We start from the raw sequence: 70,554 nt of genomic DNA, 5'->3' as shown, positions 1-70,554 counted from the left end.
GCTTGACCAATACAAAACAAAAAAATCTTATTAAAGTTTTAACATTATAACATGTATAATAATTAGATGAAACAAAACATAGTAAAATATAATAATAAATAACCGTGAAACAACTGAAAAAATGATCGTGGAACAACCGTAAAAATTTAATACAATACAATATTTTTGAAAAAAAATTTCACCCCACAATAAAAAAGTAAAATAAAAAATTTCAGTATATGGTATAAAAACTCTAATTTTAAATCTTGATGAGACAATTCAATTCATAGCCACCACAATTGTCATACATATAATTTTTAAAATTTTATTTATATAAAATTAATATATTTTAATGTTATATTTTTATTATTTTGTTATGTGTATATTATTTTTTATGTTAATTTCTGTTACTTTTATATATATTTTATAAAATATCATAAAAAAAAAATATATATATAAAAAAAACTTTTAAACGTAAAATTTTTAAAAAAATCATAAAATTCTTGCACCTATTAACATTTTTTTACCTTTAGTATGATCCCATTCCTAATCCCCATTTAGTAAAAACACAGAAAAATAACCTCATCACTTAGATACACCAACTCAATTATTTTGGCCTTGTAAATAATCAAACATTCACCAACATTGCATACTTTGCTATTACAATACAAATCATCAATTTAGACATTTGTTGTTAGAAATAGTTTTAACACTAATTACAAAATTTAAATACAAGTACATGACCAAAAAAAATATGTGCTGCTATTTTACTTAGAGGAGATTTCACTATAACAAAATCCTCACCGAAACAATAAATTTTACCTTTTCGATTACAGCTTGCCAAATGAATTCGTTAACCAAACAATCGATACCTAAGCAAAGTGATCGGTACCTAAAGGCTAATAGCTCTACCACGAGCTCTCGAGTCTAAACGTAATCCTGGCAATTAATATTTCTACTAGAATGGCTTAAAATGGACGAAAGTATATAGTATCATCGGGAGAAAAGGAGTAAACATTATCTAGAAACGGAAGAAAACTAAGGAGGCAAGTTCTAAATCAATCGAGGAAGGTAAAAGTTAATTTTAGATGGTAAGAGTCTCTAGCCACTGTAACTTCCTAAGGATCAGATCCCAGTCCCGCCTTTGCCCGATTAAGACGACGAGAAAGAAGAATAGACTACAATCTAAATGATTTAATTAGCTGTAACTAAATTATAACCAACTGCCTAATTAATCTAGAGTGTAAAGAACCTAGCCAAGGTCAAAATTATAAGTTTCAACATATAGGCAACCAAGTACTGGATTATATAAAGTAAATTTCGTATCGAAAGAAAATGAGTAGGCGGCTCTGGAAGAAGCATGGTGAGTTTGGTGACTTTATTGTGATAAATTCTTTCTACCACTCAATTGATACCAATGAAATTATATAACTCCAAGGAATGCACTAATAATGCAAAACATGTTAGCTCATAGTTTGGTTGCGTAAGCACCGAACAGATATCGAGATATGATTTTGCTGCTGAATGAACACTACTCAGTTATCACTAACGAGTAAAGCGATTCTGAACTCAGAATAATGTTCTTTCTTATTCAACTAAAGTAAGAATGAGATGATAATCGAGTAGCGAGAAGATAAATTTTGGGGGCCATCCCTGTTTACATTTTCACAAACAGAATATGCAAAGCAGTTAAGCTCATAAAACGAATAGATGTCGCAATATGATTTTGCCGCTGAATGAACACTCATTTATCACTAACGAGTAAAGCCACTATAGTGTTCTTTACTAGTCAACTAAACTAAGATGAAGATCGGAGTAGCGAGAAGATAAATTTTTGGGGCCACCCCCAATATACATTTTCATAAACAGATATGCAAAATTCAGGTAGAGAAGTGATCTGAAGTTTACAGCAATACATGTCGCAAAAGGGATCCAAAAAGATCAGATAAATAATTTTTAGGATGATTCCATGATTTAATTCAGTGATGAAATTTTTCACACAAGAATGAAGATAGAGGACACAGAATAAAGAAGCAAGCACAGACAGAAACCAGATGTTCCATGATAGGAAATCTCGTTGTATAGAATAAGTTTCCGTCATTCGGAGCTGCACTGAAATTGTAATATCAAGAAGAATCTCAAAAGAAGAGATTGTAATCAATCACATAACACTTGCACCATTAACAGAGAAGATGCTTCTAGCAAGAAGCTGAAAGCTAAAGGTTGGAAATGGCAAGAGAAAATAGCACACATATAATAAGATTGATAAATTATGATCACTAGTGAATAAGTTTTCCGGCGAGAACATCAAATTCAGAGTATGCTAGCATTGGAAATCAGATGGGGCCTACACTAGACAACAAAAGGTCTTAAAACCATATACTGACGGAAAGAAAGAACCTATCAGGTTCCTAAAAAGTTTGGCGATGTTGCAGACAGCGATAAAAGAAAGAAAGAAACCCTATACACCCCTTAAAAGCATCGATCCTCCTTCACAATCTTGATGGTTACTGGTAAATACACCTAAAGATTAGCTCACCTGAAACCGAAACCTATAGGAGATAGATACAGGAAACGAAAATGAGAACCAACCAATATATAACCATTCACCTTCAAACACCAAGAGGTATCCTTAGAAGTTAAGTGGACATCATAAATGCCTGAATCAAGCTCTCCGCTGTGTGCTTTTGATCAGCTGTTCCAGAAATAAGAGCAATTCGATCTCCCCGAGAGGATTTGGACTCAGAAATTTCAACTGCTGCTCCAGAAATCTGAAGATGAATGAAATAAGTATAGATTAGTTATATGTACTCGTTCAAGCAATTTTAATAAATTCTTCTCAACTCTTAAGTGTAAGACTTCTTGACCTGTAACTTAATTTTGTTCATGTGTATGAAATATTGGTACTAAAATCTGTCTAATTACCAAGTTAGAAATGGAGTCCAGATTTCTCATTCATGCATCAAGTTTAGACAAAAACACAAGTGTGATTTATGACCTAAAACTACACTCTTTTGAACATTTGTGACTACTCATTGAAGTAGGAATATAACTATATTAATCAAACCCAAGACAATGAATGTCAATTGTAAAAATACAAGGAGAAAGAAGAGAGAATATTAAGGGATGAACACACCTTCTTAATGTTGGCTAAATTTGCTCCTCCTCTTCCCATGACCTTACCCACTGCACTAGCAGGTATCAACATCTCAAGTGTTGAAGGGGGTGTCAACCTGCATACGTGCATGGTGTGAGAAAGTCAAAGGATATAAACTTCAACCAAATCTCATAAATTAAAATACTCACCCTCCATACATCTTGGATGAATAGGACGACATTGATCCACCGTAGCCATTTTCTCCCATCTATTATTGAAAAATTGATAAATGAAAAAGGCCAGACAAAATTAGATGGGAGCAAACAGATGTTTCCTTAGAATAATCCAACAGTAAATAAGGCATGCCGCCAATCAAACAATATTGGCCAAAATATGAACCTTAAGTACCAGAGAATTAAGATTTATCACCTCACCTTAAATCAACAAAATTTGAAGGCAATCATCATTATTAATTAATTAAAAGAATTTCCCAAAAAAACACTCATTTCTTAATTGACAGAACAAGAGGTTACTAATTAAAGTTAAATGTAATTGTGTAAGTACCCGGAAAGAGGAAAAATTCAAGCCTGACTCACTCTAAGGTCTAAAAGAGATTCTAAAAAACTAGAAGGACATAACCAATAGAATCACTAGCTAAGTTAACCAAACTACTAACACGATCAATCTGCTGATGCAAAATAATCAAAATCTTAGATTAATGTCAAGATAACCTACAATCAACGGCATTAATGATTATGCGTCAAAACTACAGCTAAAAACTGTTATTATAGTACTAGTGATAGTAGTGGAGACATTTTGAACAGAAATAACTGTACAAATAGATACATACCGGTAAAGATCCATATCCATAGAGGCCGCTTGATGAGATCAAGCCCAAGCCACTTCCACTCTCAGTCCTCTGATCATAACTACTCAAAGGAGCAACTGGGGGAACAGAAGGCAACATTGATGACATTGACAGGCTAGTGCCACTTGAGTATAATGCTTCATTACCAGAAGAAGGATTACGAGAAGTATTTCTGTCTTTTAATACATCATCTCGGAGCCGTAAAACAATCTGAACAAGTGCATCTTTTACATTACCAACTTCTCCCGACATCTGTATGAAGAACAAAATTAAAATTAAAATGATTACTATAATAATGCTGATTTAAAAAAAAAAGTAAACGTCAAATAATCAAAGGATTTTATCATTATCCATGTTCTTTAAAAAGTTTTCGAAATAAACCTCAACAAGCTCATCGTTGATATCAGCACACCTTGGCTTCTCACTTTTTGAGATACGAACTTCAGCTTTTGTCCTCTTACGAATTTCATTAATGATGGAACCACTTTTTCCAATGATACAACCAATAACTTTAGATGGAACAAGCAGTCGCATGTTCGCTGTGTCATCATCTTCATCATTTACCTTTCCTTGAAGCAATAAAACAGCTTCAACTGCCATAGACTTCATGTCATCTTCTGACTACCATGTGACAAACAACAAATATTATCAACACATAGTAGAGATGTATACAATATAACCATTTGCACTTAAAGAAAACTATATATATACATTTATATAAATGTATAACCAGAATTGGAATGATCCACAAAATATAATAGAACAGAGTGTAACCAGAATTGGAGAAAACATGCAATCATTGATTTGCAAAACAATAGATCGATCAAATAGGCTAGTGGCACCGCATTAACATCCATGACTTCCAAGCATTGTTATTAGCTAATTTTTATGTTAAAGAGTTGTACACCTTATTAATATCTTAACAACTGATATTTTAAAGGAAAGAAGAGAAGTTTTCAAATAGGCATATGTCTCCATATTCCCTATTTATATTTGCATTATTCACACAATAAAAAGGTTCAAAATGTTACTAAGCAACATGTTCTGTGACATATTTCAAACATATAGACTACAGAGAAGAAATAAGTAACTGCATAAAATGGTAACTACCCGGTTCAGCTTCTTATATGTACGTGTATAATATGTGTGTGTGTGTAAAACAATTGAGTGAGGAAACTGCAACGGGATTTTTAAGACAGTAAAAGAATCCCCGTCTCTGCCCACCTTTTGCACATATGGTATACCTATGTACAAGAGGTTTCTATAAGACAGCATAACTAGATAAGGAGAGAGGGAGGGGATTGCAAAAAAGCCGCAGAATCCCTGGCCCTGCCAACCTATTGCACATACCATGTACAAGAGATATCTACATATTACTAAAAAAGTGCACTTAAATGCCAAACAGATTAACATAACATGACAGGAGGCAATACCTCAGTTGATGTGATAGTGATGATACACTCATGACGATCATCCTTGGTGTCATCAACCTCAACACGAGCACCACTAGCCTGCCTTATACTTTTAATAGTACCACCACCCTTGCCAATCACACGCCCAATCTTGTCAGAAGGACACAACACCCTAATAGTTAACTCCTCAGAACGAGTGGCGGCACTATAACTAGGCACTACAGGAAGAGCAGATGAATAAAGAGACCATGTATTTCCAGTGTCAGCATAACCCTGAATATCCTGTAAATGTGTAGCACCTAAGATTGAAGGAATCTGTCTAGAAGGCAAAATAGAGTCTGCACTTGGGTATAGCCCACTTGGTGGATAAATTGGGACATCTGATGGAATAATTATGCTCGGTGGAGCTTCCGGTACATTTGTCTCAAGTGGTATATCTTCCTTAGGAGGAAATTTATACATAATTGCAGAAATTGCAAACAATGCTTTTCTCACTGCATCTGATTCACCAGTTATCTGTTCATAAAGAAACAAAGTTTACATACAGAACGGATACTAGAAAGAAATTCACTGACAAATCTGGATAATAATATATTGTACTTAATGTTTCAAGCATTCTTGACTTTAATTTTTGAGCCTAAACAATTGGTCAACTAGAACTCCATGTCCTCAAACTTGGCTTAGTACTCTTCCAAATCATTTTCATTTTCTTCAAATTTAACATACACAATAAAGCTACATTTCAAATACAAATACCCAGTAAAGCAAAAGGACAAACAAAAACAAACCTGAACAAAATTGTCAAATTCCATAGCACATGAATGTGCTGGGTCAGTACCATCCTTGGGGTTAACCTTAATGCTCGTCCTAGTCTTGCTTCTAAGCTTCTTAATTGTTGCCCCAGCCTTACCAATTATATTAGCAGATTGGCTAGCAGGGACAAGAACTTGGCATTCTTCTTTATCCTTATCCTTATCCTTATCCTTATCTCTATCTCTCCTTTTCTTCTCAGAATCTCCAACTGAAGACACTGCATTCGCAATGGCGGCTTGAACTCTAAGAAGGGCATCCTGAGCAGCACAGAGAGGCCGCCTTTCATTAAACTCGTCTTCAAGCTCGACATCTTCCTTCTCCTTAACATAGGAATAAATGGTCAAAACCCGATAATGGGAACCCGGGAAAGGGTCAACCACCTTGATCTTTGCTCTACTTTCTTGCCTTATCGAATTAATGACTTTACCACTCTTACCAATGACACTTCCAATGACACCATCAGGGCATAGAATCCTGTAAACGATCAATTCATCATTGCCCCTTTCGTCTTTCTCATTCCCACGTCTTCTTTGGTTCTTGTTTTCACTCTCATAGTGGTCTCTCTGTGAACGACCTCGCTTACCACTTTCACCCATAACTGCAAAGTTTGAAGCTTTTGATTCCTGAACACAATACAATGCTTAAATTATTCAAACCAATAAACAACAAGATTTCCCTATTGAGATTTTAATGGAGGAAACTGTAAAGAAAAAAAAAATCATAAAAAAATCAAAGAAAGAAATTAATAAAGGGCAAAACTTGTGAGAGAAATGAAATTGAAAATGTCATTATAAGATTAGATAAAGGTGGAATGTAATTGAAAGAAAGAAAACCTAAAATTGGGAAGAAGCTTGTGTACCTGGTGGTCAGAAAAACCCTAGTCTCCAATAGATAGAGAGAGAGAGAGGAGCTATTGAAGCGCCTTTGTGTTTGGATATTCAGTTTCAGAGTACTGCTCAATAATCAATATGAATTATTATTATTATTTACAAAATCATATATTATTGGATGATTTTCCAATGCACTTCCTTTAGAAATGTATTGGTGTACCTTTTACTTATTTTAGCATGAAGAAAAAAAATTTAGTTCAATTTTTTTCATATTCATATAAGTTATACCTATTTAAGATATTTTATAAAATTTTAAGAAATTTGACATAATTTACAATATAGAAAACATGTTCAAACCGTCTATTTTACACGCGTATAAAATAAAATAGTCACGCTTGCAACCAGGGCCGGCCCTAGACATAGACGGGCTAGGCCCTGCTTAGGGCCCACACTTTCTGGGGGACCAAAATAAAAAAATAAAATTTTTTATCAGACTTTTATTTAAGTAAAATTTAAGTGTATTGTAAGTAATAAATATTCATAGTTTAGTTGGTTGAGGTGGATGAAATATTATTTTAGGTCATGAGTTCAAATCAAATTTAATTCGTCTTAGGCTCATATATTCTCAAGGCTGGCCCTGCGTGCAACACATTGTTTGAACACAATTTTCGATGTGTTAAACTTTTTCGAATTTCTTAAAATTTTACAAGATATCAATAATTTACATGACCATAAAAAAAAATTACTAAAACATTATTTCGGATACTAAAACAGATAGAGATGTATCAATGTATCTATTTTAAGGTGGTGCATTATAAAATTTTTCTAAATTATTTATTATAAGGATTTCTTTCTTTCTTTCTTTTATAATTTTTTTAATAATTAAATAAAATAAAATTTTACTTTTTTATGTTCAAATTTTTTTTATATATTTTCACGGTATTTTGTAATATACAAAAAAAAAATTATAGAAGTAACAAAACAATAAAACAACATAAAAAAATAATATACAAATAACAAAAAATTAATAACACAATAATAAAATAATAAAGTACAACATAAAAATATATAAAAAAAATTATATTTTATGTAAATAAAATTTAAAAAATCGTAAAAATATTAAAAATTCATATAAACAATATTTTTGTATTTTTTTGTTTGTTATTTTTGTGTTTTTTTGAAATCATCCCATTTTTTTATAATTAACTAATGGTATGTTTACTAATAAGTAAAAATATCTCTCATAGAGTAACAAAAAGGTGATGTATTGTTATATTTTAGCACACTTACTACTTTAATAGTATTCTAAAAAACGTGCTAAATTTGGCATATGTTAAAAGTTGTGTCAAATATGACAAGATATAATACTCTGACAAATTTAGCCCACAATAAATGCTATTTTTTTATTTGGGTTAATTTCACAAATGCACAAAAACAACAAAAAAAAAAACAACAAAAATACGGTTTCACGGAATTTTGAATATTTTTACGATTTTTTTGATTTTATTTATATAAAATACGGTCTTTTATGTTAAAATTTTGTTCATTTGTTGTTAATTTTTTGTTATATGTATTTTATTTTTTGTTGTTTTTTTGTTATTATTTTGATGTTACTTTTATGTTGTTTTCTTGTTGATTTTATGTTGTTTTCGTGTTATTTTTTGGAAAACCGTAAAAATGTAAAAAAATATTCTTTGAACGTAAAAATGTAAATATTTTACAAAAAATGGTGTCTTATGTAATTATTCCTTTTTATTTACTATAATGTAACTAATTATTATGATTCATTGAGTTTCACTAAACTTTACATTCTTTATTTACTATGTTACTGGTATTTAAATAATAAAAAACTAAAAAAAAATAATACTTTATGTGTATCCTCATTAAATATCATATGACCATCAATATAATCAATTTTTTTTGTGCATTGGATCATAATTGTAAACAGTAGATTAAATATATCACAAACTCATTTTTTGTGTCAAATTTAGAAAACCACACATGATTAACAATGGAGCAATCTACAATCGGCGGTGGTACCTTCTCGAACTAGGATAGCTCATAGTCTAACCGAAGGGCATGCTTTACCAAATCATGAGCTGCATAATTTCTTATCATGAGCCACATGGAACAAAACTGCTACAGGAAATTTAGACAATAAAGTCATAACATCCTCAAACAGCACCCCCAACTTATTAAAAAACACAAATTTTAATTAATAGTAAGGTAGTCATTCCTTCACATTTGTTTACTTTATAAAATTAAGAGATGGAAAACTTGATTAAATAAGGCATAAAAGAAAGGGAATATTTTCCCCCACCAATTTTTTTTAAGGAATGACATTTAAAGGTAATGATTTTTATTTTATTTTTTAATATTAAATATATAATGACAATTTTGTCCTTTAAAATATGTCTTACAAAATAACTACCGCCTACTATAGTTTAACTCAAAAGGATAATTTAGTCAATTTAAGCGTTTCATTATATTTTCTCATAAAGTAAACAAGATAAATTATTATTATTTTATTTCCAAATAATTTTAGTAAACAACTTATTACAAATATTGATTTCGGTTATTCTTCATTTATTTTATTATATTTCTCTATTAATTTATTCTGATTCTAAATCCTATGTAGTAAATGTGCCATAAAAAGATGAAATATTAAAATTATGAATTTTAAGCTTTCCAAATAATTTTACAAATCAAAAGTAGTTTTAACATAAATGGGATTATTTTCACAGAAATATTTATACTCTTATTTGTTAATGATTATCAACTCGTGAGAACCAAAAGTAAAAATTTTGATAAATAGGAATTCGATATAAACTTTTACATGTATTTTACACTATTTTCATAAGACTCTAAATTAATGTAGTTGTTTACCAAAATTTTGATAAGGATGACGTGACAAGTATGATCACACACGTGGCACAAGAATGTCAAGACTGAATTAATGTGAATATGTAAAATCAATATTCACCAACATGAAATTTTGAGTATATGAGATGAAAGTGAGTAATAACATGCCATGAGTATATTCTATGCGTGTGGGAGATAAAGAAACTACCCCCATGGAGTAATTTTACCAGCAAACTCCAATGGGTAAGTCTAGCAGTCACTCTTCTAGCGTGGGTAAAGTAACTACCTCGTGGAGAGGAATGGACAAATACCCCATTGTAGGTTAAACAATCACCTCTCCCCTAAAGGTGAGTCATCTACTCAAAGGTTATAAATTAGTCTAGGGGTATACCCCTCACCCCTACAGTCTCATCTCCAAGTATCACATTCCATCTAAACACGATATGGTTAGTGCAATACGTCTTCTCTCTATGAAGACTACCTAGTGCTAAGCATTACACATTACATGAGGAGCAAAAGAGAGAGTCCCCAGGGGTACCATCCTGAGGTGAGTACCATCACCATGACCAGGTAGGTCGAACAGTCATGCTATATCCTAAGGAGTACCCTCATCGTGACCTACACATTCAATACTCTCCCAACATTGTTCAAATTTTGTATAAAGCTCAAAGGTGGTTACAAACCCATAAAAATAGCAGAATATTCCTGTAAGAGTCGGACCTCAACCATCTCCAAAAATCAAAGGGACGGTTGAGATATCTTCACAACAAAGATACGTCTCTTGAAGAGAGACTCACCAACACTTCCCCTATGTAAGGGGACATACATGACCTCGAAGGGGATCCAAAATCACTATCCAAAGAGCATAAACTCTGCCATTTTTATTTCTTTCATTTAAAAGCTTGTTCTTGACCTACAACAAGACTAGTAAAATATAAAGGCAATAGGCTATTACCAACTCTTGGGGCCGACTTCCAACCCTGATTTTATAGGAGTTTTTTTAGATTAGAAATAAAATCTTGTACAGGACAACAATTTACAATTGTATCAAAGCCTTACTTATACTTCCACTTAATTATATGTCAATCAAAATGGCTTGGTGATCATAACTATTTTTTTTTTTTGGTAAATGGTGAAAATATTCTCTTTCATTGTTCATACTTAAGTTTCTTGATTAATATCTTTCTTGACACACTCCTCTCTATATACTACACCAAACTTCAACTTAGTCAAGATCTTAATTTTGATTTAGTTGGTATTGGTACACAACCGTAAATTTGCTTAAAAATTTAAGTTGGATTTGAGTATAAATAAATACACAACACTTCAAAGTATGTTATTTTTGACAAATCACATGTATACTAAAATATCATAGCTTTATTAAAACTATTAAGACAACACCATTGCTTAGTCTTGCGAGTCGGCTAATTTGGCTCGACTTTTCTTTATGGCAATAAGCTTTTCTGCAAATCTGCAATACAACCATTATAATGTGCATATTATTAATTATCATGAAATATATAATTAATGTATATTATCATTTTAATGAACCCAAGTAGTTTGTGAAAATTCTACAATATATCCCTTGAAAGGGTGCACTGATACACTCTTATTTGTATCGGTATCTAGAAAAAAATTTTGGTTTGAATTATTTTTTATGATCGTATACGTTGTAATTATTTAAGATATCTTGTAAAATTTTAAGAAATTCGATAAAATTTTAACACGCTGAAAATAGGATTCAAAAAATCTGTTACGTGTGTGACTTTTTTATTTTATATGCATGTCAAATAAATAGTTTGAACATTTAATTCTATATTGTAAATTATTCTAAATTTCTCAAAATTTTGCAGGATGTCTTAAATAACTATGACATACATGACTATAAAAAAAAATGAACGAAATTTTTTTTCTAGATGCTGAAACAGTTAGAAGTTATACCAGTGTACCTATTTTAGTAGAGTGCATTGTAAAAGCATCTTATACTCGTAATACAACTTTTGTGTAGTTTATCGTTTTCATAATAATCAATTTTCGTTCAACTAAGAACGACCCCAATAGCATAATATTTTCTACTCACTTTGCATTTATTTAACTTTGTTTGCTAAATTAATTAAAAATTAAACATGCAGAAATAAAAAATTTAACGAATTACTTATCGAGTGCTAGTTGGTAAGTTTGATTTTGATCGACAATAATACGCTGAGAGGTAGGTAGACTGAGGCGCGTAACTGGCTTCTTCAACATGTCTTTGGCGTACTGCTCCAATTTATCCATGTTTTCAGGGCTTGCGTTATCCATGGCTGCAAGTTCTTTTGGTAATGTAGAATCCTACATGTAGCGTTAGTATTATTACATACATCATTACAAAAAAAAAATCTTACTTTTAGTAACAACTAAAAATAATTTTATTCGTAATTATTAAGTTCTCAAAAGTAATAATCTACCAGAGAGAATCCAATTACCTCACTCACTCTCAACATAAATTCTAAACTAATATATACAATGCTTGCTAAAATTATATAATATAATTATTGTGTTTTGAGTTAGGAGTTTCACTAACAACTAAGAATGTAAAATTTGTATTATATTTCACATAAAAAGTGATTTTGTAATATATTTGTATCAAATTTTAGTATTGTAATTTAATACACTGCAAAATTTGATGTAAAATTTAATGCTTAGTTAATGTTATTATTAAAAATATAAAAAATAATAATTTTATTATAAAAGCAATAAAAAATAAATGTAAAAAGTTTATAATTTAATGCTATCATTAAATTTAATAATAAAATATTAAAAATGACATAAAAATAAATGTAAAAGTAGTAGATTTATTGTGAAATAAATTTTACATCATACTATATTGTGATCCAAATTTAAATCAATTTTAGTATGAAATAAATTTAGATAAACTTTTAACACATAAACTTTTTACAAAATAAACATCATTCAGATTACCAATTTCTATTTATTATAACAAAGATGAATTGATTACTATTTTTAAGTAAATTAAGTATATGTAAAACTACTAATAATATCTAGCATAGTTGGTAACTTTTTTTTTCTTTCTGAAATTGCAAAGTTGGTAACTTCATAGAACACTCCATTGTGGAGGTCATGAATTTGACTCTGCTCTTCTAAAAAAATTGATATTATATGTTATCATTTTGATGTTTATTGAGCTTTGCTAAAGGTATGTAAGTCATTTTTCCATTTATATAAAATATGAAAATGAATTAAAAACTTGGTTAAAGTCTTAAACATGGTCTTAGTTTGCATGATTTGAATTTTATTTTTAAGATGAGTTGAGTTTTGTTTTTGTGTGAATATATATGTGTATATTTAGACATATGTTTGATTTTTCTTTCTTTTAGGAATTCGATTTATTAATGTATCATTCATACAAGTTCAATCAATACTTTCTCATAAAAAAGTATAAGAAGATGTTAAATAAATTAACAATTAACCCAAGATCTATTTGTATATAACATAGAACACAATAATAGTATATGATAATTAAGTATGTGTACCTGATTGATCCATAGCAATTATCTCTGTTTGATCCACAGCAGTTATTCCAATTTGATAGTACAATACTATCAACTAAGTCTTCCTCCCTAGATCTCTAAATCAGAAGCAGTTTATTTTCTCTGATTATCAAAAGGTATACAATTGTGATGAGACAATATGTATTTATAGAGTTAGGGAGGGGACTTAGCTACAAAACCCTAGTTGGGCTGGGCCTGCTCATCAAAGGCTTCAGTCAACTAGAAAAGCCCACACTTCTGCTTCACCTAGACTTTACTCACAGATGCTAAGCCCATTAACAATTGATCACCAACAACATGGGCTAACACAGCAAAGAACTATCCAATCAACCCAAGTTTTAATAAAACCAATAAAATTTAATGTAAGCCCAAATAAAAGTCTAACATTCTCCCACTTGGGCTACATTGATTTTAATACATATATATTATATCAAAATAATTTTATTTGAAAACGACTCATGGGTTGAACAACAGGAAAACATTTGTGGCCACTTTAAAAACTGATAGTTCTCTGATAGCATCTCAACATACCGGTCCAATTTAACCTTTGATAATGAACTATGACAGTCATATTGTTTTTAGCTCAACAAAAGACATTCATAATCACAAATACCAAAGTATTAAATCGACATGGTCAATAAGTCTAGTAGTGTGGTAAGGAATTATGTTCAACATGTGATCAATTTAAAATAACATAATATCCTTATCAGTCCTCAATTTCACTGATACCGTGATGCTTAATAAATAAGCCAGTGAAATTAAACATACACCACTTAAAATAAGTAAGTGTCACTAAACTTGCTTAAATAATTAAGCCAACAACATATCATTGTCAATAAGCAAATAAATTTAAAAGACAATGATCACAACAATATGAACCACATGCTTTCAATTCAATCATTCTCGAGAATATAACAAAACATAATTGAAAACATATTCATTCAATAATAAAAAAATATTGAAACATAAAATGTAGTTCATAACTTTATTCAGAAAATTATAAATAATAATTTCTAAAAACAAACAGAAAACAAAACTCCCACTAACCCAAAAGATCAAAAGATTCTAAAATGCCCATATTAACAACATGTTTATTAAACAGCACGGCACTTAACCCTTTGGTTAGAGGATCAGCTAACATCGACTCGGTCTTGCAATTTTCAATAACAATGTCTCCTTTTTTGACCAAGTCTCTGACAGTGAGATACTTTATTTCCATATGTTTAGAAGCACTACTAATCTTGTTATTCTTTGAAAAGAAAACAGCAGCATTATTATCACAATAGATTAGCATAGGTGTGGAAATAGAATCAACCACTCGTATCTCCGAAATAAAATTTTTCAGCCACAAAGCTTGCAAAGATGCCCCATAACATGCAACAAACTCAGCATACATAGTAGATGATGTGATCAAAGTCTGTTTGACACTCTTCCAAGAAATAGCAGCACCTGCCAAGGTGAAAATATAGCCAGAAGTTGACTTTAAATCATCTACACAACCACCAAAATCTGAATCTGAATAACCGACAACTCGAAGATTGTCAACCTGCTTATACACAAGCATAAAACTCTTCGTTCTTTGCAAATATCTCAAAACTTTCTTGGCTGCAACCCAATGATCAAGGCCAGGATCAGATAAATATCTCCCAAGAACATTTACTACGAAAGCTATGTCGGGTCGAGTGCAAACACGAGCATACATCAAACTCCCTACTACACTTGCATAAGGGATGTTCTTCATTGCTCCTCTTTCCAAGTCGTTCTTAGGACATTGCGCTTAGTGAACTTGTCCCCTTTCGGAATAGGAACGAACCCAGCTTTACATAAATCCATGTTGAACCTTTTGAGCACACGATTAATGTAAGCTTCTTGAGATAAGCCAAGAACTTTTCGATTCCTGTCACGATGGATCTCAATCCCCAAAACATAGGATGCCTCTCCAAGATCTTTCATATCAAAATTGGAAGACAGAAAATTTTTGGTCTCATTTAGTAGTGACAAATCACTGCTGGCAAGTAAAATGTCATCTACATAAAGAACAAGAAAAATATAACGACTCCCATCGATCTTCATATAAATACAACCGATCAAACTTGTTCTCTACGAAACCAAACGATGTCACAACCTGGTCAAACTTCAAGTACCCTTTGGCGAGATGCTGTTTGAGACCATAAATGGATCGTTTCAACTTGCAAACTAAGTGTTCTTTTCCATTCTCCTTGTAGCCTTCGAGTTGAGACATATAGACTTCCTCATTCAATTCTCCATTCGGAAAAGCAGCTTTAACATCCATTTGATGCAACTCTAAATCAAAATGCGCAACTAAGACCATAATAATTCTGTATGAATCTTTAGTGGAAACAGTGAGAAAGTTTCGGTGTAATCAATACATTCTCTTTGAGTAAAGCCTTTAGCCACTAAACGCGCTTTAAACCTTTCAATCGTCCCTTTTTATCCCTTTTAGCCTTTAAAATCCACTTACAACCTATTGGTTTAAAACCATCGAGTAATAACACTAGCTCCCATACACCATTTTTCTTCATGGAGTCGATCTCATCATCCGTAGTCGCTAACCATTTTGAAGATTGTGGACTATTAAGTGCTTCACTAAAAGTGACGGGATCCACAAAATGATCAATATCATATTCTCCTTCTCCAAGATAAACAAAATTATCATGACACTTTGTTGACTTCTTTTGTCTGCGAGATCTTCTTAGAGGAGGTACTTCGGAATAACTTCTCTTTGTTGATCATTGTTTTGAATAACATCTTCCACAATTTGGAATTTCTTCAATAACGGGATTCTCATTAACAATAGGAGCTTCATCATTAATAGGCCCTTCATCAATAATAGGACCTTCATCATCTTCGATATCGGGAGCAATGTATTCATCAACAATGGGAGCATTACCAACTGGAGTAGGATGGAGACTACTGTTATCATCTCTTGAAAATGACATAGGAATACAAATTCCTTTAGATGACTCCCCATTTCAAGAGATGTTGAAGGAATTTTTCGACAACATCAAATTCCGAAATTTAGCGATCGAGATTCAATAATTCGCGTACCACGAGTGGGACGGTAAAAGCGATAGCCTTTTGAGCGCATTGGATAACCAATGAAATAACGGCGATTTGTTCTCGGATCTAACTTTTTCAAAGTAGGATCATAAATCTTTACTTCATTTGGACAACCCCATACTCGAAGATGATTCGGACTAGGCTTCCGCCCGAGTCCACAACTCAAAAGGGGTCTTGGGAGCAGATTTCTGGGAACACGATTTAAAATATAAGTTGCGATCATAAGTGCTTCACCCCATAAAAACTACTGGAAGATTTGTTCTACTCATCATACTTCTAACCATATCCATGAGAGTGCGATTTCTCCTTTCGGCAACGCCATTTTGCTCAGTGAACCGGGCATAGTGTATTGAGCAACTATACCATTTTCTTGTAAGTACTCTTGCAAAAAGCCCCATGTGTTGTCCAGTTACGTATAACGACCATATTATTCTCCTCCACGATCAGAATGAACAACTTTGATGACTCTTCCTAATTGTTTCTCAACCTCATTTCGAAAAATTTTGAGTTTATCAAGGGCGTCAGATTTTTCTTTAATTAAATAGGTGAATCCATAACGAGAAAAATCATCGATAAAAGTGATAAAATACTTGTTTACGCACAACGTGGTGGAATAAGGACCATCGATGTCCGTGTGGATAATTTCCAATAAAGATTGGCTTGCGGTTTGCGGTCTTCTTTCTTGTTTTAGTCAATTTTCCACGAGTACAATCAACACAAGTATCCCAATCGAAGCATCAAGAGGAGGAAGTATTTCGATTTAATTAAACGATCAACCCTTTCTCCGGAAATATGACCCAATCTTTTGTGCCATAACAATAAGGATGTTTCCTTAATATGAGGTCTTTTACCCACAGTATTCACAACATTAAAAGAGGAATCTAAAGGAGCCAATGACAACTTGTAAAGACCATCAGAATAAAAGCAATTTCCAATAATTCGAGAGTCAAGCATAATGTCAACATTATCATTTGCAAAATGAAAAGAATATCCTTGTTTAACCAAAAGCGGAAGCGAAACTAAATTCCTTTTAAAAGTAGGAACATAAAAAGTATTGTTCAGAATAATCTTATCACGAGACTGTAATTCAAGAATAAATGTTCCAACATAGATAACGTCAACTCCAACATCATTGCCCACTTTAAGCTTGGACTCCCTCTCACTTGGCTTCCCGAGATCCCTTAGCCCCCGTAAGGAAGCAAACATGAACGGTAGCACCACCGTCTAACCACCAAGAATCAATAGGAACATCAACTAGATTAGATTCAAAACAAACACATGCCAATGGATTACCTGATTGTGCTTGCTTCTTTTCTAACCAAGTCTTAAATTTGTGACAGTCCGTTCTCCGATGCCCCAATTTTTCACAAAAGTAACACTTCACATTAGAGTATTTGGACTTTCCGTTGTTATTCTTCTGTTTATTCTTATGCTCCTTACCATTACCATTCTGTTTAGTAGCACCATCATTTTTATTCTTGAATTTTCCTTTTCCTTTGTTGGGCTTGAGGTGAGAAACATAGTTAGCAGATTCATTCTTCTCCCTTTTAAGCTTGCTTTCTTCGGCTACACACCGAGAAATTAGGTCGGCGATAGTCCATGTTTGATTGTAAGTGTTGTAGGTACATCTTGATTAGGCTGAAAGAGGCAGGAAGAGCATGAAGAGCTCGATGAATAATGAAAGAGTCAGGAAGAGGAATATTATGATCTTTCAACTTAGACTGAACATTCACCAATTTCAGAATAAAATCACGCACTCCTTTTAATTCATCATACTTAATGGTTGTCATTTCATCCATAAGATGTCCAGCTTCAGCGTTTTCACCAGTGTCGTATAATTTTTCTACAGCATTGAAAAACTCTTTGGCATTTGTAGTGTCTGGCAAACCACTCAATAGATGTTCAGGAATGGATCTTTTCATAGTAAGAAGACTGAGACGACTTGACTTTTCCCATTGTGCATGATGAGTTCTCTCGGCGGTATCTTGGAGTCGATAAGATCGGCGGGTTTTTCTTCTCGTAGGCACAAGTCCAAATCCATTATGCCTAAAGTAAATTCCACATCTCGTTTCCATGTCTTGTAGTTGGAAGCATTCAAAATATGGATGGAAGCATTATTGTTGTTCACAGGAAAGGAGACTGAAAAATTCAAAAATTAAAACTTGAATAAGCAATATGAGCAATGTATTAGAAAATATTGTAGAATCAACTGGTCATTATAAACTCCCCTTTGGGGTGAGAATATAACACACACATGATCTACCTTCATGAAGTTAACAACAAAGAAAAAATACATATCATTTAAGAATTTTATTACCTTTGGGCAAATAAATTTCTTAAAAATATGTATTAATTCAAGCAAAAAAATAATAATAAATTTATATATTTAAATTATTACCTTTGGGCAAATAATTAAAATATATACATTTAATATTAACTCACTTCATGGAATGTGAACTAATATATGTAAATACTACCTTTGGGCAAGTAATTACACATATAGTCAACCAAAAATATAATATTTTCTTCAACATGTGAAATTTGGTGATAAAACAATCATTGAAAATTAATAATTTTCAACCAAATTTCCAAAAGAGATATATAATTGCTTTTATTATATTGATAAGCAAAAAATAAAGTGTCCACCATAACACATTATTTTTGTATCAAACAACCAAGTTTTATAACTTTAGAACAACAAATAATTAAAAGATGTGAAATAAAAAAAAAAAAATATATAGGTGGAGATTACATAGTCAAGACAAATTAAATAAGAGAGTGACTATGTTTTATGGGACGAGAAGAAACCCAAAAAATTTTCTATGATTGACAAATTTCGAAAAATTATCAAAAATTATTTTTAATAATTTTTTAACTGCATAATTATCATTAAAATAATAATAATTATTAAACGGAGTCAAAAAATTAATTAAAAATCATAGAAAAATCAGAAATTAAATTCTAATAACGCTGAAAAAAAAAATCGTCGAAAACGGACCTCCCAGCCGGCCCCACGCGCCCCACGCGCCGCCTGCGCGAGTGGGCTTCGCGGCTGGGAGTGGTCTTCAACCTCCAGTCGGGTCTGAAAGCGGGTCACGCGACCCGGTTCCTCCGATTCGGGTCTGCAACAGTTTTCCGGCCAAAATTTCGTCGAAAGGTGGGGATTTTGGATGGGTTTTGCTCGGGAATGGATTTCTAATTCATGTACACTACTAATTTCGGGTATTAAGGTGTAAATCTCTAAATTTCATGGCAAATATCTAACCGAAAATTGAAAAACACAATATAAAAAAAAAATGTAATGCCAATCTCGGTTTGAATCCGAAATTAATCATGTAGGAACAATCTTAAACAATTGATAATAATAAATCTATCATCAATTTTAGATCAAAAACCCTAAAATCAAAACACACAAATTATAATTTCATATTATAATTATATAAACCCTAAAACTTTAAAATTAAAATTCTCTTAATATAGACAATAATTTCAAGCATATAATATAGAGAATTTAACGATCAATAAAATCCCTAAAGTTTTAAGATTTATAAACAAAAAATTACACATAAAATAATAACGAAATTGATATGAAATTATGGATAATTAACATATACAAATTAATTATACTATTTATAGGTTCTAAATCATATACAATAGGCAATCTGATACCACATGTTAAATAAATTAACAATTAACCCAAGATCTATTTGTATATAACATAGAACACAATAATAGTATATGATAATTAAGTATGTGTACCTGATTAATCCATAGCAATTATCTCTGTTTGATCCACAGCAGTTATTCCAATTTGATAGTACAATACTATCAACTAAGTCTTCCTCCCTAGATCTCTAAATCAGAAGCAGTTTATTTTCTCTGATTATCAAAAGGTATACAATTGTGATGAGACAATATGTATTTATAGAGTTAGGGAGGGGACTTAGCTACAAAACCCTAGTTGGCCGGGCTCGCTCATCAAAGGCTTCAGTCAACTAGAAAAGCCCACACTTCTGCTTCACCTAGACTTTACTCACAGATGCTAAGCCCATTAACAATTGATCACCAACAACATGGGCTAACACAGCAAAGAACTATCCAATCAACCCAAGTTTTAATAAAACCAATAAAATTTAATGTAAGCCCAAATAAAAGTCTAACAGAAGACTCATCCATATTTGTCTCATTTTTTTTCCTTAATGTCTTCATATGTAGTATATATATATATTTATATATCTATATATTTTTGCCAATTTATTTTATTTAAATTTATTTACGAGAAAATTACACATTTTATAAATTACTGTATGCAAGAATACCTTTTTTTTTTCGAAAAATTCAAAAATTAAAAAAAAAAATTGGAAAAAATAGAAAGGTACGTAACTAGTTACTCTTTAGAGTAACCAATTACCTCCTTAAAGTTAGGGCCGACAAAATGGGTCAGACACGATGATACGACTCGAAACCCGCACGAGAGTTAGCGGGTTTGGGTTTGCCTTAAATGGGTTCGGGTTGACTCGTCTAACCCGTTTAATAAACGTGTCGTGTTCGGGTTGACTTGTCTAACCCGTTTAATAAACGGGTCGTGTTCGGGTTGACACGGCTAACACGAAATTGACCCGTTAATGACCTATTTAAAGTTATTTTAGTACTTTAACGTGTCATAAATGGGTTACAAACGTGTTGAATACTTCATAAACGTGTTATTGATTGACATGTTTAAACAAAATATACTTATAAACGGGTTACACGAGTCGTGTCGTGTCAACCCGTTTATAAACGAGTCGTGTTCGGGTTTCATTTTTTTGACACGATTATTAAACGGGTCGTGTTCGGATCGAGCATGTACCTGTTATACATGGGTCTCGACACGACACGAACACGAATTACCACCCCTACTTAAAGTAACCTGTAACCTTTTAATGTTTTTCCAAAATTTTCTTATTATTTTTTCAAAAAACCATATTTGTTTAACTTAAATAAACATAAAAAAATAAAATTTCTTATTTATTAAGGGTCCCAAAAATTGATATTGTCTTAGGTGGTCCCCACATCCTAAGCGCATCGTGATACTATAAATAGGTGCTATCATATAAATTTATGTTGATGCCACTATGTCATGCAATCTTTTTTTTTTTTTTTTAAAAAAACATTAGTGTGACAATATTTATAATTAAAATAAATAATATTTTAGATAATAATGTGTGAGAGTATAAATATAATATTCTTAAAGACTTTTATACCATTGAAGTGTTTTTAAAAGTAAGAGTAGAGTGTTAAAAATAATGTGAAAAAGAGATAAAATAAAATATTATATTTTTAGATAATGTTGAGGTTTTTTAGCACCTTTAAAAATTATTACCATTAGAAATGCTCTTTTGGTGCCAAACACCACAAGAGATGACATATCGTTATTGGTCAAAATTAATATCGAATCTCACACAATTTAACTTAATAAATATTATAAAAAACTGATAATTAACCAATCGCAACACGTGATATCTATATAGTATTGGTCACCATATTAGACCTAATAATAATGCTCAATAAAATTACGTACCTGAATACGAAGAAAGTTTTCCTGATTATGAGAAGAGTTAAAAAACATGGTAGTGTAGTGATCAACCATATCTGCATTTGCATCTAACAATATTTCAAGGATTGGACGATCTGGATTCCCAAACAAATTCCAAATAGGATCGTTTATCCAATTAACAACTGACCAATTGTTAACTGTGTCAACATCATATTTCCCCACATTCTTTGCAGCACCTGTTCCTAATGAGAGTACAAGAAGATGAGGAGAATCAACCAAATCCCTATTATGTTCTTCCCTTTTTCTTTTCCCTTTTCTTCTTTCTATATCAATTTTCTTTGCTCTGCTTTTCACTACTTCTGTTATAGCAGCCATAGTCTACAATTTCATAAAAGATCAAATATTAATCACATGTACTCAAAACTAACAAGATCAACTTTGATATTACATAGTATTAATACAGACCATAATGTACTAATACGCTCTAGGCTTATAAACTAATACGTCTTTGGGATTAAACTATTGGGCCAAGACAATCAATCCTTTCTTATTAGGCATTATTGTGGGACACTGTCCCACATGAAATAAATGATAAAATACTGAGTCATATATAAGAACATGGACTACTTCACTTATCACCAATTGATTTTAAGATATGGAACCTCTCAACCTCCTTATTCTCATCATGGTATCAGAGCCATATTCCTTGTGGACATTTGATCCACACCTATACAAATAGCTAGTCTTATAAATATATATTAATATTATTTATTTTAGGTTAATTAAACTTATACTAATTTTAGATTAATTTAAATATATATAAATATTAATATATTATTTATATTATTACAGTAGAACATCTATTTAAGAATACTCTATTCAAGAATAACCTCTAATTTGTTATAAAAAAATCAAGTCCCAATTTGGGCCAGTTATAAATAAGAATAACCTCTAAATTGTAATTAGTTATACATTTTCTAAGTCCCGTATTAACAAAATATACCTCTATATAAGAATAATTACATCTTAATCAAATATATACATATGTTTTGTAAATTTATTTACATAAAATTAATAATTTTATTCCAAATTTTAACATATGTATTACTATTATATTTACTCTAAAATAATTCTATTATAATGTAGTATTAATAATTATTTATTGTTATTATTGTTACATTGATATTTTTTAGTATTTTAATTTTTTTTTTCTAGTATAACTCTATTTAGTTATAACCTCTCAATTAGAATATAATTTGCTTAGTCCCAAGTCTATTCTTGAATAGAGGTTCTACTGTATTATGTTTATTGTTATTTTAATATTTAAAGTATGTTCAATTTTAATATTTTTAAACTTTATATTTATTTCTTTAAATTTTTAAAACTTTAAATATTATTTTTTTTAAAAAAGATTAAAAAATTATTAAGTGATTTCATGTAATATATTTATAAAATTTTAAAAATACACATAACAAAAATAAAAATAAAAAATATAACTAAGTATACTGATAATGCACGTAACAATAACCTAATATACTTAATATACTTATTGTCTATAAAATTTAACCTATATAATAAAAAATATTATTAATCAGACTCTCTAATTTACCGGATTATTTGCTGCAATAGCTCCATCAATCATGTTAAATTCAACATTTTTGTTAGAGAACTTATAAGCAGGCAAATAAGTTGGTGCTGCAGAGGTACTAATGCAAATATCTGCAAGTTTAGCATCCAATTCTTCATTCCCATTATTCACCTGCAAAATTATTGAAAAATCGAAAAATAATTTAAATGCTCAATAAAAATGCACATTAATTAAAAAATATTTTGATAATTAAATTGTCAAAAAAAAAACCTAATAATTATAAATATATATTCAAATATATATATATGTGAAATTCTATATATTATTTATGATTACAGATTAATTATTTGAGCTAATATATATTTTGAATTGGATTAAATAAGTAATATAATTAAATGAACTAATCTTAACTACTCTTCTCCGTTATATATTAATTCCCATTAATTGAGTAAGAACTCATAAAGAGAAGATTAATATGCGGAAAACTATATACTTACAATCTCATCTTGTATCAAATATCATAGAATCTGTTTTTTATTTTATTAATTTATAAAGTAATCTCAATAATTTGATATGAGTTTAAGATTCATATATGTATTTTAAATTTGATTTCTAACAAATATGAGTATTACAATATGTAAAGTTAATTAAGTTGGAGCAATAATAAAGAGAGGGAGAGAGAGAGAGAGTGAAGAATCTAACCTCAAAAGAGGAGAAGACCACAGGCAAGAGTTTGTAGATATCATATGTAAGAATGACCATTTTTGTGAGTGTATTGCTCAGACGTTTTTCCATAAGAACTTTTCTTAATAGTTCATGAAGGTAATTACCATCATAGGTTGGTGACCCTAAACTACTTTTATTATTATTGTCATCATCAGAAGCCTTCTTTGAAATTTTCAGGTTCATTTCATGAGAATTTTCTGAATGTTTCAGGTGCATTTCCACAGCAACGCCATTATTGTTGTTTGGATAGGAAGAACTATTATAACTGATTAAAAAAAAAAATATATATATAAGATTTGGTGAGTATATATGAAATGTTATGGCCTATATATATGTGTGTATACATGGATATATATTGCAAATTGTTGTATTTTCTTTTCATAATTGTTGATCGACATATATAGTATTTTTTGGACCTCACACAAAATTTTTCAGATTATTTTGAATTATTAAGAATGCAAAAAATTGCTATTCAATTGTGTATTAAGCAAAAAGGTAAATAAATAATAATAAATAAAACATCTTACTATGGATATATACTTGTTTTTAATTTTAATAACATGTGCAATAAATTATTTGAATATTGATTTTAATAAATGTGCATTATGAAATATTTTTTAAAAATATTTTTAAAATACATGTTTCGTAAAATTATTTCAATTTTAAATAAAATTGAAAATTTAAAAAACAAAAAAGATATTCACTTATAAATTTATTTAACATTTTTTTTTAATTATAATCTATTCCTAATCTCTTTCATCAATATTTTGCACCTTGATTCCGCAATTGGACCTCGACCTCAACCTCAGACCTCGACTCATGGCTCCTAGGTTGGACCACGGTTCTCAGCCCGAACCCCCTCCTCAGATCTCGGACCCTAACCTGACCCATGAACTTGGATCCAACACGGACCCTAACTAGGACCCTGACCCCGGGCAACCTCGATCCCTGACTCAAACCTCAGCACCCGGCTTGGGCCTTGGCCTAAGCTTCGACACCCAAACCTCGACCACCGACTCAACCTCGACTTTAGACATGAACCTAGACCTGAACCCCGACCTGACGACCCCAACCCATGGATCAAGTCCTCCAGTCCGTGGACCTCAGCTTCCAACCCCTGCCCAAGCCCCAAGCCCTGACACGGACCTCGACCCTAGCTCAAACCTTGACCTTGGACCCCGACCCTAACTTAGACTCGAACCTAGACCCCGACCCCTAACTTGGACCCAAACCTGAACCCCTCCCCCTAGCCCACGGCCACCGACCCCTAACCTAGACCCAGACTTGGCCTAACCCCAACTTGGACTCGAATTTGACCCTTGGCCTAAACGCCAACCTCAAACCTAATCCTTGGCCCGAACATTAACTAGATTAGCCCCAAATCTTGTACCGAACCCTGAGCCAAACACATACTCAAACCTAGCCTGAATAGTGGCTCAAACCCTGACCTCAACACGAACCTGGACCCAAACCTAGCTAGATCCCGACCTTTGGCCCAGATCAAACCTTGGCCCACAGACACCGACCCCGACTTGAACCTTGCTTAGACCCAAACCAGGACCCTATACTTAGACCACGAACTCGAACCCCAACACCAAACATCGTCCTCGAGCCAGACCTCTATCCACTTTCTCTCATCTCAGTTTCTAGTCCTCAGCAGGTAAATAAAAAATAAAAAACAAAATTAAATAAATTTTACGAATCACTTTTTTAATTTTGTTTATAAAATGGAATCACAAAAACAGCTAAACAAAAGATTTGTGTTTTTAAAAAAATATAAAAAAAATTATAGTTTTATTTTTGTGATTCAAAAAATTAAAAACAAAAAAATATTATAGAACAACCTTAAATTATTTAGATTTTTTTTAAAAATTTGTGTAATGATCCCTTCTAGTAAACGCATATGATGAACATGATGAGTACTAAAATATTTAAAAATGTGTACAATTAAATATATATATGTTATAACTTACAATGTGGTGGTAGATGAGTTTGAGAATATTTTGGGGCATTCTTGTTTGTAGAAAGGGACAATATCTTTGGCAGCAAATAAAGGACGACCCTTATCGTTGGGTGTTGATATCATCGTGGTAATAAGACCACCAGTACTTGTTCCTGACATCACATCAAAATAGTCTGCAATCCTTGCATTCTTGTTATCATCCAGTTCCTATAATATAATTCATTATAAATCTACTATATATATATATATATGTATGGAACATTTCTTAATGGGTAATACCCATTGATGAGAACTAAAAAAAATTAATAAGGTAATAATCTAATAACTTTTTTATGGCAAGTTTCTAAAAATTATTTTTTTTTTTAAAAAAATATATTTATTTTTTATAAAATTAGAAATAATAATTACAACTAATAATTTGAAAAAAAATTATAAATTATTTTTAAAAATTAATTAAAATTACTACTTTATTATTTTATGAAATTATGAATTTATTAATAATTTATTATTGTAAAACTAAAAATCATTTACATGTATATTAATGTGTTTTTTATTAGAAGAATATGAGCTTGATTGTGGAATACAATTGTCTTAATATTATTCATATTCTTAAAAATAAAACGCTACAATACTTCTTAGTTCTTACTTAGGATATCATTGTTAGAAAAATATTATTACCATCCAATGATTTTTTTGATATTACCATGAATCATTCTCCTAGAATAACTAATGAGGTGTTGTTCATTATTTATATTTTTAGGATTGGAAGATGATAATCTCGTCTAGGGGTCAATATAATTTTTTGTGCTGAAATTCTTGTGTTGTCAATTGTCATTATTCAATAATGTTTATAACACTTTTTTCTTCCTTCTTTTTTTTTTTTGTTAAAATTTTCTTCACTGGTTTTGTTCTTATAGATTTGGTAAGCTCAAGTATTTTTTTAAAAATAAAAACATATAAATAATTGTTAATTATTATAAAATTAAAGATTTTAGGTTTAAAAAAAAATCTTATACATTTTATGTGTATTACAGTTTAAAGCTTAAAATTATTATTTTTTTTATTTTCAGTAATGCAATTTAGAATTCTAGTATGAAGAAATTTTATAAAAAAATAAATATACACTTTTTTTCTTTTTAATCTTTAAAATGATTTTTATTAAAAAAAATAGTTTGTTAATTTTTTTTAGTGTATTTTATTTTTTTAAATAACAATTCCATTTATAAATTTATTATTTCTATTAATAGTTTTATCTATTTTAGGAATATAGAGAATAACAAAATAGGAAATATTAATTTTTTAATATTTAATTAATGATTATAAATATCAACCATTAGATATTTGATCCAATGGTCAAGAATAAAATACCCATACATGGGTAATACCCATTAAGAGCATACCCATATATGTATATATATAGACAAATTAATTAATGTTAATTATGTTTTACGTACCTTGAGTTTGGATTCAAGATAATCAAGAAAGACCCCAGGAATGATCCCTCTAACTCCTCCTCCATCAATACTAAGAATAGTAGTTGTATCACCTTCAACTCCAATATTATAATAATTAATATCACTCATCACTATTAATTATTATTTGTTATTTGTTATTCAAAACCAAACTTAGAACGATATACAATAAAATAGAGAATATGAAAAACTTTATACGTAATTAATAATGCATGAGAACTATACGTAATAACATATTCTTTATTGTTGCTCTTCATCATGCAATGCATATGTTGTATATGTAATTTACTTTTATGCCCTCTGTTTGGAAGAAAATATATAATATAGTAGATTTAAAAGTGTCTAATAACGTGTATATATATATAATGAAAACCACACAAGAACTAATTATTTTATGTTAATTGTTTGGTGTAAATTAATATTGAGTGTCATATATTTTAATATTGATAAATAATATGAAAACTACAAACCACTTAAATAAATAAACACGTCAAATTGGCAGGAAATTACATTACATATATATATATATATATATATTTAATTTGATGTCTTCAATTTTTATATATTTTTTAAAATCTATTATGTTTATCTTTTTTTTAGTATTATTTTACCAATTTTACTCCTATCACTTCACAATAATTTTTATTCTTTTTTAATTAAAATTTTATCCTGATTTTCCCACAAACCTATACACTCATCTACAAAGAACATAAATTTATTATGTTTGAAATTATGTATTAATTATGTAAGTGTAAGGATAATTTGGGTACAATATATTTGAAAATAAATTTAGTTAATGTACAAAAAAGAGTAGCCACTTTTGATAATAAATAGTGCGATAATGTACTTAAAAGAGTACCCACTTTTGAGGAAGACGGGGTGAGAAACAGCATGATTCACGTGATCACCACGCGTGCGTGATGCAAATTAACTTACCTTATTATTAGTTGAACTTAAGAATTTGATGGGAATACCACTTTGTAAGTCAGTTTTTAATTTCACTTAAAATTGTCATCTAAGTTTTATATTAACTGATAAGAATATATAGTCCCAAATTAATTAAAATATTACTTTTTGAGTGATATTATTGATCATAATTTAAGATGACTTGTGAGAGGTCCGAATATGCATGTGTGTATTTAACTTGTACAGAGATATCCACACACACACACAACAAAAAAAAAAAAAACAACAGTGATTATTTATATACTAATTAAATAACAAAATTAGTCTTTACACTTATATATATAAGTATACTTTTAAATTAATTAAACAAAAATAACTGTTCACCTAACACTAACAATTCCCAGAAAAGAAAAAACCTAATAACAAATCTAAGATTAAAAACAAACGTTCAACTAAACTAAACCTAAACAAGAAAACTTTCCAACTCAAACCATCTCCAAGTTTGGTGGGACAACTTTCTGTTCCTCATCATCATAATATTTTTGCCAGTACGGATGCCTACGCCACACGATAGACATTTCTTCAATAGGAACTCCCTTAGTCTCCGGAAGCAACATGTAGATAAACACAGTCATGATCACCACGAACACCGCAAAGAAAATGAACAGACCAAACTTAAGGTGGCAAAGCATGGCTGTGAACACTTGAGCAATACAGAAAGTGAAGATCATGTTCACCGACACGTTAACACTCTGAGCCGCTGATCGAACCTCCAAAGGGAATATTTCACTCGGAACTAACCAGCCTAACGGACCCCACGACCAAGCGAATCCCGCCACGTAGACACAGATAAAGAACACCAATCCGTATGCATACCAGTTGGGAAGAACACCCGGGTTGCCGCTCACACCAAACTTCAATGCTATACCAATTGTAATGATAACTTGGCAAAGGAACATCTGAACTCCCCCTTCCAAGAACAGAGTCCTTCTCCCAAACTTATCGACGGTTAGGATCGAGACGAAGGTGGCGAGTGTGTTGACTACGCCCGTGATGACCGCTGACATGAGCGAGGCGCTGCTTCCAAACCCAATGGTCTTAAATAAAACAGGGGCGTAGAATGTGATCACATTCATTCCCGTAAGTTGTTGAAAAGCTGGGATTGCAATTGCAAATGCTAATTGGGGTCTGTACTTCTTTTGCAAAAGAGTTCTCCAAGGGTGTTTCACTTCCTTTGAAGCTTCACTTGCACTGACTAAGTCATTAAACTCTTCCTCTACATTGGCCACTCCTCTGATTTTGGTGAGCTGGTCCTTAGCCTCGTCCTGTTTTCCACGCTCAATCAAGGAGTTAGGAGTGTCAGGAAGGGTTAAGCTTCCAGCTATGATTAGCAGAGCAGGCACTGCAGCTCCGCCTAAGCTGAGGCGCCAACCCCAACCGCCTTCGATCTTGGCAAAGAAGTAGTTTAACAAATTGGCTACCAATATTCCAATGGTGATGGTAAGCTGGAATAGCATGTTGAGAGCTCCACGGTACTTGTATGGAGCCATCTCAGAGACATAAATTGGGACAGACTGATTAGCACAGCCAATGCCAAATCCCAAGAAGAGTCTTCCAAGAATGAGCATCCAAATGTTTTGGGCAGATGCATTGAGAATTGCTCCAATAAGAAAGAGAATTCCACCCCAAAGCATAGTGACTCTTCTTCCCAAAAGTCTAGTTATTTTGGAGGCTCCAATGGAAGATACCAAAGCAGCTACGTATAGTGATGATGTGAAGAGTGTTAGGAGTTGGCTGTCGAATTTACAATATTGATCATCTGAGATTGTCATTGAATTTTGTTTTGCATACACGGATGGAAAGAATTGGTTTAAGAATGAATCCATGGAGGTGACTCCACCTGAAATTCCAAGATCATAACCAAATATTAAACCTCCTGATGCAGCAACCGTGCAACTCCATACAACTCTCCATGTCAGTTTTCCAGGATATTCTTTCCCATTATTACTATCAATAATTGCACCACCACCCATTCTTATTAATTGATTCGATCACTTCAACTTAATTATATTTATTTTTAATGACTACTGATCATTAATGAATTATTATGAATTAAACCGGTAATATGCTATTCTATTTATAGGAAATTAATTGTTCATCCAAATCATATTAGGAATATAGATCGATTTATATATATATTTAAATTTTCAAATGTCTCACGACTTAGCTTATTCAACTAAAAAATAGATATATATATATATCTTTATATATTAAAAGTGCCTATGTAACGGCAATTCTTGGTTTAACAGAATATTCTTTACAAATAAAAGAATATTCTGTTAAATTTAACCCCAAAAAAATCAATATTCTGTTAAATTCGTCCCTACCGCACGTGCGAGCCACACGATTCATCCCTGAATTGGATTTGGGGATAGCATTCTTCAAATTAGGGCTTCCATTTCATTACACGAGAGAGTCTTCTGTCTCTCTACAAACCCCCAAACCCCAACAAACACAAGCTAAACCTTCTCAATCCCTCTCTTTCGCGACCCAGAAATGGCCGCCACAGCCTCCTCCTCATAAACCCATTCACCTTGTTCCTCCTCTTCTTTCGCAGATTCCTCTCTTTGGGTTTTTCCTCGAATCAGGTTGTTTTTAGTATTTGTGGTTTCGGTGACGAATCTCTCTCTCTCTCTGGGTCGGTTGTGGGTTTGGTAAAGACTTGATTGGGTTTTTTATTTTTGTTTCTTTACTTGGTTTGAACTTTCTTTCCCTTCGATGATTCCTAGGGAAATTGATAAGTTCGCTTTAATCGAGTAGAGACCCCAATTAGAATTTTATTGTGTTACAGTTCCTTCCTTCAGTTTACTCTTTGCTTTTCTCGATTGGAGGCAGACTTTGTATTTTGAAGCTTTTGGATATTAGAGCTATCTAGGCGCGAGCAAAGCATGACACAACAAATACAGTTGTTGCTAGCTGTGTTACTGGGGGTACAATATCGGCAAAAGGTAACATGTTTCTCTTTTCTGATGAGGTTATAGCAATTTACAGTAAAAACTTACACATTGTGTATTTTTTTTTCCTTCAATACTTTGGTTTTCATCTGCCAGAGTTAGTAATTGCTTGATATTCACGAGCAGCAGCCATTGTGATGAGGACTGTACGCAATACTGTTGATACGGGAAGGACTGTAGTTTGTACCATACATCAACCAAGCATTGATATATTTGAGGCATTTGATGAGGTTGGTTAACTTTCTTAGTAGAATACAAAATGCTATTAAGTTTATTTTTTTTTTTGTTCAGTGTCTAACTAATTTTGATGAACAGCTTCTTCTTATGAAACGAGAAGAGAAAATTTAATGCTACGCTCGACTCAACTCTCTCTACTCACTTGCTTTTTTGTTCTCTCAAGCCAAACGCATTAAACAAAAAAGTGAGTTCCTTTTTCTTCTTTTCATTATGATCTTTCCAATATTTTGATAACCCATTTTTGGGGGTTTTCTTTTCAACTCTTTTTCTGGGAATTTTCCTTTTGCACTATTGGATCGTTTGTCTGCTTTCAAGTTTTGTACTTTCGTAATGGGATTTTGGCTTTCTTTATTGGGATCTTGGATCTGGTTTTGTTCCATTTATTCAGATTTGAAAAATTGGTGAATTCTTGGTTATGGGTAATTCTTGTGTATAGGTTTGGGATTTCTTCTTTAATTGTATGAAATAGGTTTCTTCGATTTTTGTTCTTCTGTTTGTGTTTATAATATCTGATTTTTTCTTTATGAACTGCAATTTAAGCTTTCTGGGTATGTGGAAGTTTGAATCTTTTGAAGTTTTGCTTCAAAATTTAAATGGTGGAATTTTTTAGTTAACATGGTAGCTTGTAACAAAGCTTCAAAATTTTCTTCTTTAACATTGTTATAACAATCTGGTTGGTTCATATGATATATATGAAGATAGTTCAATCTTTTAGGACCCAAATTTACTCTCTTTAACATTGTTCTAATAATATGCTTGGTTTATATCTTTAACATTGATACTTTACTTGAAAATAATTGACTCTAAAACAATTCTTATTTCATAAGAGTAATGATAGTTCAATCTTTTTAGGACTCAAATTTACTCTTTTTCATATTTAAGTTCTTTCAACATTGAACACTGTGTTGATTCCAACTTTTACTTCTTTAACATTGTTCTAACAATTTAGTTCATATAGAGGAGTACAATCTTGATACTTCACATGAAAATAATTTGATTCTAAAAATTTCTTATTTTATGAGTAATGATATGATAGTTCAATCTTTTAGGACTCAAATTTACTCATTTACATGTTTAAGTTGTTTCAACATTGAACACTTTTATCATATTGTGTTAATTCCAGGGACAAATAAATAAAATATTTGGTGGTCGAAAATTCGAAGAATCTTTTTGTAGTTGAGCTTAATATCAGAAGTAGGAAATGGTTAACAGGTTTGTTCATTCATTGTGCTCTTTCATTACTTTGAAGGTAGTATCGATCGAATTCAAGACATTTATGAATTTCTCACACATGTTTTATCGGTTTCTTTGAACAGATATGGAGTGTTTTGATTTAGAGAAAATATCATGTTGCAGTGCATAGATGGGTTTAAGCATTTATTTGCTTCCCTATTGCGATGCTTTGATCTCGACTTGTATAACCAATCGAGAGGGCTAGACGACCCCGCTGTTCTTGCAGGGGAGACTGTGTGTATGATTCTGAATTCTCAACCAAAATAGATTAGTGAAAATTTTCATATATTATATTGCTTTTGCTGAATAATTCAATCTACTTGTCAAATTATCATAATTTAAAGTAGGAATCGTTTAAAACCCAAGAAGGGTAGCTCAAATGTTCAATCTTGTGTGGTTTGCTCCAACAAGTTTTGAGGTTTGACTATTTTTTTAAGTACCTAAATAATGTTTGGGTTAGGTGAGGAGCCTCTTTTTCTTTTTTGTTGAAAAAAAGTAGGAATCATTGCAAATTGTTTGCCTTTTTCCACAGTGAGAATCTAAAGTAAGAGAGAGAGAGTATAAAGTAGGAGTAATCAATGAATATTCTTTGCTTATTGAATGTAGAAAGAAAGAATTTAAAGTATGGAATCATTGGAAATTATTTGCACTGTTTCTAACTATTGACAATGGAAAATTATGTCTATTGAATGCAGTCAGTGTAAGCGAAATTGAAGCGCTTTATGAACTTTTTAAGAAGATCAGCAGTGCTGTGATCGATGATGGATTAATTAACAAGGTTTGTTATCTTCCTTTGTGGTTTAAAAAGTGATTAAGATTAAGTAGTCTTTAACTCGTTCGCTTTACACCTGTGTTGTAGGAAGAGTTTCAACTGGCTTTGTTCAAGACAAATAAGAAAGAGAGCTTATTCGCTGATCGGGTATTATTATATCTGTGACATCAATTTCAGTATTTTCATAAGCTGTGTGCTATATAATCTCTTAAATTTCAGGTATTAATTCAAAAGTAACCGTATTTGATCTTTAATATGAGAAGAGAACACTACACAATAGTATAATTATGTCATCCGTTTCAACATTACTGTTTTCTATGTTATTGTAGTTACAAAGATATTAAACTGTTCAACATATAATTTTTTTTTGAATGAACTGTTCAACATACAATTAATTTGTGTGTAGGGAATCAACCCAAGACTTGTTTATGGTTATGGGAGCTCTCTATGCTGCTACCATGTTTCTTGGTGTCAATAATGCATATTAGAAATGAGCCTGTTGAAATCTGGGAAGAAAGTTAAATGCTTGAATTTCTTGAATTCTGTATTTTTTTGTGTTTTGGATAAAGAGTTGTTGGGTAAACAAAAAAGAATGAAAATGTTAATTGTTTTTTTTTTACTTATGGGTGCCAATTTGTTTCTACGAGAACTTACATTTGAGCTAGATTATTATATACCTAATTATATTTTACCAACCAATTATAATAGCACAAATATTAATTTGATAAAACAAATTATTCGTATGATCATACCTTTACATACAATCTAAATAAGAAGAAATAAAAAAAAATAACTAAACTTTACCTAAAACTAATCTTTACGTGCCTCGGCACGTAACTCCTACCTAGTATATATAATATATGCATTAGGATAAAAATATTTTAAATTCAATATTAAAAGTATATATTCATATTAGTGTTATTAAAAAAAATCAAATTAAATATCTGACCGACGACTTATCATATTCAATTAAAAATAGATATATATCTTATCATTTTTATTAATTACTTAATTTAAAATTAACGTAATTATGTCTTTAGAAAAAAAAAAGATAAATTATCGACCCTAATTTAATTTTATATTAATCATTAGAAATAAATACGTTTTATTCATTTGAATGCGAGTTTAACTTGAACAAGGATGATTTTTTTTTTTTTTTTTAAATTAATTAAGATAATGGTGAATAATAAACTATACTTAGAGATTATTATTATGATTTTTGTTTTTTTTTTTGAAAAATTAATTAAGATAATGGTGAATAACAAAAAAAAAAAAAAAACTCACATACATTAAGGGAACAACTTAAATCGCAATTAAAGTTCACATAAAAATTACTTGAACAACTCAAAATATAAATTTGAAAAAAAAAAGTTAAAAAATAATAATAGATATACCAAATAATTAATCATTACACTTATATAAGTACACAAACATTTAAAATTACTGTTCAGCTAATAACATTTTCCAGGAAAAAAAAACTAATAAAACTAACAAATCTAAGATTAAAAGCAAACGTTCAACTAAACCTAAACAAATGATGAAAAACTCCACACAGCAAAAAGTGAATGAAAACATTTTTTTTTTTTTTGGTTATTTTTGAAAGTTGGATTTAAGTGAAGAAATAAAAAGATAAAGAAAATGTAAAAAATTAAAAATGTTAAGAATAAAAAAAAAAAGAATTTATATTTTATATTTGTTATGGAAAATCTTGTTGATTCAAGTGATTTTTCATGTAATTTTTTTCGTACTAATTAATGAGAATTTATTCTTTTATTTTTTTTTTTATTTTTCTTTTCTTATATTTTTCTCACTTTTTTTTAACACTAAAATTCAATTTTCAAACATAGAGTTAAAGATGGAAAATCTTTTCATGACCTATATTAATTAAAGGAGAAAATGCTGAAAAAATTATTGAAAGTGTATATGGGTACAAATATGATCGTTCACACATAAATCATGAATGCCATACTTCTCCAATTAAATAAGAATATCACATTTCATGTCAATTACATGATTACAATATGATTATCAAAAGGTATACAATTGTGATGAGACAATATGTATTTATAGAGTTAGGGAGGGGACTTAGCTACAAAACCCTAGTTGGGCTGGGCCTGCTCATCAAAGGCTTCAGTCAACTAGAAAAGCCCACACTTCTGCTTCACCTAGACTTTACACACAGATGCTAAGCCCATTAACAATTGATCACCAACAACATGGGCTAACACAGCAAAGAACTATCCAATCAACCCAAGTTTTAATAAAACCAATAAAATTTAATGTAAGCCCAAATAAAAGTCTAACATTCTCCCACTTGGGCTACATTAATTTTAATACATATATATATATTATATTAAAATAATTTTGTTTGAAAACGACTCATGGGTTGAACAACAGGAAAACATTTGTGGCCACTTTAAAAATGATAGTTCTCTGATAGCATCTCAACATACCGGTCCAATTTAACCTTTGATAATGAACTATGACAGTCATATTGTTTTTAACTCAACAAAAGACATTCATAATCACAAATACCAAAGTATTAAATCGACATGGTCAATAAGTCTAGTAGTGTGGTAAGGATTTATGTTCAACATGTGATCAATTTAAATAACATAATATCCTTATCAGTCCTCAATTTCACTGATACCGTGATGCTTAATAAATAAGCCAGTGAAATTAAACATACACTACTTAATAAATAAGTAAGTGTCACTAAACTTGCTTAAAACATTAAGCCAACAAAATATCATTGTCTTTTAGTAAATATACTTAAAATACAATGATCACAACAAGATATGAACTACATGCTTTCAATTCAATTATTCTCGAGAATATAACAAAGCCTAACTGAAAGCATAAACATCCAATAATCAAAAAAGTATTGGCCCACAAAGTAGTTCATAACATCAACAAGTAAATTACATATAAATGTAATCTCAAAAGATAAAGCAAGAAACTCCCACTAACCCAAAGGAGCAAAAGATTATAAAATGCCTATATCAAAAACATGTTTATCAAACAATATGGCACTTAATCCTTTGGTTAGAGGATCTGCAAACATCAACTTGGTCTTTCAATATTCTATCACAATGTCTCCTTTCTTAGCCAAGTCTTTAATAGTGAGATACTTTATTTCCTTATATTTAGAAGCACTACTAATCTCATTATTCTTTGAAAAAAAAACAACAATATTATCATCACAATAGATTAGTATAGGAGAGGAAATAGGATCAACTAGTCGTATCTCTAAAAACAAAAATTCTTTAACCATAGAGCTTGCAAAGATGCACCATAACATACGACAAATTCAACATATATAGTAGATGATACGATTAAAGTCTATTTAACACTTTTTCAAGAAATAGCAGCACCAACAAAAGTGAAAATATAGCCAGAAGTTGACTTTAAATCATCTACATAACCACCAAAATACGAATACGAATAACCAACAACTTAAAGATTGTTGACATGCTTATACACAAGCATAAAACTCTTCGTTCTATGCAAATATCTCAAAACTTTATTGGCTGCAACCCAATGATCATGGCCAGGATCAGATAAATATCTCCTAAGAACATCGACCATGAAAGCAATATCAGGTCTAGTGCAAACCTAAGCATACATCAAACTCCCTACTGCACTTGCATATGGGATATTCTTCATTGCTTCTCTTTTTAAGTCGTTCTTAGGACATTGCTGCTTAGTGAACTTGTCCCCTTTCAGAATAGGAACAAAACCAGCTTTACACGAATCCATGTTGAACCTTTTGAGCACACGATTAATGTAAGCTTCTTGAGATAAGCCAAGAACTTTTCGATTCCTGTCACGATGGATCTCAATCCCCAAAACATAGGATGCCTCTCCAAGATCTTTCATATCAAAATTGGAAGATAGAAAATTTTTGGTCTCATTTAGTAATGACAAATCACTGCTGGCAAGTAAAATGTCGTCTACATAAAGAACAAGAAAAATATAACGACTCCCACTGATCTTCATATAAATACACTGATCAAACTTGTTCTCTACGAAACCAAACGATGTCACAACCTTGTCAAACTTCAAGTACCACTGGTGAGATGCCTGTTTGAGACCATAAATGGATCGTTTTAACTTGCAAACCAAGTTGTCATTTCCATTTTCCTCGAAGCCTTCAGGTTGAGACATATAGACTTGCTCACTCAATTCTCCATTCAGAACAACAGTTTTAACAATCATTTGATGCAACTCTGAATCAGAGTGCACAACTAAATCCATAATAATTCTGAATGAATCTTTAGTGGAAACAGGTGAGAAAATTTTGAGTATAATCAATACCTTCTCTTTGAGTAAAGCCTTTAGCCACTAAATGCGCTTTAAACCTTTCAATCTGTCCCTTTTTATCCCTTTTAGCCTTTAAAATCCACTTACAACCTATTGGTTTAAAACCATCAGGTAATAAAACTAGCTCCCATACACCATTTTTCTTCATGGAGTCGATTTCATCATCCGTAGCTGCTAACCATTTTGAAGATTGTGGACTATTAAGTGCTTCACTAAAAGTGACAGGATCCACAAAATGATCAATATCATATTCTCCTTCTCCAAGATAAACAAAATTATCATGACACTTTGTTGACTTCTTTTGTCTTTGAGATCTCCATATAGGAGGTACCCTTGGAATAACCTCTATTTGTTGATCATCATTTTGAATGACATATTCCACAATTGGATTTCTCCGATAACATGACCCTTATCAATAACAAAACCTTCTTCAATAATAGGTTCCTCATCAATAATATGACCCTCGTCATCTTAGAAAATAGGAGCAATATATTCATAAGCAATGGCAGCGTTATCAACTAGAGTAAGAATAAGACTGTTATTATTATCATTTCTTGAAAAAGACATAGGAATACAAATTCCTTTAGATGACTCCCCCATTTCAAGAGATGTTGAAGGAATATTGTCAGCAACATCAAATTCTAGAAATTTAGCAGTCTGAGATTCAACAATTCGCGTACCACGAGTAGGACAGTAAAATCGATAGCCTTTTGAGCGCATTGGATAACTAATGAAATAACAACGATTTGTTCTCGGATCTAACTTTTTCAAATTAGGATCATAAATCTTTACTTCAGCTGGACAACCCCATACACGAAGATGATTCAGACTAGGCTTCCGCCCAGTCCACAACTTAAAAGGGGTTCTGGGAACAGATTTACTCGGAACACGATTTAAAATATAAGTTGCAGTCATGAGTGCTTCACCTCATAGAAACTCTGGAAGATTTGATCTACTCATCATGCTTCTAACCATATCCATGAGAGTGCGATTTCTCTTTCAACAACGCCATTTTGCTCAGTGACCCTAACATATTGTATTGAGAAACTACACAATTTTCTGGAAAATATTCAGCAAAAGGCCTCATGTGTTGTTTAGATTCTTTATAACAACCAGAATATTCTCCTCCGCGATGAAAATGAACAAATTTTATGACTCTGCCCAATTATTTCTCAAGAATATTTCGAAAGATTTTGACTTTATCAAAAGCGTTGGATTGTCTTTGATCAGGTAGGTGAGACCAGAAGAAGAAAGAAGAAAAAAATATCGATAAAAGTTATAAAATACTTGTTTCTACACAACGTGGTGGAATAAGGTCCACTGATGTCATTGTGGATAATCTCTTATAAAGAGTGACTATAGATAGCAGTCTGCTTTCTTATTTTAGTCAATTTTTCACAAGTAAAATCAGCACAAGTATTCCAACCAGAAACATCAACAGGAGGAAGAATTTTAGCTAGAAGGAATCGATCAATTCTTTCTTTAGAAATATGACCCGATCTACCTTGCCATAATTATAAGGATGTTATCTTAATATAAGATATTTCTTACCCACAATATTCACAGCATTGAAAAAGGAAGCTAAGGAAGTCAATGATAATTTGAAAAGAATATCAGAGTAAAAACAGTTTCCAATTATTCGGAGTCAAACATAATGTTAACACTATAATTGGTAAAACGAAAAGAAAATCATTGTTTAACTAAAAGGCGGAAGCGAAACTGAATTACTTTAAAAGTAGGAATTAATAAAGTACTGTTCAAAACAATCTGAACACTAAACTGTAATTCAAGAATTAATGTGCCAACATAAATAACGTCAACTCCAATATAAGTGTCCACTGTAAGCATTGACTCCCTCTCACTTGGCTTCTTGAAATCCCTTAGCCTCTGGTTGTTGTTGTTTCTCTTCATATTTTCTTTATCCTTTGTTGGGCTTGAGTTGAGAAACAAAGTGAGAAGACTCATTCTTTTCATTTTGTTAGCTTGCTTGTTTCAGCTACACACTGAGAAATTAGATCACTAAAACTCCATGTTTTATTATAAGTGTTGTAGGCTGTCTTGATAAGACTGAAAGAGGCAGGAAGTGCATGAAGAGCTCGATGAATAATGAAAGAGTCAGGAAGAGGAATATTATGATCTTTCAACTTGGACTGAACATTCACCAATTTCAGAATAAAATCTCGCACTCCTTTTATTTTTCATACTTAATGGTTGCCATTTCATCCATAAGATGTCCAGCTTTAGCGATTTCACTAGTGTGAAATAGTTTTTCTACTACTTTGAAAAACTCATTAGTATTTGAGGTGTTTGGCAAACCATCAAAAGATGTTCAGGAATTAAACGGTTCATAGCAATGAAACTAAGATGATTTGAATTTTTCCAATGTGCATGAAGAATTTTTGGGCAACAATTCTAATATTAGAATAAGATCAGCAGATTTTTCTTCTCGAAGGCATATGTCCAAATCTATTATGCCTAAAGTAATTTTTACATCTCGTTTCCATGTCTTAAAGTTGAAGCATTCAGAATTCAGATGAAAACGGTATTGTTGTTCGTAGAAAGGAGACCGAAAAATCCAAAAAAATAAAATAAAATAAATAAAACTTGAATAAGCAATATGAGCGATGCATTAGAAAATATTGTAGAGTCAACTGGTCATTATAAACTCCCCTTTGGGGTGAGAATATAACACACACATGATCTACCTTCATGAAGTTAACAACAAAGAAAAAATACATATCATTTAAGAATTTTATTACCTTTGGGCAAATAAAATTCTTAAAAATATGTATTAATTCAAGCAAAAAACTAATAATAAATTTATATATTTAAATTATTACCTTTGGGCAAATAATTAAAATATATACATTTAATATTAACTCACTTCATGGAATGTGAACTAATATATGTAAATACTACCTTTGGGCAAGTAATTACACATATAGTCAACCAAAAGATATAATATTTTCTTCAACATGTGAAATTTGGTGATAAAACAATCATTGAAAATTAATAATTTTCAACCAAATTTCCAAAAGAGATATATAATTGCTTTTATTATATTGATAATCAAAAAATAAAGTGTCCACCATAACACATTATTTTTGTATCAAACAACCGAGTTTTATAACTTTAGAACAACAAATAATCAAAAGATGTGAATATAAGAAAATTGGTGGAGACTACATAGTCAAGATAAATCAAATAAGAGAGTGAGTATGTCATACGGAACGAGAAGAAACCCAAAAAATTTTCTATGATCGACAGATTTCGAAAAATCATCAAAAAATATTTTTAATAATTTTTTTAACTGCATAATTATCATTAAAATAATAATAATTATTAAATGGCGTCAAAAAATTAATTAAAAATCACCAAAAATTCAGAAATCAAATTCTAATAATGTTGAAAAAAAGAATCGTCGAAAACGGAGTCACGAAACTACCTCACTCTCTCTCACTCTCCGGCAGCCGCGAGTGGGCTTCGTCCCAGCAGGTTGTTTTCAACCTCCAGCAACCTCCATGGCTGAAAAAATGGGTTTTGTGCGACCCGGTTCAGACCCGAGCGGGTCGGGACGAAATTCCGGCCAAAAAAGTGACGAAACGGACGGGAAAAAGAGGGATTTTGATTGGTTTACGATTTCTAATAGATCTATGGTATTAATTTCATGCAACAACACATAAACTTAAGTAGATCTAAATTAAAACTAATCCAAAAACTAAAGAAGCAAAGTAACCCGAAAATTTGATCCAATTCGGAAATTAAACTTTTAGAAACATTTTAAATCAATTGATGAGATATGTACAATTAATTTCAGATTATAATCAATAGAATTGAAAAACACAAAATTAATTTCATAAAGAAAATATATAAACCCTAAAAGTTTAATCTTAAAATTCTCCTAATTTACTCAATGATTTTATGCAAGTAATATATCAAAAGAAAGAGAATTTAATGAGGAATAAAACCCCTAAACTTTTAAGATCGAAAAATAAAAAATTCAACATAAAATAATAACGAAATTAATATGTAATTGAAAAAAAAAAAGTAACATATACATATTAATTGTTATAAAAATTATAGGTTCTAAATCATATACAATAGGCAATCTGATACCACATGTTGGAAAAATTAATAATATACCCAAGATCTATTTGTATATAACATAGAACACAATAGTAATATATAATAATTAGGTATGTGTACCTGATTGATCCATAGCAATTATCTCTGTTTGATCCACAGCAGTTACTCCAATTTGATAGTGCAATACTATCAACTAAGTCTTCCTCACTAGATCTCTAAATCAGATGCAGTTTATTTATCTGATTATCAAAAGGTATACAATTGTGATGAGACAATATGTATTTATAGAGTTAGGGAGGGGACTTAGCTACAAAACCCTAGTTGGGCTGGGCCTGCTCATCAAAGGCTTCAGTCAACTAGAAAAGCCCACACTTCTGCTTCACCTAGACTTTACACACAGATGCTAAGCCCATTAACAATTGATCACCAACAACATGGGCTAACACAGCAAAGAACTATCCAATCAACCCAAGTTTTAATAAAACCAATAAAATTTAATGTAAGCCCAAATAAAAGTCTAACAAGTTATTCTCTAGCTAGAGAATGCAATTTTGTAACTATAAAACAGAAAACAAACAGAAACAAATAAGATTTTTATAGGTGGTATCTTTGCAGATTGTCACCAGGGGCTATCTAGGGCTATTAGATAGATCTCAAAAATATTAATTGACTTATGTATTAATAGATTCTTTTTTATTGTATGCCGCAAACTTAATATATTCTACATTCTCAAATTGAATATTGCTGAAACTTCAAGTATACTTGAACTCCCTTCAATCACTTTGAAGAGTTGCTTTCTCTCGAGGCAAGATTTGGAAAATTATCTACCGAAAGCTTGAAGAACCTTCTTCTGAAGATAGTACTGTTGTTCTTCTTTTTTGTAAATAAGAATAAATAAAATAACTCAGTCGAAATTTATATATAAATCATAGAATATTTTTGTCCATCTAATATGTCAAAAATAAAATATTAACAATGCAAATATGTGGTTTTATAAGATAGTAAAGGGTTTATTTATCAATTAAATAGGGTTGAGATGCAAAATTGCCCTAAATTTGGTAACTAAGTTAGTAAATGTCAACTTTTTAAAAAAATTAAGAAAATTGCCAAATCTAATAAATTAGCTAATAAAAATTATAAAAATACATTTATCACATATTTTTTTTTTTTAAAAAAATATATAATAATAAAATTAAGTTACATAATTTTTTTAGTATTGCATATTATTATATTGTAACAAAAATAAATAAATATATTAGATCATTTAAATATATACAGCAGTATTAAATATATCGTAGTACAGAAAATTAATATACCGTAGTAATAAAATTATATACCACAAAGAAATTATAAAAATACTAAATTAATACTCAAAATATATATATCATGCTAACAAAATTATATATACCACCATTAAAATATGAATACATACCAAAAAATTTATATATAATAAAATAGAAACTAAATATCATATTAAATAAATAATATATTATAGACAACAAAAATCATATACCATACAATAAAACGTATATACCTACAATAAAAAAATAAAACAAAATAGTATAATATTATTAAAAAAAATTATATATATCATATTAACAAAATTATATATCACCTTTATGTATACTAAAATAAAAACTAAACATACATTATCTAAAATAAAATGATATACTATACAATAAAACTTATATACCATATAACATAAAATATATACCTTACAATAGAAATATATATATAATAATAACAACAAATAAAAATAAAAATATATAGGATGCTAATAAAATTATATATCATGTCAACAAAAGTATAATAGAAAATAAAACTTAAATATTATTTAAAAAAATTATATACCGTATAACAAAAAATACATATACCATACACCAAAACATATATACAAAAAATAATAATAAGTGATGAGGTATTTTAGCTCATGCCATGAGCATGACAAACAGGTTTGTTGCTAATCCACAAAATGCTCACTGGACTGCTTTGAAATGGGTGATGAGGTATATAAAAGGTACATTGAACACTGGTTTAACCTATGATGGCACTAGCAAATTCAAGGAATTAGTGACTGGTTATGTTGATTCAGATTATGCAGGTTCTTTAGACATTAGAAAGTCATTAACAAGGTTTGTTTTCACTGTCTGGGGGATGTGTTAATTGGAAATCTAACCTACGAAAGTGTTGGGTTTTATGCCCTAAATAAAACTCCATTTCAATGTAATCTATTTTATTCAATATCAATAAAGAAACATAAGTATTTTTCATTCATTTGTGTATGTTTTGGTTCATCTTATCAATTGCTTGTCTATTTGATTTATAAATTCATCTGAAACCCTTTTCACATACTTGATCCTGTTTATTGTGTTGTCGACACATTGGAAAGTAAACATGACTATGTGAATAAAGATTCATAGATTTATCAGACACAGGGTTTTACTGATATGATAATCTACAACAGAGTTTACTTGCATTTGGAGAAATGCTATGTTCTTTCCAAAGCATTGGTTAAAGTAAAGCTCAGGTTGGGTGCATGGAGTATGCATCGGAAGGGACCGATATTGAACTTTGACTTAGATTTATTAAACTTACCGTAATATCTATTCAAGTCAATATCGCCTAGTTGATCCTAGATCAAATGATCTTAATCCTGTTATGATTAGGCTCAATCTCAAGAGTGTTATTCGTGTTCTTTGATTTGTTAGTTAAGCCTACTTTTGGGTCAGGGTGATACTTACATTTTGGGAACACGGTAGTGTAATTGAGTGGGAGCGCGAACATAAATATGGAATTTATAGCTTCTATCTGGCGAATAGTAAGTAAAGGATGATCTCCTTCGAGCTTGACCAAACGAAAATAAATGGTGGAGTACTCATTTCACATAGCTGAAATATCATTTATACGGGGTTAAGTGTTTTAAGGATAAAATACATTGTAGGGTGTAACGGTAATCTAATCCCTTTACAGTGTAGATCATTCATATAGAGGATCATTGATCAAATTAGGATTATAACAATAGATAACTAATGACGTGTCTATATGGTAGAACATATAGAGCGTTCTATATACTGAGAGTGCAATTCTAAGTTCTATGCGTGGATTCAACGAAGAATTAATAAGTCAGTGAATTTAGGTTATAAATTCTGATCTGCTTATTGGAAGCTCGGTTATATAAGACCCATGGTCCCCCCACTAGTTGAGACAATATTACTTGTAAGACTCATTTAATTGGTTTTGATTAATCAATTATAATTCTCAAATTAGACTATGTCTATTTGTGAATTTTTCACTAAGTAAGGGCGAAATTATAAAAAAAGAGTTTTTAGGGCATATTTGTTAATTATGATACTTTGTATGGTTCAATTAATAAATATGTTAAATGACAATATTATTTAATAATTATTTATAGTATTAAATAGTTAGAATTGGCATTTAAATGGTTGAATTTGAAAATTGGCGTTTTTGAGAAAATGAGATGCAAAAATGATAAAACTGCAAAATTGCAAAAAGTGAGGCCCAAATCCACATAGCCATGGCCGGCCACTTTTATAGGCTTTATCATCTGATATTTTCATTATTTTAATACCAAATAATTCAAACCTAACCCTATGTAGAATGCTATAAATAGATAGTGAAGGCTTCAGGAAATTGACACTTTCACATCTTGTTTCCTTCAGAGAAAAACCTGAGCCTTCTCTTTCTAAACCCTAGCCGCCACCTTCATACTCTTCTTCTTCCTTGAATAATTTCGAACCTCTTAGTGATAGAATAGTGCCCACACACAGCAAGTGATACCTCAATCATAGTGAGGAAGATCGTGAAGAAAGACATTCAACAAGAAGGAGTTTCAACATTAAAGAAAGGAGAGATCTGAACGGAAGGAGACATAATATTCCGCTGCATCCAATGTAAGGTTTCTCATACTTTATATGTGTTTATTTTATAATCGTTTTAGAAGTTCATATTTAGGATGTTAATCAACATACTTGTGTGTAGATCTAAGATCCTGGTAAAATAATTTCCAACAACTAGTATCAGAGCCATGGTAATTGATTTGCTTGCAAGAAATTTGGACTTAAAACGATTTGTTTGTGTTTTGGATGGTATCATGTTGTTTTGTGTCTTGTATGATGATTGATTGATGTTTGTGAATTTTCGTGAAAAATAATTGAATATCTGTTTCTGGAATTATTTTTATTGGATAGTATGGAAAAAATTAAGCAATTTACTTTTTTACAGAACTCAATTTCGATTTAATTTGAATTAGTTATGATTTTTTGAAGTTTCAAAAAATATCAGGGGTGGTGCACCTACCCACGCGCGCGGATGAGGGGCATCCCTCGGACAGCACGCGCACAGACTAAATTTTGTCTGAAACCGAGCCTCGCGCGCGCGGAGAGGCTGCATGCAGCCTCCTGCACCGAGGTTTCTCGGTCAAGCACTCTCCCATGCGCGCGCGGGCAGTATGCACAGCATACTGTCCGTACAACTCACATTTTTTTTTTTTCGTTTTTCTTCAATTTTTCATGTTATTTCATGGATTTAACTTCTGATTTTTTGTGTAGTTTTGTATTTTGATTTACACTTTTTAATTTTCAAATCTAATATCAGAAATAAATTAATTTGAATTTTTTAAATTTAATTTTAGATATTAGTGTAATTTGAATTTGAAAACAAGTAAAAATCTATCTTTTTTGCTTGATTTTATATCTTATTTTTAAATTTGATTATTTTATCTTATCTTTTAAATTTAAAGGTCAGATATTAAATATTTTTTAAATTAATTTTTTTTTAAAATTATTTGACCTTATTTAAATTTAAAATAAGATTACTATGATCATGTAATTTTAAATAGAAGTAAGATATTTTGCTAACTTTTAAATTTTGTTATTTTTTATTTAAATTAAATTATAAAATCTGAAAAATATTTATTTTTTTTTTCTTATTTTATATTTAATTTATAAAATAACTTTAAAAATTTAAAAGGTAGTTAGCAATTTTTTGTTTGAAATGATATTTAGGTTAGTTGAAATCTAATTTTTCAAAAATTGTAGGTTTAATTTTAATTTTTTTTATTTTATTTTAATAAAACCGAAATATTTTTTATTTAAATATTTTTTCGAAAAAAATTATTTAAAATTAAATAAATCCTACATCCAACTATCCAACTCATCTTGTTGCAGGAGTATGTGTTTTAGCTTGTTTGTAAGTTTTATAAAACCTATTATTGCTTGATCTAAATTGTCATGGTTAACTTGTTGACAGATCCAATGATCTGATTTTAACCCATGGTTCAATTAGTCAAGTAAATAATTTGTAACAGGTAAATTTTACAATCTTCTTTCATCTGTGTATGACCTAGCAACATGATAGGGTCCATCCAAATGTGTGCCTGTGTGAGCCTATATGTTTAATTTTGTTATAGATGCATATAGGTTGTTATTGCTAAATAAAATATCATAGTTTTTGATAGATTTTATTTAGGCCCATTTAATTTTAGGGCCTATTCAATTAATAACAGTTGTTCATTTTAAGGTTAAATTCCTCTCTTTTGGGCCTTGTGTGAGAGTTGGGAGCCATAAAAGTGGGTACGACATACTGAACCCAACACTCCCTCACATGAACTACCCCAATTGTGAAGGCCCATTTGCCTAATTTGGATAACTGTACTAGGTTAATTAAATTAGTTTAACCTAATAAAATTGATTAGCAACATAATTAATTTCATTGATTTTGAAATTAATTTAAGAAAACCATAGTTTAAAGAATTATATTCTAAGCTCAACTATATGTATTTTCTTGTATTTAATTAAATATAGAATTATAACCAACTAGATTCTTTCTGAAGCTTAATTTAAATTTTTCATTAAATATTCCTATTTAAGTTGAAAATTAGTTATCTCTAACTAATAAACTTAAATCTGAATATCTTTTGAATTTCAAATTTCAAAATTAAGTTGAGGAATTTTAGGAATTGGTTATTAAAATTCTTTAAATATTTTTTAAGTTGATATTTTTTCAAATATTAACTTAAAATGGAATATTTTCAAATTAAGTAGTTACAACTTAATTTTAAATTTAATTAAATCTAATTTGAAAGATATTTAAGTTGATTTTTTAGATTCTTCTAAACAACTTAAACAAGATATTTTTTTTTCAAATTTATTCTATTTTAAATTTCGAATTTATTTTTCGAATTTAAATAATAATTGAAATTTATTTAAAGTTGGATATTTTTTAATATAATTTTTTTTAAAACCAACTTTAATTTGTAATTTTTCATTATTATAATACGGAATAAATAATTAAATAAATATATATTTTAAAATAATGAGCTTTAATCAAGAGACATTCGATCTCCATTGTTAGTTTTACATAGCTTTTGTTTTAGTGAGTAATCCTCCCTAATGGAGGAACGTTCATTAGCAAGTTAGCACCGTTTAATCTTGAAAGATAAGTAGTTTTGTAAGTGTTTTATATGGTATGGATCACCCTAATGGTGGCGACTATATTTGACTTACAAAATATGAAACAATGGTTGAAGCTCATAAGATAGAAGTGCCTTGACTCTCGCCTAAACGGGACAACACTGAATTTCAATCTTGATCGAATAAAAGGTTGCTAGAATGATTATCATTTTAGATGAATTGACAATTCTATTCAATGGATGATGCTTTGACTCTCGCCTAAACGAGACACTGTATCAGTTTGTTGAAAACCTTGGAAAATAAACTATGTTAGATTTAGTATTTTTTTATAACATATGTGATTATTTGTTATTTTCTGAACATGTGTATGAATTTATGAACCAAAACCTTACTTCTGTTTTATTGATGTGTTGTAGTGCCAATATGAATAACCCTCACCCCGATCCCCTTCTAGTTAATATCTTAGCAAAAGAACTCTATAGTGTGAAAATGCATCATGGTAGTTGCATAAACTCGCACTTGTTGATGATGAATCTGAAGTTCCAAAAGGCAAATCTACTAGGAATTTATTTATCAAGAGAACAATGGGTACAATTCATTCTTAATAGTCTTCCTCCGGAGTATAATGAATTTGTTGTTTCTTACATGATCAACAATTTCAACTCCTCCGACATGGACAAGCTCGAAGCAGAATTACAAGCCCATGAACGGAATCTGATTGCAGTGGGTCCTCCTGGGTTTACAAATCTTAATCAGAGGAAAAGGATTAAGCATGAAGGCTCTAGCAAAGTTGCTTCTTCAAGTACAATTATCAGACATAATCTTCTATGTTCGAATTGTAATGAAAAGGGACATCAAGAAGAACGATGTCCCCGACTTCTAAACAATTCAAACGAAGGTAATGCTGTTGTCTTTGAATCATGTGTTTTAGAGAACGACAAATCCACTTGGATTGTTGATTCTGGGTCTACTAACCATGTATGTTCTTCACTGCAGCTGCTTGAAACTTGGGAAAATCTGCTTCCAGAAGAGTTAAAGCTTAAAGTTGGTAATGGCGAGTTAGTGTCGGTCAAAGCTAGAGGAAAAGCCCGCATCAAGTTTCAACAATGATTTTTAATTTTAGAAAATGTTTTATTTATTCCAAACTTTAGTAGAAACTTGATTAGTGTCTCATGTTTGCAAACACAATCTTATATATTGAATTTTTCGAGTTCTTATTGTTCAATTTCTCGTAATGGATTTCAAATATGTGTTGCTTCCATGGAACAAAGGCTTTATGTTTTAAGACCAAATACACAAATCTCACTAAATAGTGAACTTTTCAATGTAGCTAAACCTAGAAACCTCAAAAGAAAAGAGATTGATAATGATGATCAAACTTATCTATGGCATTTACGTTTAGGTCATATAGGCTTTGATAGACTCAAAAGGTTAACCAAAGACGGTCCATTGAAAAATATCGTCTTAGGTGAATTGCCAGTATGCGAGTCCTGCCTGGAAGGAAAAATGACTAAACGTTCTTTCTCTACAAAGGGAGAGCGTGCCAAACAACCCCTAGGGTTAGTGCATTCCGATGTTTGCGGACCTTTGAATGTAAAAGCCCGAGGTGGTTATGAGTATTTTGTCACTTTCATTGACGATTACTCTAGATATAGTTTTCTTTACCTAATGCAAAAGAAATCTGAAACGTTTGAAAAGTTTCAAGAATTTCATGCTTTGGCTCAAAACCAATTAGGTAAAACATTAAAGATCTTGCGAACTGATAGGGGTGGAGAATATATGGATATGCAGTTCAAAGATCATTTAATTGAACTTGGAATTGAATCCCAATACACTGCCCCAGGCACTCCACAACAAAATGGAGTTGCAGAAAGAAGAAATCGCACTCTTTTGGAAATGGATAGGTCTATGCTGAGTTATTCAACTCTGTCTACGTCCTTCTGGGGATATGCTATACAGATGGCAAATGACATTTTAAATGTTGTTCCATCTAAAGCAGTCCCTAAGACACTCGTCGAACTATGGAATGGTCGTACACCTAGTTTACGCCACTACAGAATTTGGGGGTGCCCTGCACATGTCTTGAGAAAGAAAGAAGGAAAACTTGAATCACAAACTGAAGTTTGCATGTTTGTCGGAAATTCTAAAGAGACTAGGGGTGGACTGTTTTATAGTCAAAAGGATAGCAAAGTGTTTGTTTCTACAAATGCTACTTTTCTTGAAGAAAACTATATTAAAGACAACAAACCGAAAAGTAAAGTTGTTTTAGAGGAAATGCTTTCAGATATAACTCCTTCCAATGTTCCGTCCTCTTCCACTCAAGAAGAGGATAATCCCACTCCCTCAGTCGAACCTACTGAGAAAACTACTACCAAAGTTCCTGTTCAGAAGATCACCGCTCCTCGTCGTAGTGGGAGGGTTTCAACAAAACCAGCTCGTTATGGCTTGGATGGTGAAATCAATATGGTCGTTGGTGACAGTATTGAAGACGACCTATTAACCTATAAACAGGCAATGGCTAGTCCGCAACGGAAACGATGGTCAGCCAGCATGGATTCAGAAATGGATTCCATGAAAAAGAACAAAGTTTGGGAATATGTAGACGCACCTGATGACTATCATCCAATCGGATGTAAGTGGGTTTACAAGAAGAAAAGAAGAGCTGGAGGCGAAGTCGAAACTTTTAAAGCTAGACTTGTAGCCAAGGGTTATACCCAAAGAGAAGGCGTGGACTATGAGGAAACTTTTAGTCCTGTTGCCATGCTCAAATCCATCTGAATTCTTCTCTCCATAGATGCTGCTTTCGATTATGAAATCTGGCAAATGGATGTCAAGACTGCATTCCTTAATGGGGTACTTGAAGAAACCATCTATATGGAGCAACCAGAAGGCTATGTTCTTCCAGGGCAGGAAAAAGAAAGTTTGCAAATTAAATAAGTCTATCTATGGACTAAAGCAAGCTTCTCGCTCATGGAACAAAAGGTTTGATGAAATCATCAAGACCTACGACTTTCTTCAGAATGAAGATGAACCTTGTGTTTATCAACTCAAGGAAGACCAAGTAGTAGTATTCCTGGTCCTTTATGTTGACGACCTTTTGATTATTGGAAACAATATCAAGAAAATGACTAGCATCAAGGAATGGCTTAACACTCAATTCGATATAAAAGATTTGGGTGAAGCAGCCTATGTTCTTGGTATTCAGATTATCAGAAACCGGAAGAACAGATCTCTTGCTCTCTCTCAAACAACCTATATGGACAAAGTTTTAGAGAGATTCTCCATGAACAACACCAATGGGGCGAACATGCCTTCTAAATATGGTATCCGTCTATCTAAGGAACAGTCTCCTACTGATCCTCAAGAGATAGAGGACATGGCGAAAATTCCTTATGCTTCTGCAGTTGGAAGCTTACTATGGGTGTATACTTGTTTTAAATTTTAAACACGTGCAATAAATTATTTGAATATTAATTTTACTAAAAGTGGATTATGAAAGAAAAGTAAAATTTATTTAACATTTTTTTAATTATAATCTATTCTTAGTCTCTTTCATTAATATTTTGGACCTCGATTCTGTAATTGGACCCCAACCTCGATTTTAGACCTCGCTCATGGCTCCTAGGTTGGACCATGGATCTCGGACCCGACCCCCTTCTCAGATCTCAGACCCTAACCCGACCCATGAACTTGGATCCAACACGAACCCTAAGGACCCTAACCCCGAAGGTTGGCAACCCCGATCCTCGACTCAAACCTCAGCACTCGACTTGGGCCTTGGGCCAAGCTTCGGTACCCAAACCTTGACCACCGATTCGACCTCGACTTCAAATGCGAACCTAAACCTGAACCCCGACCCGACAACCGCGATCCATAAATCAAGTCCTCTAGTTCGTGGACCTCGGCCTCCAACCCCTGCCCAAGCCCCAAGCCTCGACACGGACCTCGACCCTACCTCAAACCTTGAAGTTGGATCCCAACCACTAAATTGGACCCAAACCTGGACCCCTCCCCCTAGCCCATGGCCACCCCCCCCCCCCCCCCAAACCCCAGCTTGGACCCAGACTCGGCCCAACCTAAGCTTGGACTCGAACTTGATCCTTGGCCCGAACACTGACCTCCAACCCGACCCTTGGCCTGAACCTTGACTAGATTAGCCCCAACTCTTGGAGCGAAGCCTGACCCAAACACATACTCGAACCTAGCCTGAATAGTGGCTCAAACCCTGACCTCGACACGAACCTGGACCCAAACCTAGACCTTGACTTCTGGCCCAAATCAAACCTTGGCCCACAGACACCAACCCCCGACCCGAACCTTGCTCAGACCTGGACAGGGACCCCATATTTAGACCACGAACTCAAACCCCAACACCGAACATTGTCCTCGAGCTAAACCTCGATCCACTTTCTCTCATCTCAGTTTCTAATCTTCACGTAATTGAAAAACAAAAGACAAAATTAAATAAAATTTACGAAGCACTTTTTTAACTTTGTTTTCAAAATAGAATTACAAAAACAGCTAAACAAAACATTTGTGTGTTTAGAAAAAAAAAAGTTATAGTTTCATTTTTGTGATTCAAAAAATTAAAAACCAAAAAGTATTATAGAACCATCTTAAATTATTTAGAATTTTCTAAAAATTTGTGTGATCCCTTCTAGTAAACACATATGATGAACATGATGAGTACTAAAATATTTTAAAACTTACATATACAATGCAATTAAATTATATATATATATATATATATGTTATAACTTACAGTGTGGTGGTAGATGAGTTTGAGAATATTTTGGGGCATTCTTGTTTGTAGAAAGGGACAATATCTTTGGCAGCAAATAAAGGACGACCCTTATCGTTAGGTGTTGATATCATCGTGGTTATAAGACCACCAGTACTTGTTCCTGACATCACATCAAAATAGTCTGCAACCCTTGCATTCTTGTTATCATCCAGTTCCTATAATATAATTCATTATAAATCTACTATATATATATCTTTATATATTAAAAGTGCTTATCTAACGGCATTTCTTGTTTTAACATTCTTGGTTTAACAGAATATACTTAAAAATAAAAGAATATTCTGTTAAATTTAACGATTAGATTTGATCTCCCGTTAAAAAATAAACCCAATAATTAAACCCAAAAAATTAAACAATCTTTTAAATATTAATAATCTCTTTTTAAATTAAAAAAAAATCATGTTAGCCACATATCTCTCTAACAAACCTATGTTGGGAGAATATTAATAATTTTTTTATTTATTTTTTAAAAAAGAAAAATATAAATAAAATATCTAGAAAAGATAATATAAAAGAAGATTGATTGTGTTGGCTTAGAGATTTTTGGGCTTGGGCTTAAAAAAATAATAAAAAAAAAAGATGAAATGGGCTGTAATTAGTATTTACCTTATATGTTTGTGCTTATTTTTAGTTTTATTTTTAATTTTACCACCAAGAGGAGAAGGTTGAAAAATATTAGAATATGAAAATATTATTGGTGCTTATTAGTAATTTGCAAAGAATGTGAAAGTCTATAAATATATAGTTGTGTAGCTATTATTAGATATAAAATGAGATAATAGAACTTTTTTCAATTAGAAGATTAATGTACATTTTACTATTAATAACATACATTATTATAACACAATTATGTTTTACTTACTAGATATACTGACACATATTTTATTTTTATAAAACAAATCGTTCAAATAATTATACTATTTTAATTATTAATTAAAATAAAAAACTAAAATATTAAATAAAACTAACACTACGTGGCTTGGCACGTAACAATCACCTAGTATGTATATATATGGACAATTAATTAATGTTAATTATGTAATTAATAATGCATGAGAACTATACGTAATGCATAGTAGATTATTGCTCTTCATGCAATGCATATGTTATACATGTAATTTACTTTAATGCCCTCTATTTGCAAGAAAATAATATAGTAGATTTACTGTGACAAAATTTGCTCAAACATGTCTAATAACGTGTATATATATATATATATATATATAATGAAAAATGGTCAAGGACACTCACCGCAGAAGAAGTGACATATAGTTGTTGGTGTAAATTAATATTGAGTGTCACATATTTTAATTTTGATAAATAATATAAAAATTACAAATCACTTAAATAAATAAACACGTTAAATTGGCAGGAAATTTAGGAGTGTTCACAAAGTATCCGATCCAATCCAATCCGCACGATCCAATCCAATCCAATCCGCAAAATGCGGATATCTGCACTTGTGCGGATTGGATTGGATTGAAAAATCCAAAATCCGCACTTGTGCGGATTGGATGTTGTTTGACCTCAAAAAGTAACCGATCCAATCCAATCCGCACTTAATTATACATATTTTAAAAAAATTATAATATATTATATATTAATTAAAAAAAAAAAACACAAACTTCTTTTAGTAACATATTGAGTTGGTGCATTTTATTTATTTTATAATAAAAAATACAAGAAAAATAATTCTTATTCACATAGACATATACACATAAATTTAAATATATGTATACTAGCTTAGTTATTTTAGTAAGAGATACATGTTAGATAAATTAACAATTAACCCAAGATCTATTTGTATATAACATAGAACACAATAATAGTATATGATAATTGAGTATGTGTACCTGATTGATCCATAGCAATTATCTCTGATTGATCCACAGCAGTTACTCCAATTTGATAGTGCAATACTATCAACTAAGTCTTCCTCCCTAGATCTCTAAATCAGAAGCAGTTTATTTTCTCTGATTATCAAAAAGTATACAATTGTGATGAGACAATATGTATTTATAGAGTTAGGGAGGGGACTTAGCTACAAAACCCTAGTTGGGCTGGGCCTGCTCATCAAAGGCTTCAGTCAACTAGAAAAGCCCACACTTCTGCTTCACCTAGACTTTACTCACAGATGCTAAGCCCATTAACAATTGATCACCAACAACATGGGCTAACACAGCAAAGAACTATCCAATCAACCCAAGTTTTAATAAAACCAATAAAACTTAATGTAAGCCCAAATAAAAGTCTAACATTCTCCCACTTGGGCTACATTGATTTTAATACATATATATTATATATCAAAATAATTTTGTTTGAAAACGACTCATGGGTTGAACAACAAGAAAACATTTGTGGCCACTTTAAAAACTGATAGTTCTCTGATAGCATCTCAACATACCGGTCCAATTTAACCTTTGATAATGAACTATGACAGTCATATTGTTTTTAGCTCAACAAAAGACATTCATAATCACAAATACCAAAGTATTAAATCGACATGGTCAATAAGTCTAGTAGTGTGGTAAGGAATTATGTTCAACATGTGATCAATTTAAAATAACATAATATCCTTATCAGTCCTCAATTTCACTGATACCGTGATGCTTAATAAATAAGCCAGTGAAATTAAACATACACCACTTAAAATAAGTAAGTGTCACTAAACTTGCTTAAAGAATTAAGCCAACAACATATCATTGTCAATAAGCAAATAAATTTAATAGACAATGATCACAACAATATGAACCACATGCTTTCAATTCAATCATTCTCGAGAATATAACAAAACATAATTGAAAACATATCCATTCAATAATAAAAATATTGAAACATAAAATGTAGTTCATAACTTTATTCAGAAAATTATAAATAATAATTTCTAAAAACAAACAGAAAACAAAACTCCCACTAACCCAAAAGATCAAAAGATTCTAAAATGCCCATATTAACAACATGTTTATTAAACAAAGACGGCACTTAACCCTTTGGTTAGAGGATCGCCTAACATCGACTCGGTCTTGCAATTTTCAATAACAATGTCTCCTTTCTTGACCAAGTCTCGATGTGAGATACTTTATTTCCATATGTTTAGAAGCACTACTAATCTTGTTATTCTTTGAAAAGAAAACAGCAGCATCATTATCACAATAGATTAGCATAGGTGTGGAAATAGAATCAACCACTCGTATCTCCGAAATAAAATTCTTCAGCCACAAAGCTTGCAAAGATGCCCCATAACATGCAACAAACTCAGCATACATAGTAGATGACGTGATCAAAGTCTGCTTGACACTCTTCCAAGAAATAGCAAGACTCGCCAAGGTGAAAATATAGCCGAAGTTGACTTTAAATCATCTACACAACCACCAAAATCCGAATCTGAATAACCAACAACTCGAAGATTGTCAACATGCTTATACACAAGCATAAAACTCTTCGTTCTTTGCAAATATCTCAAAACTTTCTTGGCTGCAACCCAATGATCAAGACCAGGATCAGATAAATATCTCCCAAGAACATTGACTACGAAAGCTATGTCAGGTCGAGTGCAAACCTGAGCATACATCAAACTCCCTACTACACTTGCATAAGGGATGTTCTTCATTGCTCCTCTTTCCAAGTCGTTCTTAGGACATTGCTGCTTAGTGAACTTGTCCCCTTTCGTAATAGGAACGTAACCGACTTTACACAAATCCATGTTGAACCTTTTGAGCACACGATTAATGTAAGCTTCTTGAGATAAGCCAAGAACTTTTCGATTCCCCGTCACGATGGATCTCAATCCCCAAAACATAGGATGCCTCTCCAAGATCTTTCATATCAAAATTGGAAGACGAGAAAATTTTTGGTCTCATTTAGTAGTGACAAATCATCGCCGGCAAGTAAAATGTCATCTACGTAAAGAACAAGAAAAATATAACGACTCCCACGATCTTCATATAAATACACCGATCAAACTTGTTCTCTACGAAACCAAACGATGTCACAACCTTGTCAAACTTCAAGTACCACCGGCGAGATGCCCGTTTGAGACCATAAATGGATCGTTTCAACTTGCAAACTAAGTGTTCTTTTCCATTCTCCTTGTAGCCTTCGAGTTGAGACATATAGACTTCCTCATTCAATTCTCCATTCGAAAAGCAGCTTTAACATCCATTTGATGCAACTCTAAATCAAAATGCGCAACTAAGGCCATAATAATTCTGAATGAATCTTTAGTGGAAACAGTGAGAAAGTTTCGGTGTAATCAATACCTTCTCTTTGAGTAAAGCCTTTAGCCACTAAACGCGCTTTAAACCTTTCAATCGTCCCTTTTTATCCCTTTTAGCCTTTAAAATCCACTTACAACCTATTGGTTTAAAACCATCGTGTAATAACACTAGCTCCCATACACCATTTTTCTTCATGGAGTCGATCTCATCATCCGTAGCCGCTAACCATTTTGAAGATTGTGGACTATTAAGTGCTTCACTAAAAGTGACGGGATCCACAAAATGATCAATATCATATTCTCCTTCTCCAAGATAAACAAAATTATCATGACACTTTGTTGACTTCTTTTGTCTCTCGAGATCTTCTTAGAGGGGGTACTTCGGAATAACTTCTCTTTGTTGATCATTGTTGTGAATAACATCTTCCACAACCGGAATTTCTTCAATAACGGGATTCTCATTAACAATAGGAGCTTCATCATTAATAGGCCCTTCATCAATAATAGGACCTTCATCATCTTCGATATCGGGAGCAATATATTCATCAACAATGGGAGCATTACCAACCGGAGTAGGATGGAGACTACTATTATCATCTCTTGAAAATGACATAGGAATACAAATTCCTTTAGAGGACTCCCCATTTCAAGAGATGTTGAAGGAATTTTTTCAGAACATCAAATTCCGTAAATTTAGCGATCGAGATTCAACAATTCGCGTACCACGAGTGGGACAAGAAAAGCGATAGCCTTTTGAGCGCATTGGATAACCAATGAAATAACAGCGATTTGTTCTCGGATCTAACTTTTTCAAATTAGGATCATAAATCTTTACTTCACTTTGGACAACCCCATACTCGAAGATGATTAAGACTAGGCTTCCGCCCGGTCCATAACTCAAAAGGGGTCTTGGGAATGTATTTACCGGGAACACGATTTAAAATATAAGTTGCGGATCATAAGTGCTTCACCCCATAAAAACTCCGGAAGATTTGTTCTACTCATCATACTTCTAACCATATCCATGAGAGTGCGATTTCTCCTTTCGGCAACGCCATTTTGCTCGGAGTGAACCGGGCATAGTGTATTGAGCAACTATACCATTTTCTTGTAAGTACTACGCAAAAAGCCCCATGTGTTGTCCCGATTCCGTATAACGACCATAATATTCTCCTCCACGATCGGAATGAACAACTTTGATGACTCTTCCTAATTGTTTCTCAACCTCATTTCGAAAAATTTTGAGTTTATCAAGGGCGTCGATTTTTCTTTAATTAAATAGGTGAATCCATAACGAGAAAAATCATCGATAAAAGTGATAAAATACTTATTTATGCACAATGTGGTGGAATAAGGACCACTAATGTCCGTGTGGATAATTTCCAATAAAGATTGACTGCGGTTTGCGCCTTCTTTCTTGTTTGAGTCGATTTTCCACGAGTACAATCAACACAAGTATCCCAATCGAAGCATCAAGAGGAGGAAGTATTTCGCATTTAATTAAACGATCAACCCTTTCTCCGGAAATATGACCCAATCTTTTGTGCCATAACAATAAGGATGTTTCCTTAATATGAGGTCTTTTACCCACGGTATTCACAACATTAAAAGAGGAATCTAAAGGAGCCAATGACAACTTGTAAAGACCATAGAATAAAAGCAATTTCCAATAATTCGAGAGTCAAGCATAATGTCAACATTATCATTTGCAAAATGAAAAGAATATCCTTGTTTAACCAAAAGCGGAAGCGAAACTAAATTCCTTTACAAAGTAGGAACATAAAAAGTATTGTTCGTAATAATCTTATCACGAGACTCGTAATTCAAGAATAAATGTTCCAACATAGATAACTTCAACTCCAACATCATTGCCCACTTTAAGCTTGGACTCCCTCTCACTTGGCTTCCTGAGATCCCTTAGCCCCTGTAAGGAAGCGAAACATGAACAAGTAGCACCACCGTCTAACCACCAAGAATCAATAGGAACATCAACTAGATTAGATTCAAAACAAACACATGCCAATGGATTACCTGATTGTGCTTGCTTCTTTTCTAACCAAGTCTTAAATTTGTGACAGTCTGTTCTCCGATGCCCCAATTTTTCACAAAAGTAACACTTCACATTAGAGTATTTGGACTTTCCGTTGTTATTCTTCTGTTTATTCTTATGCTCCTTACCATTACCATTCTGTTTAGTAGCACCATCATTTTTATTCTTGAATTTTCCTTTTCCTTTGTTGGGCTTGAGGTGAGAAACATAGTTAGCAGATTCATTCTTCTCCCTTTTAAGCTTGCTTTCTTCAGCTACACACTGAGAAATTAGATCGATGATAGTCCATGTTTGATTGTAAGTGTTGTAGGTACTGTCTTGATAAGGCCGAAAGAGGCGGGAAGAGCATGAAGAGCTCGATGAATAATGAAAGAGTCGGGGAAGAGGAATATTATGATCTTTTAACTTGGACCGAACATTCACCAATTTCGTAATAAAATCTCGCACTCCTTTTAATTCATCATACTTAATGGTTGTCATTTCATCCATAAGATGTCCGGCTTCGGCGTTTTCACCGATGTCGTATAATTTTTCTACAGCATTGAAAAACTCTTTGGCATTTGTAGTGTCTGGCAAACCACTCAATAGATGTTCAGGAATGGATCTTTTCATAGTAAGAAGACTAAGTCGACTTGACTTTTCCCATTGTGCATGATGAGTTCTCTCGGCGGTATCTTTGAGTCGATAAGATTAGCAGGTTTTTCTTCTCGTAGGCACAAGTCCATATCCATTATGCCTAAAGTAAATTCCACATCTCGTTTCCATGTCTTGTAGTTGGAAGCATTCAAAATATGGATGGAAGCATTATTGTTGTTCACAGAAAAGGAGACTGAAAAATTCAAAATGAAAACTTGAATAAGCAATATGAGCAATGTATTAGAAAATATTGTAGAATCAACTGGTCATTATAAACTCCCCTTTGGGGTGAGAATATAACACACACATGATTTACCTTCATGAAGTTAACAACAAAGAAAAAATACATATCATTTAAGAATTTTATTACCTTTGGGCAAATAAATTTCTTAAAAATATGTATTAATTCAAGCAAAAAATAATAATAAATTTATATATTTAAATTATTACCTTTGGGCAAATAATTAAAATATATACATTTAATATTAACTCACTTCATGGAATGTGAACTAATATATGTAAATACTACCTTTGGGCAAGTAATTACACATATAGTCAACCAAAAATATAATATTTTCTTCAACATGTGAAATTTGGTGATAAAACAATCATTGAAAATTAATAATTTTCAACCAAATTTCCAAAAGAGATATATAATTGCTTTTATTATATTGATAATCAAAAAATAAAGTGTCCACCATAACACATTATTTTTGTATCAAATAATCAAGTTTTATAACTTTAGAACAACAATTAATGGAAAAATGTGAAATAAAGAATATTGGTGGAGACTACATAGTCAAAATAAATTAAATAAGAGAGTGACTATGTTTTATGGAACGAGAAGAAACTTAAAAAATTTTCTATGATTGACAAATTTCGAAAAATTATCAAAAAATATTTTTAATAATTTTTTTTTAACTGCATAATTATCATTAAAATAATAATAATTATTAAACGGAGTCAAAAAATTAATTAAAAATCATAGAAAAATCAGAAATTGAATTTTAAGCACGCTGGAAAAAAAAATCGTCGAAAACGGACCTCCCAGCCGGCCCCACGCGCCCCCACGCGCCGCCTGCGCGAGTGGGCTTCGCGGCTGGGAGCTGTCTTCTTCCTCCAGCGGGTCTGAAACCGGGTACGCGACCCGGATCTCCTCCAGTCGGGTCTGCTCGTTTTTCCGGCCAAAAAACGACGAAAAGACCGGGAAATCAATGGGTTTTGTTCGGGAATAGATTTCTAATCAATCTAAGTATTCAATTTGGGATAAAACATCCAAAATAATGGTAGATCAAGAATTTGAATCCGAAAATTGAAAACTTAAAAAAAAAAAATTGATTGTGTTATGAATTCTCGGTTGGAACACGAAATAAATTGTGTAAGAATATTGATAAACAATTGATAATGAGAAATCTATCATCAATTTTAGATCAAAAACCATAAAATCAAAACACACAATTTATAATTTCATATTATAATTATATAAACCCTAAAACTTTAAATTAAAATTCTCTTAATATAGACTATGAATTCAAACATATAATATATCAATTGAAAGAGAATTTAACGATCAATAAAATCCCTAAAGTTTTAAGATTTATAAACAAAAAATTACACATAAAATAATAACGAAATTAATATGAAATTATGGATAATTAATATATACAAATTAATTATACTAATTATAGGTTCTAAATCATATACAATAGGCAATCTGATACCACATGTTAGATAAATTAACAATTAACCCAAGATCTATTTGTATATAACATAGAACACAATAATAGTATATGATAATTGAGTATGTGTACCTGATTGATCCATAGCAATTATCTCTGATTGATCCACAGCAGTTACTCCAATTTGATAGTGCAATACTATCAACTAAGTCTTCCTCCCTAGATCTCTAAATCAGAAGCAGTTTATTTTCTCTGATTATCAAAAAGTATACAATTGTGATGAGACAATATGTATTTATAGAGTTAGGGAGGGGACTTAGCTACAAAACCCTAGTTGGCCGGGCTCGCTCATCAAAGGCTTCAGTCAACTAGAAAAGCCCACACTTCTGCTTCACCTAGACTTTACTCACAGATGCTAAGCCCATTAACAATTGATCACCAACAACATGGGCTAACACAGCAAAGAACTATCCAATCAACCCAAGTTTTAATAAAACCAATAAAACTTAATGTAAGCCCAAATAAAAGTCTAACAATACATATATATTTTAGTGTAAATTAATCAAAAGATAAGTACATATATATTGATATATATATATGTATATTGGTTTAATTTGTATATAAATAGAGATGGAAATAGATTATTATTGGAGATTAAGAAACAATAGTCTTTTTTTAATTTTTTTTCTATGAAATATAAAATAATTTATTATTAAAAAAATAACCGATCCAAAATAACCGATCCAATCCGCACTATTGCGGATTGGATTGGATTGGATTTAAACTCTTATGCGGATCGGATTGGATCCAAAATATGAAATCTGCACTTAGTGCGGATTGGATGTTGTTTGACCAAAAAAGTGCGGATTGGATCGGATGAACACCCCTAAGGAAATTACACTATATATTATTTTTTTTTAACTTGATGTCTTTAATTTTTACTCTTTTTTTTTTAAATTTATTATGTTTACTTATTTTTTTAATTATTCTACCAATTTTACCTCTATCACTTCACAATAGTTTTCATTCTAGCTTTTCAAATCAAAATTTTACCTTAACTTTCTCACAAACCTGGGTACCTTAAGGTACCTAATAGTAATGCTATATACAATGAGCATTATTACACCACCCGTGTGAGGGAGACATTAATATTGAGAAATACTAAAAGGCACCAGTGGTGTCTAGTACCTTCCTATGTGTCAATATCGCTATTGGTCCAATTAAGTATCGGGTCCCATATAGTTTAATATAATAGCTTTTAGGGAATATCGCTAGCCAATCGCAACGCAACATGTCGGGAAGATGTTAGACACAAGTAGTGCCTAATAGTTAATAATTAAATCGTAACAATATATAGCTTAATGCCACTTAAAAGAGTGATGCAAATTAACTTACCTTATTGTTAGTTGAACTTAAGAATTTGATGGGAATACCACTTTGTAAGTCAGTTTTTAATTTCACATAAAATTGTCATCTAAGTTTTATATTAACTGATAAGAATATATAGTCCCAAATTAATTAAAATATTACTTTTTGAGTGATATTATTGATCATAATTTAAGATGACTTGTGAGAGGTCCGAATATGCATGTGTGTATTTAACTTGTACAGAGATATCCACACCAAAAAAAAAAATTCAACAGTGATTAATTATATACTAATTAAATAACAAAATTAGTCTTTACACTTATATATATATAAGTATACTTTTAAATTAATTAAACAAAAATAACTGTTCACCTAACACTAACAATTCCCAGAAAAGAAAAAACCTAATAACAAATCTAAGATTAAAAACAAACGTTCAACTAAACTAAACCTAAACAAGAAAACTTTCCAACTTAAACCATCTCCAAGTTTGGTGGGACAACTTTGTGTTCCTGATCATCATCATCATCATAATATTTTTGCCAATAAGGATGCCTACGCCATACGATAGACATTTCTTCAATAGGAACTCCCTTAGTCTCCGGAAGCAACATGTAGATAAACACAGTCATGATCACCACGAACACCGCAAAGAAAATAAACAGACCAAACTTAAGGTGGCAAAGCATGGCTGTGAACACTTGAGCAATACAGAAAGTGAAGATCATGTTCACCGACACGTTAACACTCTGAGCCGCTGAACGAACCTCGAGAGGGAATATTTCACTAGGAACTAACCACCCTAACGGACCCCACGACCAAGCGAATCCCGCCACGTAGACACAGATAAAGAACACCAATCCGTATGCATACCAGTTGGGAAGAACACCCGGGTTGCCGCTCACACCAAACTTCAATGCTATACCAATTGTAATGATAACTTGGCAAAGGAACATCTGAACTCCCCCTTCCAAGAACAGAGTCCTTCTCCCAAACTTATCGACGGTTAGGATCGAGACGAAGGTGGCGAGTGTGTTGACTACGCCCGTGATGACTGCGGACATGAGCGAGGCGCTGCTTCCAAACCCAATGGTCTTGAATAAAACAGGGGCGTAGAATGTGATCACATTCATTCCCGTAAGTTGTTGAAAAGCTGGGATTGCAATTGCAAATGCTAATTGGGGTCTGTACTTCTTTTGCAAAAGAGTTCTCCAAGGGTGTTTCACTTCCTTTGAAGCTTCACTTGCGCTTACTAAGTCATTAAACTCTTCCTCTACATTGGCCACTCCTCTGATTTTGGTCAGCTGGTCCTTAGCCTCGTCCTGTTTTCCACGCTCAATCAAGGAGTTAGGAGTGTCAGGAAGGGTTAAGCTTCCAGCTATGATTAGCAGAGCAGGCACGGCAGCTCCGCCTAAGCTGAGGCGCCATCCCCAACCGCCTTCAATCTTGGCGAAAAAGTAGTTTAACAAATTGGCTACCAATATTCCAATGGTGATGGTAAGCTGGAATAGCATGTTGAGAGCTCCACGGTACTTGTATGGAGCCATCTCAGAGACATAAATTGGGACAGACTGATTAGCACACCCAATGCCAAATCCCAAGAAGAGTCTTCCAATAATAAGCATCCAAATGTTTTGGGCAGATGCATTGAGAATTGCTCCAATGAGAAAGAGGATTCCACCCCAAAGCATAGTGACTCTTCTTCCCAAAAGTCTAGTTATTTTGGAGGCTCCAATGGAAGATACCAAAGCAGCTACGTATAGTGATGATGTGAAGAGTGTTAGGAGTTGGCTGTCGAATTTACAATATTGATCATCTGAGATTGTGATTGAATTTTGTTTTGCATATACGGATGGAAAGAATTGGTTTAAGAATGAATCCATGGAGGTGACTCCACCTGAAATTCCAAGATCATAACCAAATATTAAACCTCCTGATGCAGCAACCGTGCAACTCCATACAACTCTCCATGTCAGTTTTCCAGGATATTCTTTCCCATTATTACTATCAATAATTGCACCACCACCCATTCTTAATTGATTCGATCACTTCAACTTAATTATATTTATTTTTAATGACTACTGATCATTAATGAATTATTATGAATTAAACCGGTAATATGCTATTCTATTTATAGGAAATTAATTGTTCATCCAAATCGTATTAGGAATATAGATCGATTTATATATATATATATATATTTAAATTTTCAAATGTCTCACGACTTAGCTTATTCAACTAAAAAATAGATATATATATAATATATGCATTAGGATAAAAATATTTTAAATTCAATATTAAAAGTATATATATTCATATTAGTGTTATTAAAAAAAATCAAATTAAATATCTGACCGACGACTTATCATATTCAATTAAAAATAGATATATATCTTATCATTTTTATTAATTACTTAATTTAAAATTAACGTAATTATGTCTTTTGAAAAAAAAAAAGATAAATTATCGACCCTAATTTAATTTTATATTAATCATTAGAAATAAATACGTGTTATTCATTTGAATGCGAGTTTAACTTGAACAAGGATGAATTTTTTTTTTTTTTAAATTAATTAAGATAATGGAGAATAATAAACTATACTTAGAGATTATTATTATGATTTTTTTTTTTGAAAAATTAATTAAGATAATGGTGAATAATAAACTAGTTTTTTTTTTTTTTTTTTACGAAAATTTACAAAAAAAAAAAAAAAACTCACATACATTAAGGGAACAACTTAAATCGCAATTAAAGTTCACATAAAAATTACTTGAACAACTCAAAATATAAATTTGAAAAAAAAAAGTTAAAAAATAATAATAGATATACCAAATAATTAATCATTACACTTATATAAGTACACAAACATTTAAAATTACTGTTCAGCTAATAACATTTTCCAGAAAAAAAAAACTAATAAAACTAACAAATCTAAGATTAAATGCAAACGTTCAACTAAACCTAAACAAATGAAAAACTCCACACAGCAAAAAGTGAATGAAAACATTTTTTTTTTTTTTGGTTATTTTCGAAAGTTGGATTTAAGTGAAGAAATAAAAAGATAAAGAAAATGTAAAAAATTAAAAATGTTAAGAATAAAAAAAAGAATTTATTTTTTATATTTGTTATGGAAAATCTTGTTGATTCAAGTGATTTTTCATGTAATTTTTTTCGTACTAATGAGAATTTATTCTTTTATTTTTTTTTTTATTTTTCTTTTCTTATATTTTTCTCACTTTTTTTTAACACAAAAGTTCAATTTTCAAACATAGAGTTAAAGATGGAAAATCTTTTCATGACCTATATTAATTAAAGGAGAAAATGATGAAAAAATTATTGAAAGTGTATATGGGTACAAATATGATCGTTCACACATAAATCATGAATGCCATACTTCTCCAATTAAATAAGAATATCACATTTCATGTCAATTACATGATTACAATATTAAAATAGAGGATTATAAATTTTTGGGAAAAAAACAAAAAAATACAAAAAAGGAAAAAAAATTACAAAAATACTTTGGGCCGGCCCATTAAACATTTATACAGTCCACATACAAATATTTACAAAAATACCACATGCACTAAGCCTTCAGCTGTACAGAGCGAACCATGAAGATGAAAATACGCGCTCGTTTCAAAACCGCAAAACAACCAAAATGAAACCAAAACGAGAAAAATACAACTATTAATTCTGGCAAAAACAACTGGAACAAAATACCTGCAATGATCTAAACTGAAAATGACGAAAAAAAAAATCAGAAAAACTGTGAAGAAACTGAAATTACACATTTGTTTTCTGTTTTATTCGATCAAAACAACTCCCCCTAATATCGAAATCCAGATTCATGAAATGTAGATCTGTAACAAACAGATCCGGACCTCCCACCAAATTCAAAACAATGTATGATGTGAAAATTTTTAAAAAAACCTCATGAATAATACATCTACGTTATATACAGTTACATTTTGATTTATTTTTTGTTTTGGTTGTCTTATAGTTGCATTATCGTTTTATGATAGTTTATATATTATGCAAGAATTTCATTTGATGGGGACTAAGAAATAGTAGTTATACATAGTAAGTTTTGTGCAAATAGTTGCATATTAATTTTATAGTGAAATAACATATGCCAGTAGCAAAACTATAATAAAACTACAAAACAACTGTATGCAAGTGCAAATAGTTGCCTTATAGTTGCATTATCGTTTTATGATAGTTTATATATTATGCAAGAATTTAATTTGATGGGGACTAAAAAATAGTAGTTATACATAGTAAGTTTTGTGCAAATAGTTGCATATTAATTTTATAGTGAAATAACATATGCAAGTAGCAAAACTATAATAAAACTACAAAACAACTGTATACAAACTAAAATACAGGAAAAACTCTTTGAACATCAACATCCATGATAAATCTCATTGTTACCCATTGATGATATAAAAATGGACAGGAAACAACTAGATAAAAAACTTATTAAAAAAATACATATAGAAGGTGTAAAATTTCAAATATGGGAGAAAACCAAAAAGAAACCGAAAACAAACCTCGGTTCGAACATCAGCACCAACATTAGCTTTTTTCCCAGAAACGTTGACAATGAAATCTCTGCATTATTTGTTGAGCAAACATACATAAGAAGCACAATGATTTCTATACTCTTTACGGCTTTATTCTCTACACGTCGCTCCATATGTTATCAAGGTCCGTTTCTTCGTAAGAATATATAAGAAACTAGCTTTACAATTAAAAATTAAAATAAAAAGAAAAGAAGAATTGTTATGTAAAAAAATTTAAAATTAAAAACTGAAATAAAATTAAAAACTAAAAATTAAAAACTGAAATAAAATTAAAAAAAAAAGAAAAAAAGAGAGTGAAATGATGGATTGATTGATAGAAGTCAATCCTAGACCTAAGTAACAATATATAAGAAACTAGCTTTACAATTAAAAATTAAAAATAAAAAGAAAAGAAGAATTGTTATGGAAAAAAAAATTAAAAATTAAAAACTGAAAATAAAATTAAAAATAAAAAATTAAAAACTGAAATAAAATTAAAAACTAAAAATTAAAAACTGAAATAAAATTAAAAAAAAAAGAAAAGAAAAAAAAGAGAGTGAAATGATGGATTGATTGATAGAAAATGAAAAAAGAGAGGGAAGAGAGTAGGATTTGATTGATGATGGATGGAATGATGACTAAGTGGTATTTGTGTAATAAAAGTAACTTTGTAAGTAAAAATGTAGTCATAGGCGTGTGTGAGTAATTTTGTAATAAATTGTGTAAAATTGATTTTTTATGTAAAAATTTCTAAATTTTTTAATTTTGTCATTTATTTTCAAGTTTATAACGTAAAAAAATGATGTGGGAAAATCTTTATTTTAAAATTATTAATTTATTAATTAATTTAATTAATTGTAAAATAATAGTATTGGTACTAGTTATTCTCTAGCTAGAGAATGCAATTTTGTAACTACAAAATGGAACAGAAAACAAACAGAAACAAATAAGAGCATGTTTGGTATTATTTTAAGTTTTTTGTTTTAAAAAATTGTTTTTAGAAATGAGAACAAAAAATAGTTTTTGAAATTTTTAAAACAGAAGTCACGTTGGTTAGTGATTTTTAAAAACAATATTGACCAAAAGTGAATTGGTTTTTAAAACAGAAAACAACATTTTGTTGTTTTCAAAATTCTTGTTTTTTGTAACTTTATTTTCTGAAAACTGTCTTTAGAAAACAAGGCCAAACAAGCCAAATTGTTTTTAAAAACAATTTTCTGTTTTTAAAAACAAAAAACAGTTTTTTTAGTTATAATGTCAAACATGCACTAAGATTTTTATAGGTGGTATCCTTGCAGGTTGTCACGAGGGCTATTAGATAGATCTCAAAAATATTAATTGACTTATGTATAAATAGATTTCTTTTTATTGTATGCTGCAAACTTGATATATTCTACATTCTCAAATTGAACTCCCTTCAATCACTTTGAAGAGTACTTGCTTTCTCTCGAGGTAAGATTTGAAAAATTATCTACCGAAAGCTTGAAGAACCTTCTTCTAAAGGTAGCACTGTTGTTCTTCTTTTTTGTAAATAAAAATAAATAAAATAACTCAGTCGAAATTTATATATAAATCATAGAATATTTTTGTCCATCTAATATGTCAAAAATAAAATTAACAATGCAAATATGTGGTTTTATAAGATAGTAAAGGGTTTATTTATCAATTAAATTAGGGTTGAGATGCAAAATGGCCCTAAATTTGGTAACTAAGTTAGTAAATGTCCACTTTTTAAAAAAATTAAGAAAATTGCCAAATCTAATAAATTAGCTAATAAAAATTATAAAAATACATTTATCACATATTTTTTTTTAAAAATATATATAATAATAAAATTAAGTTACATAATTTTTTTAGTATTGCATATTATTATATTGTAACAAAAATAAATAAATATATTAGATCATTTAAATATATACAGCAGTATTAAATATATCGTAGTACAGAAAATTAATATACCGTAGTAATAAAATTATATACCACAAAGAAATTATAAAAATACTAAATTAATACTCAAAATATATATATCATGCTAACAAAATTATATATACCACCATTAAAATATGAATACATACCAAAAAATGTATATATAATAAAATAGAAACTAAATATCATATTAAATAAATAATATATTATAGACAACAAAAATCATATACCATATAATAAAACGTATATACCTACAATATAAAAAAAAAAACAAAATAGTATAATATTATTAAAAAAATTTAATATATCATATTAACCAAATTATATATCACCTTTATGTATACTAAAATAAAAACTAAACATACATTATCTAAAATAAAATGATATACTATACAATAAAACTTATATACCATATAACATAAAATATATACCTTACAATAGAAATATATATAATAATAACAACAAATAAAAATAAAAATATATAGGATGCTAATAAAATTATATATCATGTCAATAAAAGTACAATAGA

General features: G+C 31.1%; 5 protein-coding genes across 7 annotated transcripts; 1 reads left to right on the top strand and 4 right to left on the bottom strand.

The window, feature by feature from the left end:
• Window positions 1-2,222: 2,222 nt before the first annotated feature.
• LOC115697231 (KH domain-containing protein At4g18375) lies at window positions 2,223-7,155 on the bottom strand. 2 transcript variants are annotated; one of them, XM_030624156.2, is made up of 9 exons: window positions 7,029-7,155; window positions 6,145-6,792; window positions 5,378-5,872; window positions 4,326-4,565; window positions 3,927-4,196; window positions 3,286-3,344; window positions 3,116-3,212; window positions 2,590-2,750; window positions 2,223-2,489 (listed from the first exon to the last, which is right to left on the bottom strand). In XM_030624156.2, exons 2-8 carry the CDS (start codon window positions 6,763-6,765, stop codon window positions 2,619-2,621), a joined length of 1,914 nt encoding a protein of 637 aa, XP_030480016.2. In that variant the 5' UTR covers window positions 6,766-6,792; window positions 7,029-7,155; the 3' UTR covers window positions 2,223-2,489; window positions 2,590-2,618. The 2 variants fall into 2 exon arrangements, with proteins under 2 accessions (XP_030480016.2, XP_030480014.2); XM_030624154.2 differs by having other exon boundaries at window positions 2,223-2,750.
• Window positions 7,156-11,137: 3,982 nt separating this feature from the next.
• On the bottom strand, window positions 11,138-54,769 carry LOC115696751 (patatin-like protein 1). 2 transcript variants are annotated; one of them, XM_061119038.1, is made up of 8 exons: window positions 54,645-54,769; window positions 27,761-27,997; window positions 26,317-26,513; window positions 24,320-24,608; window positions 23,639-23,788; window positions 22,054-22,407; window positions 12,017-12,192; window positions 11,138-11,332 (listed from the first exon to the last, which is right to left on the bottom strand). In XM_061119038.1, the coding sequence occupies exons 2-8, from the start codon at window positions 27,887-27,889 to the stop codon at window positions 11,269-11,271; spliced, it is 1,359 nt and encodes a 452-aa protein (XP_060975021.1). In that variant the 5' UTR covers window positions 27,890-27,997; window positions 54,645-54,769; the 3' UTR covers window positions 11,138-11,268. The 2 variants fall into 2 exon arrangements, with proteins under 2 accessions (XP_060975021.1, XP_060975022.1); XM_061119039.1 differs by lacking the exon at window positions 54,645-54,769 and adding an exon at window positions 52,775-52,823 and having other exon boundaries at window positions 27,761-28,120.
• On the bottom strand, window positions 28,969-30,842 carry LOC133039916 (sugar carrier protein C-like). The gene has a single exon (XM_061119033.1). It carries the CDS (start codon window positions 30,715-30,717, stop codon window positions 29,170-29,172), a length of 1,548 nt encoding a protein of 515 aa, XP_060975016.1. The 5' UTR covers window positions 30,718-30,842; the 3' UTR covers window positions 28,969-29,169.
• LOC133029099 (calcineurin B-like protein 3) lies at window positions 32,164-34,559 on the top strand. Its single transcript, XM_061119032.1, has 6 exons — window positions 32,164-32,371; window positions 33,059-33,147; window positions 33,252-33,406; window positions 33,864-33,946; window positions 34,028-34,087; window positions 34,347-34,559. Exons 3-6 carry the CDS (start codon window positions 33,283-33,285, stop codon window positions 34,416-34,418), a joined length of 339 nt encoding a protein of 112 aa, XP_060975015.1. The 5' UTR covers window positions 32,164-32,371; window positions 33,059-33,147; window positions 33,252-33,282; the 3' UTR covers window positions 34,419-34,559.
• A 9,029-nt stretch (window positions 54,770-63,798) lies between the features above and the next one.
• LOC133029242 (sugar carrier protein C-like) lies at window positions 63,799-65,723 on the bottom strand. Its single transcript, XM_061101716.1, has one exon. It carries the CDS (start codon window positions 65,561-65,563, stop codon window positions 64,007-64,009), a length of 1,557 nt encoding a protein of 518 aa, XP_060957699.1. The 5' UTR covers window positions 65,564-65,723; the 3' UTR covers window positions 63,799-64,006.
• Between the last annotated feature and the right edge of the window lie 4,831 nt (window positions 65,724-70,554).

This window comes from Cannabis sativa, chromosome 7 (assembly GCF_029168945.1).
Source record: "Cannabis sativa cultivar Pink pepper isolate KNU-18-1 chromosome 7, ASM2916894v1, whole genome shotgun sequence".
Classification (NCBI taxonomy): Eukaryota; Viridiplantae; Streptophyta; class Magnoliopsida; order Rosales; family Cannabaceae; genus Cannabis; species Cannabis sativa.
This window is presented reverse-complemented; position numbering and strand designations above follow the sequence as displayed.

Excerpts from the sequence above, each read along its gene's own strand:
- LOC133029242 (XM_061101716.1), bottom strand. The coding sequence starts at position 65,563 with ATGGGTGGTGGTGCAATTATTGATAGTAATAATGGGAAAGAATATCCT.
- LOC115696751 (XM_061119038.1), bottom strand. The coding sequence starts at position 27,889 with ATGAGTGATATTAATTATTATAATATTGGAGTTGAAGGTGATACAACT. Across the intron at positions 26,514-27,760 it reads ATCTTGAATCCAAACTCAAG|GAACTGGATGATAACAAGAA; the intron begins GTACGTAAAACA and ends ATTATATTATAG. Across the intron at positions 12,193-22,053 it reads AAAACTTTCTTCGTATTCAG|GATTCTACATTACCAAAAGA; the intron begins GTACGTAATTTT and ends CGCTACATGTAG.
- LOC133039916 (XM_061119033.1), bottom strand. The coding sequence starts at position 30,717 with ATGGGTGGTGGTGCAATTATTGATAGTAATAATGGGAAAGAATATCCT.
- LOC115697231 (XM_030624154.2), bottom strand. The coding sequence starts at position 6,765 with ATGGGTGAAAGTGGTAAGCGAGGTCGTTCACAGAGAGACCACTATGAG. Across the intron at positions 5,873-6,144 it reads AATTTGACAATTTTGTTCAG|ATAACTGGTGAATCAGATGC; the intron begins GTTTGTTTTTGT and ends CTTTATGAACAG. Across the intron at positions 2,751-3,115 it reads ATTTAGCCAACATTAAGAAG|ATTTCTGGAGCAGCAGTTGA; the intron begins GTGTGTTCATCC and ends ATTCATCTTCAG.
- LOC133029099 (XM_061119032.1), top strand. The coding sequence starts at position 33,283 with ATGTTGCAGTGCATAGATGGGTTTAAGCATTTATTTGCTTCCCTATTG. Across the intron at positions 33,947-34,027 it reads ATGATGGATTAATTAACAAG|GAAGAGTTTCAACTGGCTTT; the intron begins GTTTGTTATCTT and ends CCTGTGTTGTAG. Across the intron at positions 34,088-34,346 it reads AGAGCTTATTCGCTGATCGG|GGAATCAACCCAAGACTTGT; the intron begins GTATTATTATAT and ends ATTTGTGTGTAG.